This window comes from Balaenoptera ricei, chromosome 19, assembly GCF_028023285.1.
Source record: "Balaenoptera ricei isolate mBalRic1 chromosome 19, mBalRic1.hap2, whole genome shotgun sequence".
Lineage (NCBI taxonomy): Eukaryota > Metazoa > Chordata > Mammalia > Artiodactyla > Balaenopteridae > Balaenoptera > Balaenoptera ricei.
Window position 1 is genome coordinate 5,727,246 of NC_082657.1, and position 53,353 is coordinate 5,780,598.

Genomic DNA, 53,353 nt, shown 5'->3' on the forward strand with positions numbered 1-53,353 from the left:
TTCTGTTCTCTGGCACTTTGAGATGGTTAAGGCCTGCTGTTTTCCATTGCCATTGACATAGGTTCCACTGCCATCAATATAGATTCTGCTACCCTAGCTTCAGGCCATAAATCCTTGTGGTTGCACTTTATCAAGTACGTGTAAACTGTCCTTCAATTTCTGTATGTTTGGGGATGCTTTCTGGTTCCTCTAAATAGTCATTTATGAATATTTTATCCGGTTTTTATAATTCTTTATCTGTGGGAAAATCCATTTATTTGTTTTATACTTTAAAAATATTTTCTCACAGGTACTTTCCACTCTATTTTCCTCCGCATCTTTCTTCTCTCTTTCAAGTGGTTAATTTTTATTGATCTCTTTCCAAGTCCAATGACTCTTCTGTCATATTCAGTGATTTTTAAATTTTGGATGTTTGGAATTTTCATTTGGTTCCTTATATAGTTACTACTTTTCTTTATTCCCTTGATCATAGTTATAAAATCTGCTTTAAAATCATTGTTTGGGGGCTTCCCTGGTGGCGCAGTGGTTGAGAATCTGCCTGCCAATGCAGGGGACACGGGTTCGAGCCCTGGTCTGGGAAGATCCCACACGCCGCGGAGCAACTAGGCCCGTGAGCCACAACTACTGAGCCTGCGCGTCTGGAGCCTGTGCTCCGCAACAAGAGAGGCCGCGATAGTGAGAGGCCCGCGCACCGCAATGAAGAGTGGCCCCCGCTTGCCGCAACTAGAGAAAGCCCTCGCACAGAGACGAAGACCCAACACAGTCAAAAATAAACAAATAAATTAATTAATTAAAAAAAAAAAAAAAAAAGAATATAAAATCATTGTTTGCCAATTCCAACATCTGAGTTATCTTGGGTTTAGTCTCCATTGATTATTTTTTATCTTGAGTTTGGGTTACATTTTCTTGTTTCTTTGTATGTTTAGTAATTTTGGATTGTATACTGATACATTGTAGAGGTTGAATTTTTGTTGTGTTTCCCCAAAGAGTATAGGTTATTTTTTCTTCAACAGATAATTTGCCTAAACTTAAACACCATATTCTGAAGTCTCAGTTATTTTAGGCTGTGGGGGACTGCTTTGTACCTACCCCATGCATGCACATTCAGGGCTCAGCCAGAGTCTTAAGATAGACGTTGTATCTAAAATTTGTGGTACTGCCTTTGTGGCTCTCTTTTTTTTCAGATTTCCTTTTACTTTGCAGCCTCTGTGGTTATCCTGAATTTTGTCCTTTGGTTCTTTAGACCAGCAGGGCTATGGGGGATTTACTTGGGCTTTAGGCATTGTGCATGGTGCTCAACTACAGCCTGCTCTCAGGAACAGAGCCCATTTTAAAAAAATGGAAAGCCCACACTTCTTCCAAGTGTCAGCCCAGCAGGATTTGCCTGCTGTTGTTCACTCTTTAATGAACTAACTCTGTAGGTGGTCATTAAAAAAAATGGCCACTGGACTTCCCTGGTGGTGCAGTAGTTAAGAATCCGCCTGTCAAAGCAGGGGACACAGGTTCAACCCCTTGTCCGGGAAGATCCCACATGCCGCGGAGCAACTAAGCCCGTGCGCCACAACTACTGAGCCTGCACTCTAGAGCCCATGAGCCACAACTACTGAGCCCATGTGCCACAACTACTGAAGCCCGCACACCTAGAGCCCGTGCTCCGCAACAAGAGAAGCCACCGCAATGAGAAGCCTGCGCACCTCAACGAAGAGTAGCCCCTGCTCGCCACAACTAGAGAAAAGCCCACGCGCAGCAACAAAGACCCAACTCAGCCAAAAATAAATAAATTAATTAATTTTTTAAAAAAAGATATATATGGTGAACTTAGTCAATAAAATTCCTTGCATTCCTGGTCTTACATGGCCATGGTATATTGTTTTCTTACTGCCATGTTTCCAGTATGATTTTTTCTTTGGCCCATGTCTTATGAGAGAGAATGCTTTAAATTTCTAAATGTAAGTGACCCATTTAATCCTGTACTTATTACTGATTGCTAACACACACATACCTGTTGTATGAACAGGTGTGGGAGAATGCACCCCTGAAATGTATGGTTATCTCAGGGGAGAGACGAATAAGACTAGAAATGAGAGACAGAGGACACAGATGAACTTTTTCCTCTCTATATCTTTGTATTACTTTATTCCTTAATAAGGTATACACATATTAATTGAATAAGTTGGAAGAACAATTTTACTAAATTAATAAAATAAAAATGTCTGTCTGTTATCACAGAATCCCTAAGTGCTGGAATCCCTGACACATGTTTCCACAATACCATTTATAGCCTTTATTCACGGTACGATTTCTGTTTCATTCTATGGTATTTTATACATGCGTCTGCCACACTAGGCCCTCTGCTGTTAGAAACAATGATCCAGGTCAGTTAATCTTTGTATATATGAGTACTGGCAACCTATCCTGGCATATAGTAGATGTTTAAGAAGAGTTTTTGAAATGAAATATGAGGCTTTATATCTTGGAGCTTGTGTCCTGGACATATACACTGAAGGATTTGGGAAATGGACTAAATAATGAACCATTTTGCATAGCTGTATGAGCATAAACAGACATATGCCAAGACGGCTACTCTGAGTGGCAATTTTGAGCTCCTTGGTGTAGAGTCCCCTCCCCAGAATTGAAATTTCTATCCTCAGAAAGGGGAGTTCCTGAGGACCCAAGAGTTCCTATCAGAACTGGGAATATTGGAGCAAATCTGTGACTGGTGCTCTCACTCTGAATTCTAACTTCATGACCTTCAGGTTCTTTTCTGAACGGCTTGTTCCCGTGATCCTGTGAGAATGATTTTTGGTGACTCGATCCTGAGGCTACTTTTCCTGCTCCAGACTGGGATTGGGGTCCTGGGGAATACCTTTCTTCTCTCAACCTATGCTTCCACATCCTGCACTGGTCATGCCCTGAAGTCCATACACTTGATTCTTACCAACATGGCTGTGGCCAACTTCTTGGTTCTTCTCTTCAAGGGGATTCCCCCAGATGATATTTACCTGGGGAGTGACACACATCCTGGGCAACACTCGGTGTAAACTTGTTTATTACATCCATAGACTAGCCCGAGGCCTTTCTCTCTGCACCACTTGCCTCTTGAGCAATTTTCAGGCAATCACCATCAGCCCCAGAACTGGTGGGTGGATGGGGCTCAAGGGCAGAGCTTGGAAGAACAGCCATTCTTCCTGCTTCCTATGTTGGATCTCCAACCTGCTGATAAACATCTTTGTCCCCATAAATTTAGAGGCTCATCGGCCTATTCGCAATTCAATGAAGCTACGGGATTATGGGCTATGTTCTTCTAAAAATCCTGAAATGTCTAGTGCTGCCAAATTCACAATTATCATGACTTTGCCAGATGTTGTGTTCATGGGACTCATGATTGGGGCCAGTGTTTACATGGGCCTTCTCCTACGTAGACACCACCAGCGAGTGAAGCATATTCACACCCTCAGAAACTCTCACAGATTCTCTCCTGAGGCAAAAGCCACTCAAACTGTCCTGCTTCTAGCAATCACCTTCATTCTGTTTTACTTCACCCGTTCTATCCTTACAATCTGTAATGTTGTTTCCAAATCTCACCTCTGGGTGCAGCACACTGCTGCCTTTCTGGCAGCATGTTATCCCACCCTCAGCCCCCTGATATTGTTCCTTCAGGATCTCCAAGCGCCAAGATTCTGCTCTTACATGGTGAAAAAAAAATCCCACATGACTAATGGCCCATTCACAACACTTTCTCTTTTCTTCACATCATCTGGTTAATCACTTATTCAAGCAAGGATATATGGATGTCCAGCACATGACAGACATACACCCAAGATACTGATGATGGAAAGATTTGGACGACACTGACTAAGCCGTGTGGAGGCTTCCAGCTTCACTCAGAAGGCAGACAGACAATCAGATAAATACAATAGTGCATAAGTGTTAGTGTTATCTTGATGCTTTGTGATTGTTTTTCCTTTGAAGTCATTGATGGAAGGATGGAAGTGAAGTTGGACAGAAATAATTTGGGGATATATCATAAATTTAATGGTTTATTAGGGCAATTATTAAATCGGATGCAATATTGTATATTGATAAGCAGTGCTGGCTTTGTGTGCCAACAATAATTATAGCTCATGGGAAGTAGCTTATTATAAGACAGGGTATTTACCTATAAAATTAATAAATTGTATCCTATTAAATTATTGTGCAAAACTAAATGAGGTGAGGAGGCAGGACTTCCAAAATAGCAGAGGACCTGTGTAAACCCAGTGTTTTATGAAAGCAACATAAATACTGGAAAAATGCAGCTCTATTTACAGTAGCCAGGACATGGAAGCAACCTAAGTGTCCATCGACAGATGAATGGATAAAGAAGATGTAGCACATATATACAATGGAATATTACTCAGCCATAAAAAGAAACGAAATTGAGTTATTTGTAGTGAGGTGGATGGACCTAGAGTCTGTCATACAGAGTGAAGTAAGTCAGAAAGAGAAAAACAAATACTGTATGCTAACACATGTATATGAAATCTAAAAAAAAAAAACGGTACTGATGAACCTAGTGGCAGGGCAGGAATAAAGACACAGACATAGAGAACGGACTTGAGGACACAGAGGGGGAAGGGGAAGCTGGGACGAAGTGAGAGAGTATCATGGACGTATATACACTACCAAATGTAAAATGGATGGCTAGTGGGAAGCAGCCGCATAGCACAGGGAGATCAGCTCGGTGCTTTGTGTCCACCTAGAGGGGTGGGATAGGGAGGGTGGGAGGGAGGGAGACGCAAGAGGGAGGAGATATGGGGATGTATGTATATGTATAGCTGATTCACTTTGTTGCACAGTAGAAACTAACACAACACTGTAAAGCAATTATACTCCAATAAAGATATTTTAAAAAATTAAAAAATACTGGAAAAATGATTAAAGTCAACTTTTTACGACTCTAGAAATTAACCAAAGGCGTACAAACAACCTGAAGAGCATTTTTAGTCAAGAAAAAATTTTGAACCTCAGTAAAAACAGTGGGGTTCTAACTTTGTTTACTCCCATCCCCCCTCCCCAGTTCTGCACTAGCTTTAGAAAAACAGCTACCTCACAGCTACAGTAGCCATGAAAACCATTTGTCAAAAAACAGTCTCAGTTGTTTAACACTGTGGTAGCTTAAGGCCGCAAAACCAGTTGGGGAAAACATTAGCTCAGCCAAAATTTTTAAAAGGAATGTCTGAAGAATAAGATGTTCACAAGGAGCTGTTAAACACTCTGACACATTCCTGAGGATCTAAAAGGCCACACACCTACACAGGGATATGTACATGCCCAGAGAAGACCTGAAGGTCACTGATAATTCACCTCTGGCTGACCTTGAAATCCTGCAGCAGGAAGAGAAGGCTAGGGCAGACTTGTAAACCTAAACCGCCTAAGCATCGAAGTAGTAGTAGAGGGAGGGGGTGGGGAATACATTAGGAGTATGGGATTAACAGATACACATGACCATATAGAAAGTAGATAAACACAAGGATTTACTGTAGAGCACAGGGAACTATATTCCATATCTTGTAATAACATAATGGAAAAGAATCTGAAGCTGTACACCTGACACTAACACAATATTGTAAATCAACTATAGTTAATTTTTTAAAAATAATAAAAAATTAAAGAAAAAATAAAGTAGTGGAGCATTAAGGCATAAACTACCCTTGGCAAACGGTGGAGGACTCACTGACTCAGGACAACTAAGGAAGCTGACCAGGCAGAGACTTTAGTAACTGCCCCCTGCAAGGGAAACAGACCAGGAACGTCACTGAACAAACTGCAACAACAGTAACAGCAGTAGCAACGAATTCTGAGGAGAGGGGGCATCTGACACCCAAAGTAACAACATTGTATTTTCTAAAGCGTCTAGCTTCGACAAAAAAAGTGATACACAAAGAACAGGAAAGTATGGCCTTTACACAGGAAAAAAAGCAATCCATAGACACTATCTGAGGGGTCTCGTATGTCAGACTTACTACACGAAGACATTAAATCAGCTATTATAAATATGTTTGAGGAACTAAAAGAAAGCATCTCAGAAGAACGGAAGGAAAGTATGACAATGATGTGTCAGAATCCCCCCTGTGCCAAAGGCATCCTTGGAGTCCTCCCTGCCAGATGCTCTTTTCATTGCCCAGGGAATATGTTCTTTGCTGTACAGACCTCAGAACTCCAGAACAGTCAGAACTTCCTTGTGCCCTCAAAAGCGCAATGAGGCTAAGTGAAGACATCATCAGCAGCTTAGGTCTGGCTAAGGGTGACGTGCAGACAAATGCCGGAGCTTCTGTCGCTGTGGAGATGGAGGGCCCCACCCTCCTGGCACTTGGATGCGTTCATCTACCCAGAAGCTCTCTGTGGTTTATGGATTTTTTAAATGGAGGCTTAATCACATAGGCATGATTAAATTTGATAAAGGGAATTTACAAAAATCTTTGGTGAACGTCATACTTAAAGGAGAAACTTTGAAATCAGGAAGAAGGCTAGAGTGCTGCATCATCACTTCTCTCAACATTGGACTGACGTTCTCACCAGTGCAATTGGTAGAAAAATAAAGATTTAAAAATGTGAAATGATGGGGAAAACTCACTATTTAAGGATGATATGGCTGTTTACATAAAAATCTAGAATAATTGTTTTGTGTTCTTTTAGGTGATGGTCAGTCAGGTGAGACCACAAGAAGGGACTCAATAGGTACAGGGGAAAAAAGTTTGTTATACTCCCAGGTCATGAGAGACAAGAGTCACTGCATGTTGAGAGGTCACGTCGGAGAGAGCACCAAGGGACCAGGCTCTACCAAGTAGGGGGGGTGGAAGCATCCATGGGGAAGTGCCCTTATTGGCGGATCAGGGTGGAGTACACAAGAAAAGACTGGAGGAGATTTCGTTGGTGCATTTGAATGACGCTAGGTCACAGGCACGGGAAGGTAGGAAGAGGAACTCGAGGCAGGGAACCGACCTCATTACACTGGTGTACATGGTTGCCTGGTCAGTGTACTCAGAGCTGGTTTGTGGGGATGTTCAGGCAGAGGGAAAATATGAAGTTTTAAAAATTTAAATACAACGATCTACACAAAAGCTATTAGAATTAATAAGACAGTTTATCAAGTTTGTTTGGTATAATATCAATATGCATGTTAATTGTATTTCCGTATATGACCAACAAAGGTTAATGAAATTATAAAATACCATTTACAAGAGCATTAAAAATGTCAAGTATCATGAAATGAATTTAAAAAATGACTTCTGTAAGAAACATCAACTTTATTCAGAGACATTAAAGAATAAATGGAATGATACATGGTGTTCATGAATTTTAAGCCTTCATACTATAAATGTCATTACCCAAAAGATTTATAGATTCAATGCAGCCCCAGTACAAATCCCAGACTGTTTTGTGTGTGTGTGTGTGGAAGTTGACAAGTTGAGGTAAATTTTTATGTGAAAATATACAGGGCCAAAAGAACAAAGACACTCTTGTAGAAAAAGAATACAGTAGGCGGCCTTGCTTTATCAGACCTAAGACTTAGAAATGATCCCGTAACTAAAACAGAGTAGTATTGGCCCGGGAATAAATGAGAGAGCAATGGAACAGAACGACATCCTAAATCAGAGCCATACAGACATGGACGCTTGATTTATGATAGAGATGGCACTGCCCAACAGTGCAGAAGAGACTCACTTTAAATAAAGCTGCTGGGACAATTATCTATACAGAGGAAAAAAGAAACTTGATCCCTGTATCACAGTATTCACAAAAACAAATGACTGGGCAGGTTGTGACTATTCAAGATACACAGAATCCTTCTTGAATGTATTTGTTACTGAGCGGAAGTCCACGTGCCCGACGCACAGTGAGGCCAAACAATACCAAAACGTCGGAGGTTGGAGCAGAGAAAGGTTTATTGCAGGGCCAGGCAAAGAGACCAATGGTTCATGCCATAAAAACCCTGAACTCCCTGAAAGCTTTCAGCAAAGCCTTTTTACAGGAAAGGTGAGGGAGGGGTGTGGTTAATTGTTGCACACTTCTTGCTATCAGATCCCTTGTTCTTGAGGTCAGGTCACGACGTTCCTGGAAACCTCCACCAAAACAAATGTTATTCTCTGTCCTGACAAGAAAGGGCAAGGTCCCAAGGCTCAGCTTTCAGAGGTCCAGGCCCGGGCTAAGAGGAGGGGGTCCCTGCGCAGGCCGCTTACCCTGCCCAGGAGCGCTGGTCCAGCACCCAGACTAGATGCTCCCGCAGTGCCCAGGCCTGGCTGAAGAGGTGGATCTCAGTTGGCGGCGCCCTCAGGGCCAGGCCTCCAGACGCTGCCCAGCTGTCATCACTGAGGGAGCCGGGTGCCCCGGCCCCAGTCAGACGTCAGGCTCCTCTGGCAGCGCAAACAGGGGCAGGGTCCTGTGGGCTTCGACCCATGGAGACCACAGCCGCCATTAGGTCCCAGAGGCAGGGATGGGGGAGAGGTTCCCGTCCGCTTCAAGGCCCGGGCCCGGCCAGCGGGCGGCAGTGGCGAGGGCTCTCGAGCTCTGCAGGACACAGTCCTCAGACTGTCCCCAGGCCCCCCACCTCACCCGCCAGGCCCAAGGCCAGGGGTCCTCGAGGGCCCCTCGGAGGAGGTCCCCATCTGCCTCTCACCGCACTCTCTTCCGGGGGGTCCGCTGCGAGAGCTGTCGGCTGAGCGGGACCTCTAACCCCTGGAGCTAAGCGCAGCGCGCCCGCTCCGCCTCTATTAGAGTTACCTTGTACCGTGAGACAGAAGTGATACTCCTGGCGGGGACTGTGGTTGCCAGTGTCTGCTCCATAAAACACATCTGCCCCGGTCCTCACCCCCTCACGGTCTCGCGTCACGAAGTACATCCAGAGTGCTCTCCTCGTAACACCTCTGCTCCTTCAGCTACAGCTCTAGCCTCCTAATCCCCACTCTCTCCAACGCTGAACCGGCATCCTGTCTGCAAACGCTCCCCATTTCTCTGTCCCGAAGCCCCAACCTTCCCAACACGGCCACGTCTTTCCCGCGGCATAAAAAGGGATCCGAAAGAGAGTGGGCGGGGCCATTCTGCTTAGGCCTGGCCTGTGATTGGTTTAGCTCCCGGGTCAGGTCGGAAGACTGTAGGCGAGAGTGCTGAAACGCTACTGAACACGTAGCTGAGCAGCTGCAGAGATGGAACAGCCCAGGATGAAAAATCTTGGAGAGAACCGGTTGAATTCGCACCTCTCCGTATTGGTCGGCAGGACGGTCCAAAATGGCGGCGCACGATCCAATATGGCCGCCCCCAACATAATGTAACGACATGGGCGCGGCCATACTGCACGGAACTAACTCCTCCGGGCATCAGAACCCATCGCTCACTTCCAAAGTGGCCTTGAATGCGAGTGATAACAGGGGCCCGCCACTCACGTCAGCGGAAACGGAAGTGGCGTCCAAAGCTTGGCTTCCCCGAGCGTACTGTCACAGAATTGGCGTTTGAGGCTACGTGAGATTGCTGCGAGTGGATTTAAGAATCCCGCGTGGTGGGAATTCTGTGACTTGAGGTGTGGTTTGTGGTGGGTACTCGTGGAGGATTGTTGTTGAAGGCGGCCTCGGAGTTTTGGGGGCGTTGTGGGTGGCTTGGGCCAGCATCAGTGTTGAGTGGGTTGAGGAAGTAACGAGACACCATTGCTGTTGACAATGACAGGTCGGCGCCGGATCGCCGCCCCCGCACCCCGCCCTCGCCCCCGCCCCCGCCCCAGGCGGTGGAAAGAGGCGGTGGAAGAGCCGATGATCAAAGGGGTCCATCTGGATAGGTTGGTGAGGATAGGGCTTGGGGGTTAGTCACCTGGGATTCCTGTGGTTGGAATTTGAGCTTCGGAGGGGCCAGTGGGTGAAAAATAGATGTCTGGGGAGCTGTGAATGGGTGCGACAGCGAAGTGCAGGTTGGGGAGCTGTGTGGGTATCCTTAGGAGAGGTTGAGGGGGGTTGGGACATAAAGAGGCCTCAGGTGGACAGACATTTGGGTGTGTGCTGAGCATTGGGGTATTATATTTCCCAACGTTTTATACTGGAGAATTTCAAGCATACAGAAAAGCCGAAAGAATAGCCAAATGTTCTGCTGTATACCTGCCATCTAGATCCATGAATTGTTAAAATCGTGCCCATGAATACTTAAGAGTTTACGTGTGTTTGTACGCGCTTGAAATCAAGTTAATCCTAGCTTTTTATGTCAATTCTGCCACTTGTTTCTGTGACTTTGGATAAAGTACCAAGTTCTGTAAGTCTCAGTTTTCCCATTCAAACAAATTGATTTTCTGCCTCACCAGTTCTCATGAAAGCCCTGTCTTCATGACCTCATCTAACGCTTATTACCTCCCAAAGACCCCATTTACAAATACCATCACATTGAAGCTTCAGCGTATGAATTTGAGGGACACAAATATTAAGTCCATATAACAAGTAGGTATTTGACAGAGGGTAGCTATTATTATTCAAATGTTACCTTTCTAATGGGATTTTTTTCTACTCAAAACAATACTTTCAACTTATTTTTATTAAGTTAGAATAATAAATAATAAAACCCCCTTCCTACGTGAATTTATATATGATATTAAATGGAGATCTCTAAGTTTTTAAAATCAGAATATCATTGTATGTTTATTGTCAGTAAAAAGCAGGAAATAAAAATCACCCTCGGAGAATTCCCTGGCCCCGGGTTTGATCCCTAGTCAGGGAACTAAGATCCCACAAGCCCCAGGGAGTGGTAAAAAAAAAAAAAAAAAAATTAACCCCCAATTTACTATCTGTAAACTACCTGTAATGTTTTGAAATGTATTTTTAAACTGAATTATATATTATGGATATTTTTCTGTTTTTAATTTATAAAAGTAGGTCAAATTAAATGCATATTTCAGAGGCTTCTGATTTAGTTTTACCAAACTTCCCCAATAACTTTCTATTCTATAATGCTTCTACACACAGTGTGCCAGATTTTTCTACATCTTTAGCAACAATGGGCATATCATCCTTCTATTCTTTTCTAATATGATAGCCCAATTTAGAAATTTGACTACCTTGGCTTTTCTTTATAATTTTGTTTAATGAATGTCATGTTTGATCATTGGAAAATGGGAAAGTCCTCCATCCTTGTTCCATCTTCTGAGTCCCACCGAACCATCCCAAGCTTTGGAACCACTATTCACAAATTAGAATGTATTATTCCCTTGACTTTTATAGTTTTATCACATGTATATGGATACCTTAAAAGTGCACTCTAGTTTTTCTTGGTTGTAAGTTTTATAATAAGGATATTATTATGTGGTCTTCTGAAGGTTGCTTTTCTTTTTTTTTTAATTAATTTATTTATTTTTGGCTGTGTTGGGTCTTCGTTGCTGCATGCAGGCTTGCTTTAGTTGCGGGGAGCGGGAGCTACTCTTCGTTGTGGTGCACGGGCTTCTCATTGCGGTGGCTTCTCTTGTTGCTCTATGCGCACGGGATTCAGTAATTGTGGCACGCGGGCTCAGTAGTTGTGGCTCCTGGGCTCTAGAGTGCAGGCTCCGTAGTTGTGGCGCATGGGCTTAGTTGCTTCACGGCATGTGGGATCTTCCTGGACCAGGGCTCGAACCCGTGTCCCCTGCATTGGCAGGCGGATTCCTAACCACTGCGCCACCAGGGAAGTCCTGAAGCTTGCTTTTCTTGACTTATTACGTATGTGTGATTTATCCACGTTGGAGGTAGGTTTGTTTCATTAATATGAATTCAATTGCATAAATACAACATACCATTCTCCTGTTGTTGGACATTTATATTGTTTCTGGGTTTCAGCTACTGCAAGTAGTGAAGTTCCGAACATTCTTATGTCTCCCAGTTGATGTGAGAATTTGTTAGTCTAGGGTGTAAACCTAGAAATGAAATTTCTAATATAAAGTAGATGAATTTTTACCTAGAAGGGAAAGTCAAATTGCTTTTGTACCACCTTAACTCTCTCATCAGCAATGTATAAAAGTGCCTTTTGATCCATAGGCTTTCCAATACTTAGTATTTTCATTCTTGCTTTTTGACCATCTTTTGAGTATAGAAGACATCTATCTCATTGTGGTCTCCATATGCACTGTTCTTGTCACTAACATGGTTGATCATCTTTTTTGTATGTTCATTGGCCAATTTTAAACCTGAGAAGTTTGTCTCTTCCTAACTCATATTTAGAAAGTAGTCCCATATATGGAATGCTAGTCTTTTGCTGGTTATTTTGTAATAAACCATTGGCAGTCCTTTGTCTCCTGTTCCTGGGAGGTAACCTCTAGATTGTTGGAATATCCTGAATGATAGAGATGACTGCATTATTCATGGTGGGCCCTGATAGTTTGTGCTAATGAGGCAACTCATGGTGAGTCTGTAGTTTATGCTAGTGAGATGATTCAGGTTGGAGCTGTTTATGCCAGAAAGACCAACCAGGTGATATCAGCCCAACCTCCAGGAGGGTAGAGGTGCTGGAGGTTGAGTTCCATGGCCAATGATTAGATCCATCATGTGTATTTAATGAAACTCTAATACAAACTGTAAACACTGAAGCTCAGGTGAGTTTCTGTGGTTGGCAATACCCTGCATGTTGTCACACATAGATATGCTGGATGAGCAACGGGTCCTGACTCCAAGAGGAAAGGACAGTGGAAGCTTCTGGTTTGGGACCCTCCCAGACCTCACCCTATTGTGTCTCTCCATTTGACTGGTTATAATTTGTATTCTTTTGGTGTAATAAAACTTTATTCTTGTACATTTCCCCCTCAGGTACCTTATACGTTTTGTTGGTATTGTGAATAGTGTTTTTTCCTTATAAATCTTACTGTTGTTTGAATATGAAATTGCAGTTAATGTTTATGTTGATCTTAAAGCAGTTGCATAGTGACAGTCTTGCTTCTCCTTTTCCATTCCTTCCATTTATTTTCCCCATTTTACATTTAGCCAAAATGTGATACATTTTTGGCTAAATGTTCTGAGAATGGCTATCCTTGTCATGTCCCTAAGTTTAAAGAAATGCCGTGGATTTTTTTTTTTTTTTGTAGATACTCTTTATCAAGTTAACAGAGTTCTTGTCTAATTCTAGTTTAATAACATTTTTAAAAATTGTGAGTGGCTATGGTATCTTATTACATGTCTTTTCTTTATCTATTGAGATAACAAAATAGTTCTTACTACACTATTCTTGCATTCCTGGAATAAAGTTATCTGTGCATTGTATAATTCTTCGTATGTTGTTTTCTTAGTATTCTTCCTCTCTATCAGTGAACATGGTTTCCACATCTTTTAAATATTTAGGATTTTTATACTAAGTTTATAAATGAGATTGGCCTCATTTCTTTGGCCACACATTTCTTTCACATATTGTCCTTGAAATCCAGATCTGTTTTCTTCAGTTCTCTGTCCGCCTAAGACACAGTGTTGCATTGTCCTTCGGAGTTCTCAGCAATGTGATACTGAGAGTAAGTTGCATTAATATATTTCTCGGGTGTCCTGGCATCTCTAAGTTATTCTCAGTGTTAGAATTAATTTTTCATCACCAGAGTTAATTATTTAACAGTCAGCACTGATTAGAGTTGCCAAGAGATCCAGCCGGGGTTTTGAGTGAAGATGAAGTCTCAAAAAGAGACATGAATTTGAGATTTCAGTTGAGACTCCATTGCAGAGTTTAAGGTCATGGATTTTGTCTTCAGAGGTAGACAGCCTGTATTTGTTTTGCTTTTTGTAGGCAAGAGGTTAGTTTAACTGAGGTATAATTTATGTACAATATAGAGATTATCATGCTAAATGAAGGAAGCCAGACAAAAAAGACAAATATCATATGATATCACTTATATGTGGAATCTAAAAAAAAAAAAAAAAAGATACAAATGAACTTATATACAAAACAGAAATAGACCCATAGACGTAGAAAACAAACTTATGGTTACCAAAGGGGAGCAGGGGATAAATTAGGAGTTTGGGATTAACATATACACACTACTATATATAAAATAGTTAACCAACAAAGACCTACTGTATAGCACAGGAAACTATACTCAATATTTTGTAATAACCTATAAGGGAAAATAACCTGTAAGTTATATATATAACTGAATCACTTTGCTGTACACCTGAAACTTACACAACATTGTAAATAACTATACTTCAATTAAAAAAATTTACATACAGTAACATTCATCAGTTCTTCAGGTATAATTTGATGAGTTTCACAAAGGTATACCATTCTTTAACCATCACTCGAATCAATGTATAGAACTTTCCCATCAACCCCAAAAGTCCCCTTGTGCCTCTTTTCATTGGGACCATACCCCCATCCCCTGTTCCCTCACAATCACATGCTTTCCATAATTATATATGTTCTAAAACTTCATACAAATTGAATGATACAGTAAGAGGTCATTGATGTCTGACTTCTTTCACTTAAAATAATGCTTTTGAGAGTCATCCATGATGTTGCATGTATCATTAGTTCATTCCTCTCTGTCACTGAGTAATATTCAGTGGTACAAATAAGCCACGATATTATCTATTCCCCAGTTGATGGATGTTTTGGATTTGGGGGAGTAGGTTTTGGATATTTTGAATGAAGCTGTAATGTACATTGATGTACAAGTCAAAGTGGTTGTACCATTTTGTCATTTTATATTTTCACCAGCAATGCATGACAGGTTTTTTTTTTTTCTTTACATCCTTGTCAGTACTTGGTATATTCAGTCTTTTAAATTATAGCAATTCTAGCAGGTTTATAGGAATATTTTATCTAGGTTTTAATTTGCTTTTATTTTACAACTTAAAGCAACTTTTCATATGCTTATTTGCCATCTCTTTTTTTTTGATGAAGTGTCTGTTTGAAACTTCTTTTCCTTTTTATTGGATAGTCTCTTCTTTTATTAAGTTGGAAAAGTTCTTCATATTTTTTAAATAGAAGTCTTTTAGTCAGGTACATGCTTTCTTAATATTTTCCTCTAGCCTGTGGCTTGATCCTTCTTCATTTTTTAGCAGTGTCTTTTGAATATCACAAGTTTTTAGTATTGAGGAAGTCCAATTTATCAACTTTTTCTTTTATCATGCATTTTGTGCCCTGTTTAAGAAATCTTTGCCTCACTTAAAATTTTTCTATGCTTTCTTCCAGAAGTTTTATAGTTTTAACCCTTACATTTATAATCCATTTTGAGTTAATTTTGGTTTGAGGCAAACATGAATATCCTATTTGTTTCAATGGCACTTGTTAAATATTTTATTATTATTTTTCTCATCATGCTCATGCTTTTCTCTTGTGGAATATATGGAATATATACACATTCCATATTATATATATATATGTGTGTGTGTGTGTGTGTGTGTATAATTTTAAAGAAATATACTAGTCTGCCCATTCTATCCCTTTTGTCATTTTGGTCTGTCTCTCTAGCTTGAACTTTCCTTGGCTTTGGGTCATGTTTTTTTGCTTCTTTGCATATCTGGTAATTTTCGATTGGATATCAGATATTGTCAGTTTGATATTGTTGTTTACAGGATTTTCTTTTATTCCTTTAACTACTTTTGAGGTTTGCTCTGGCATGTAGTCAAGTTACTTTGAAAAGGTTTGATTCTTCCGAGGCTTTCTTTTCAACTTTCTTAGGTGGGGCCGAAACAGTCTTTTGTCTGTGATTACTCTGTACCTATTACTGAGGCAGTGCTCTTCTGAGGCCTCTGTTTGAAGTCCTGGTGGAAGGTCTTTCTACCCTGGCTAGTGGGAATGCTCAGTATTCCTGATCTTGTGTGAGCTCCAGGAATTGTTCCACCTCCTCCTTTCCAGGGGCCTTAGTAATTTCCTCAGTTCACCAATTTTTAGCCAGAGACTCAGAGGAGCCCTCTGCATATCTACAGAGTGACTTTTCTCTCTTTTTTCTGAGGTACTGCCTGGCAGACTCTAGCCACCTTTGCTTCTCAGACTTGAAATTCTGTATCATTAACTCAGCAAGACTGCTGGATGGTTTTGGGGTTCCTTCTCCCTGTGCTCTGAGCTGGAAAGTCTCTCCAGGCAGTGAGCTGCAGCACAGACTTCTCACCTTGTTTGTTTCCCTTTTTCTCTGACTTCTGGGTCTTAAAATAGTTGTTCTAGATATTTTTCCTACTTTTTGTGTTGGTTGGTTAAGATGAAAGGATAATTCTGGTAGTTCTCCTTAGACTCAGGGGATTTATTGATTCTGGGGGTTTGAGTTTTAGTCCTTTCTCTGCCAGTTACTAGCTGTTGGGTTTTAGCTAGGTGCTTAACCTTTCCTCTGTTAGTTTTCTCTAAAATGGAATAATGATCATCTGTACATTATAGGCTTGTTGTGAGGGTTAAGTGAGAAAAGAACATACTTGAAACAGTTCCTTGCACGTATTGGAACTTGCTTTTATCATTACTTCCATACTAAACAAATCTTTTCTTGAATCCATAGATGCCGGCTTCCTAGAATAAGGCCACTCCTATAAAGGAAAAAAGTAGGTCTCAAGTCCGGAAATTCATCCTTGCTAAGGATACCCTTGATGAGACACCATTACCAGGATTTCAGGACAGATCCTAAATGTGGTGGCCACTTCCTAAAAGCTGTTAAAAATGACCAAGTCCCAGGTGAGCTGTTTGGTTTTTTCCCCAGTTTGTTTTGCATTTTTGATTTTTGGAGCTTTATTAAAATGTATCCAATCAAAGATAACAATATATATAGATACATTGTGGCTAGGAGGGACATGCTTAGATTGGGAGATAGAATGAATGATCCAGAATAGCTGATCAGGAAGGGAAACTCATCTGCATGTCATAGGGTCCTGCAAGGTGCTGATAATTAGAACATTGCCACATAAGCAGCGGGATCCAGAAGTGGGTTGCCTACATTTCTCTGTTAATACTGGAAACCATCACAAAAGATAAAAATGTGTTGCAAGATTTACTTTGTATTTAAGAAGGAAGCACATGAATTCAGTAAAGATTTCCTGGACATTTAAGTGTGAAGATGGGTCTTTCTGTTACTTTTTTCTCATCCAGACAGTGGACCCAGTGAAAAGTCATCTTCCTGAGGAAATGTGGGAGGTATAACAGGCACAGATAGAAAACTTTAAAAATCCCTTACCTATAAAAAAAAAGATAATAGTAGTGCTTACATAAAGGTTACTGTGCAGATCATTGTGTTACTGTATGTAAGATGCTTAGAACGATACATAGCACACAGTGAAAGCTTTGTGTTTGCTTTTTTTGAGTATTGTGATTTAATACGTAGTCCGATTTCTAACAGGCAGTTCTGAGCGTAGCATACTTTTGTATATGAAAAACACTGCAGTGGCTACCAAGTGTCTGCAGGACATGTGCATTCTTGATCCAAGACGTGTTCCTGCCTGTCACCTGGGCATCTGTCCCTTTCAGCCTCTTCTCCTGTCCCTTTGAACTATATGCAGTTCTTTGAACTCAAATAGATCAGAAGGCATTTGACGGCAGGACCATGCTCTATTTCCTTTTTTAATGCAAAATGTATAGTAAGTAACATTAAATGCTTGTAAGGTGGGTTACAGATTGTCTTTAGGTAGTTTAAAGTTTCAATGACATTTTACATTGGGTAAGTGAGTGAGTGAAGAAGTGAATGAAGAATGCACAAAGAAAGGAGAGCTTTAATGAATTTAGCCCACAGAGTGTCAATCAAAACTAGGTACAGAATGATATATGTTTATAAATTTTCATAGTAAAAATAGAATAATATCCTATAGATCGTTACTATTTTATTCCATTATATTCACTCCAGATTAAAAAGGATTATGTTACAACAGGGCTTATTGTCATTCAATGATGTGGCTGTGGATTTCACCTGGGAAGAGTGGCAGCTGCTAGACACTGTTCAGAAGAACCTCTACCGGGATGTGATGTTGGAAAATTATAGCAACCTAATGTCATTGGGTAAAGACAACTTTCCTAAATATCTCAGCGTAAGCCCATTTATTGCCTGTCTTTATTCCATTGCTACAATTTATGCATACTCTGATATCGTCAATGATTTTGGACTTGGACTAGTATAGGTAGGTAACAGAGCTTATTTTATTTAGTATCATACAGTGACTGTACTTAATTTCATTTTCCCAGTGAAAAGTTTCAATTTTGCTGAGATTTAAACTATACATTCCCTGAAACAGAACTTTTCCTCACAGGACCCAATACTGCTCAGATTCTCTGTGATTACCCCCCTTGACAGGTTATCAAGTTACCAAGCCAGAACCAGTGATGCACTTGGAGAAAGGAAAAGAAAAAGAAAAAGCAGTAGTAGAGAGGGAATTCCCAAGTCAGTGTGGTCCAGGTGAGTGAAACCAATGCAGTGGGAGTTCGTGGAAGCAAAGTAACAGTTGGTCATTGTTGGGTTGGGAACTTTGTTATTTTAATATATTATTTTAATTGAAGTATATTTAATTTACAATGTTATATTAGTTTCAGATATACAGCAGAGTGATTCAGTTATATGTGTATATATATATATATATATATATATATATATATATATATATATATATATTCTTTTTCAGATTCTTTTCCATTATAGGTTATTACAAGATATTGAATATAGATCCCTGTGCTATACAGCAGGTCCTTGTTGTTAGTGTATTTTATATATAGTAGTATGTATCTGTTAATCCCAAACTCCTAATTTATCCCTCCCCCCATTTTAATATTTTTTTCTCATAGTCTCTGAACCTTTAGAAGTGACTTTGAATGAAAAGAAGTCTTCAGTATGAATGTTGCCTGCTTCTCTTACTACCCTTCCATATATGACTCTCTTTTGCTAGCCACCTAGGAGGAGACTTACCTCCTTGTATCTACCCTGGGTCAGATCTTTGCCTAGTTCATTTGGTCTTTCCTTTTTTGCTTAGTTGTTCTTTTAGCGTAGCTCATTAGACACAACCAACCTCTTTTACCTTTTATCCATATTCATATACCTCTTCTATTTTGCTTTCAAATATTCATAGATTTGTTCCAATGTTTGATGACACCCATGTCCTTCAGTTCATTACTTATTACTGTTTCTTTTATTGGGTGCCTCAGACTTACGTTGTGCACCTGCTGTATCACTTTCTCCATCTCTTTGGATATTGACTTGAGATTTCATCCCTCTCCATTTCATGATAATGGTAGTATTCATTGATTTTTTTCTAGAAGTAATGTGGCAAGTTTATGATTGGCATCGGGAAGATAACGGGAAGGGTGGACCTGTGGAGAGAGACCATGAAAACAATGCATTGGGAAAAATATTTCCTTTGAGCAAAAACTTTGTTTCATTTACACAAAGACCCCATAAATGTGTCTCAAGAGGAATAAGTTTGAAACAAAATTCAGACCCAAGTTATCAGAGTAAAAGCTATGCAGAAATGAACTCTGATGAGTTAAATGGTTATGGGAAGTCATTTTTCCATACTCTACATGAAACCTCCCACCCTCGAGCCCAGTACTATGAACATAATTTATGTGTGAGGTCTTTCAGCACAGTAACAAATCTTAAAAGACATCACAGAATTCACACAGAAGGGAAACCTTACGAATGCAGTGAATGTCCCAGATCCTTCAGGTATAAGTCAAAGCTCATAATACACCAGAGAACCCATACAGGAGAGAAGCCATACAGATGCAGTGAATGTCAGAAAGGTTTCAGTACAAAATGTCATCTCACTCTGCACCAGAGAACTCATACAGGAGAGAAACCGTATGAATGTATCGAGTGTCAGAAATCCTTTAGAACAAAATATCATCTCATTCTACACCATAGGACTCATACAGGAGAGAAACCCTATGAATGCAAAGAATGTGGAAAAGCTTACAGGGAAAAGACGAAGCTCAGATTACATTACAGAACACATACAGGAGAGAAACCTTTTGAGTGTAGTGATTGTGGGAAAGGTTTTATGCAAAAGTCAAACCTGATTATCCATCAAAGAATCCATACAGGAGAGAAACCTTATGGATGTAAAGAATGTGGAAAGGCCTTCTGTAGTAAGTCTCAGCTTGTTGTTCACCAGCGAAATCATACAGGAGAAAAATCCTATGAATGCAGGGAATGTGGAAAAGCCTTCAATAAAAACTTACACCTCATAACACATCAGAAAATTCATATCAGAGAGAAACCTTATGAATGCAGTGAATGTGGAAAAGCTTTTGTACACACATCACAGCTCATTCTACATCAGAGAAATCATACAGCAAGAACACCTTATGAATGTGAGGGATGCGGGAAAGCCTTTAATAAAAAGTCACACTTCATAACCCATCAGAGAATTCATACGGGAGAGAAGCCTTATGAATGCAGTGAATGTGGGAAGGCTTTTGTAGACAAGTCACAGCTTATTGTTCATAGAAGAACTCATACGGGAGAGAAACCTTATGAATGCAAGGAATGTGGGAAAGCCTTTAATAAAAAGTCATCCCTCATAACACATCAGAGAATTCATACGGGAGAGAAACCTTATGAATGCAGTGAATGTGGAAAAGCTTTTATAGACAAGTCCCACCTCATTGTCCATCAGAGAACTCATACAGGAGAGAGACCGTATGAATGCAGTGAATGTGGAAAAGCTTTCATACGAAAGGCAATGCTCATTGTCCATCAGAGGACACATACAGGAGAGAAACCCTTCGTATGCCTTGAATGCCAAAAAGCCTTTAGCAGTATGGCAATGCTCAGTAGACATCAGTTGATTCATACAGGAGAGAAACCCCATGGATGCAGTGAATGTGGGAAGGCTTTCCGCCAAAAAAGCCATCTTATTATCCATCAACGATGCCATACTGGAGAGAAACCCTATGGATGCATTCCATGCGGTCAAATCTTCAACCAGAAGTCACAGCTCATTAGACATCAGAGACATCACACAGGAGAGAAACCATATCAGTGCACTCAATGTGGGAAAGCCTTTTTTGAGAAGTCATACCTCAGTGTCCATCAGAGAAGTCATGCAGGGCAGAAACCTTATCAATGTGGTGAGTGTGGGAAAACTTTCTCTGTCAAGTTCTTTCTCACTTCACATGAGGAAATTCATACATGAAAACAATCCCAGGAACACAGCACTGGGAAGACTTTAGTGAGATGCCAGATCTCCCTGAATATAAGAAAATTCACACGAGAGTCACCCTATGAATGCAGGGAAAGTTAGGGTACTTTTCCATTAATTTTGGCCTTTGTAAGTTTCAAAACTTACCCAGAAGAGAAATTTTTTAAATTCAGTGAATATAGGAAATATACTACCAATATAGGAAATATACTACCAATGTAGCCTCATATTTCATGAGAAAAAAGGCAGTATGAATGAAAAGTTGAAATCTCTTCTTGAGAAGAGATCCCATTATACATCGCACAAAATGAAACCTTTGGGTACAACAAATGTTTTTGATAGGCTATCGTAAAGTAGTCAGTTTTCACTGTGGAAAAAAATCTCACAAATATTGTGAATTCTTGAGTAGCTTCCAAACAAATGAGTTTTCATACCAAGGAATACAGATGGCTGAAGACTTGTGATAAGGGATGCCTCTGGCATGAAGTCCAAACTTATCATGCATCAGATAATATTTTTTTAAGGAGAATTAGTAGAGTGTAATGATGGTGGGAAAGTTTATTTACATATAAACAACTTTATAATAAAAATTTTGATCATCGTATTACCATGTATTTATAGAAAATGTAACACAAAGTAGTCAGTTAGGAAGAGCAGATAACTTTAGCATGCCAAAGGACACTTTGTTTCATGTTTGAATATATTGCATAGTCAAAGAAGTAAATTAAGAAAGGTCCCAGATGTATGTATTTGCTTTGTGTCTGAGTATTTTTGTAGAACATGTATATGATGATTTTCAAATTTCACAAGGTATTGAAAGTTGTGTACCACGAAATTCTTGTTCCAGTTTGTATGTCTAATATCTACCAAAAATGTCAACATAGTGAAATATATAAATCACAAGGAAAGTAATTCAGCTTAACATTAAACAAGACTATAGCACCATTTACACCTTTTTGGTTTTTGTTTTACTGTTACTGGTATTGTAAATGAATCTGGTACTTTTCAGCCCTTAGGAATGATAAATTTTTTTAAAACAAATTGTCTTCTGGTTGTCACTCAGAAAACAAAAAACAAAACCCCAAAAAAACCCCATTACAAATATTGAGGTTTAAGAGTGATAAGTAATCACAACTCTTCTGTCCCCAAATGAGTTCTGAAAAACTGGAAGCAGCTGCTATTTTCTAAGAAATGAAGATTAAAATGTCTCTTGTCTTGGTGGTTGTGCTGAAATGGGGAATGAATATGGCTTAGACTTATAGCCAGACGTGCTTGCCACGGCTTTCCTCCATGAAAACCTAGTTTATTTGTTTCCTAGAGCTGCTGTAACAAAGTATACTATTAACTGAACGGGTTTAAACAACAGAAATTTACTACTGTCTCAGTTCTGGAGGCCAGAAGTCCAAAGTCAAGGTGTCATCAGGGCCATGCTCCCTCTGAAAACTGTTGAAGATTCCTTCCTTGCCTCTTCCTAGCTCCTGGTGATTTATGGGCAACTATTGGCTTTCCTTAGTCTGCAGCTGTATAACTCCAACCTCGGTCTTTGTCATCACATGGCATGCTCCCTGTGTGCCTCTGTGTCTCCACATGGCCAACTTCTAAGAACACCAGTTATTGGATTTGGAGCCACCCTACTCCAGGATGAGCTCATCTCAACTAAACTCCATCTATAACAACTCAATTTTCTGAGGTATTGGAGGTTAGGACTTCAACATACTTCTTTTCGGATGGGGGGAGTGGATACACGATTCATCCAAAACTCCTAGTACAATTGACCCTTGAACATTGCAGGGGTTAGGGGCGCTGACCCCCTATGCAGTCGGGAATCCTTATATAACTTTTGACTCCCCCAAAACTTAAGTACTAATAGCTTTCTTTGATTGGAAGACTTACCAGTAACAAACAGTCGATTAACACATATTTTATATGTTATCTGTATTATATACTGTATTCTTACAATGAAGCTAGAGAAAAGAAAATGTTATTAAGAAAGTCATATAAGGGGGAATTCCCTGGTGGTCCAGTGGTTAGGACTCGGTGCTTTCACTGCCGTGGGCCCAGGTTCAGTCCCTGGTCAGGGAACTAAGATCCTGCAAGCCACACGGCGCGGCCAGAAAGAAAAGTCATAGGGAAGAGAACATACGTTTAAAGTACTGCACTGTATTTATCAATACCATAAGTTTACATCATCCGTTTACAAGCTGAATCATCTGTCAGTATCTACATCAATGTTATATGATACAAAACACTGTAGATGTTATACATATTACTAACACTAAGCATCAAAAATGAAAAAGTAATGTGAAAAAATTCATTTATTTACAGGTATAACAACTCATACATTGATAATGAAGAAGTAACAATAATATTTTATCATCTTGGGCACACTGTTGTTCAACTGTGTTTTTCCCTCACCTGTTATTTATCCTAGTGTTCATAGGCACACATTTTTTTTTTTTTTTTTTTTTTTGGTGGGGCATATATCTAGGAGTGGATTTGTTGGGCCATAGAGTGATTTTTAAGACTTTAAAGTGGAAAATGTAAAAATATGCAAGAGTAGAAAGATTCAAAAATTTTAAACATTTTTTGATTTCACTGATTGCCTTTCCTCCCCCCACCCCAGGAATATTTTTAATCAAATGTCATATAGTATAATTTCCTCCTTAAATACTTTAATATGTATCTGTAACAGATAAGGATTTTAAAAAGACTATAGTCACCATTATACTCAACAAAATAGACAGTATTTCTTGAATATATTCAGGTTCTCCTATAGTGTGTGTGTGTGATTTATTATAAGGTATTGGCTCACATGATTATGGAAGCTGAGAATTTGGAGGTGGAAAGGGTGGGGAAGACTTCTTTCTGAGAGATTAATAATTCTGTTAACTGTTCCTGAGAAACTCACCTCATCGAAAGAACAAACTATTGACAGCTTAACTTGCCCACATCTGCCAATTCAAGACCTGAGTAGCCCCAGAGGGCCTTGAACAAGATATTGGGGACAACAGCCTTTCTGTCAAAGTTTATTTTGCTTGAAGAAGACCATTTGTTCTTGGGTGTGGGCTATACAGATGTTTCTGTGTTTGCGAGATCTACCATTAATTCTTATTCTGTTGTAAAGAGAACATTTATTCAACTGCTAATAATCGGAGGAATCTTGTTGCATATTACAATTACCAGGAAGTTTTGTGAATAAATACAGGTTCCTGGGACTTCCTTGGTGGCGCAGTGGTTAAGAATCCGCCTGCCAATGCAGGGGACACGGGTTCGAGCCCTGGTCTGGGAAGATCCCACATGCCGCGGAGCAACTAAGCCCGTGAGCCACAACTACTGAGCCCGCGTGCCACGACTACTGAAGCCCGCGCGCCTAGAGCTCGTACTCCGCAACAAGAGAAGCCACCGCAATGAGAAGCCCGCGCACCGCAGCGAAGAGTAGCCCCTGCTCGCCTCAACTAGAGAAAAAGCCCTCGCACAGCAACGAAGACCCAACGCAGCCAAAAATAAATAAGTTTATTAAAAAAAAAAAAAAAAACAGGTTCCTGCATTAAGCACCAGACTTTATGAATCAGATGCCTTGATGCTGCAGTGACCTAACCCATATTTTATTTTATTTTTAATTGTTTAATTTTTATTTTTTATTGGAGGATAGTTGATTTACAATATTGTGGTCTAACCCATATTTTAAAAAAATACCTCCCCAAGCGATTCTGTTGGAACAGTATCAGTTGTAGATCCAACATTTGGGAAACAGTTATCTAGATGGTATTTGGAGCTGGGAGGGGCCTGAGATGGGAATGTGAGGGGAAAAACACAGTTGAACAATCCACAGCGTTCCAAGATTATGAAGCATTTACACAGATTTTCTTTTATCTTGTAGCAGTGGTAACTCTTAGGGTGGGATGAAATACAGGAGAGATCTCCAGTCTCTGGAATGTACGTTCTGGAATGAAGGGGACTTCCTGGATTAAAAACAAAACAGAAAACAAAAAAGTTCCTTGGATAAAAACAGCAAGGTCCTACTGGGACACACAGGGAACTGTATTCAATATCCTGTGATTAAACCATAAAGGAAAAGAAAAAAAAGTTCCTCGTTCAGATGGTCTCAGAAATTCGCTCTAGAAGCTCCCAGGGAAAATAATCTAAGTCTCACAAAAGTCCTCTCCCAGTGAGGGTCAGAGAGCTGGGGATGAGGCGACTCCCATTTCCTTGCTTTCTGTTTTAGGCAGCCACGAGGTGGAGCTCGATTTCATTAGTTTTTCATTATCAGTTGGGACAAACTGAACGATACCAAAGCCAGTCATGCCAGGATTGTTTACTGCTGCTGCTTTTTGACCCCTCAGCTCTGTCCTAATTATGTACTGATGCGATACAACCAGTTGCCTCTCATTGCTTAGAATTTACTCACATCTAGCTGGAAGGATGGCTGCCAAAAGCATTGTTTCAGGCGGATGAATTTCCACTCACTTCTGGCCATGAAGGAGAGGGGTGAATATCGAGTAGGAAGCTGGCAGTCTCTACCACATCCTACTCATTTGTCTACCCCATACCCCTGTATACTCTTCTCCCCAAACAGAAGTAGTCCCATCCTTCCCAAGGGAGACAACTCCAAAGTTTTATTTTGGAGTTTTAGACTCAATCAGGTCTAGAAATATTTGTGGCGAGCAGTCCATAAACTTTAAAAGAATCCTCAGAGACCCAATATACAATGGTGCAATGAGAATAGGCATCCACAATGAAAACTTCCAATGAAGAACAGAAAACTGGGGAGGATACAGCAGGCGCTATTCTATTGCAACCAAGGCCAATGGGCAGGAATAGTGAGAGTTCCCTGTCCTGGCACTCAATTTGGAAGCACTCGTTCTCCTATCTAGAGGATGTACACCATCCTTCATGACTCCTGGCTTTGCCCTCTTGTCTTTATTAGTTGTTCCTTATTTTCTATGGTCACATCTTAGTTGGGCATTGAAGAGTATACATTTCTTGGGAATTAAAAAGCATTTCTAAGAGTCAAGAATGCAAATGAGATGGGTAAACGTCTTTGCCTTAAAAATGCAAAAACTTTAGGGGTGACATGAGGGGAAGGGAAAAAAAAGGATGACTGAGTAAAAACAGTGGAGTGGGTGAAGGACTTTTGATAACAAGACTAGCTAATATTCATTTTGAGTTCTTTCTTTTGCCAACTCATCAGGAGTGTGTTATATGATGAAGGGCAATTTGTGAGTGATTATTTGCAGAAAGCAAGGGAAAGGCTGAGTGCTGTTGTAAACTGATTTATTTCAAAACAAAGTCATCAGGCAACAAGGGTACTTTACGTGAAGCTGAGATTTAAAACCAGAGGTATTCATAAAAAGGTAAAGCACGTGGAAATTTGTATTTTGCTTTTTAAAAACTTTCTATTTTATTATATTTTTATTTTTGGCCGCACCACGCAGCATGTGAGATCTTAGTTCCCCAACCAGGGATCAGACCGACAGCCCCTGCAGTGGAAGTGCAGAGTCTTAACCACTGGACTGCCAGGGAGGTCCCTGGGAATTTGTAAAAATTGGTTGCCAAGGGGAGGGGTTTGGGGCGGGGGAGGGAAGGATTGGGAGTTTGAGATTAGCACGTGCAAACTAGTATATATAGAATGGATAAACCACAAGGTCCTACTGTATAGCACAGGGAACTATATTCAATATCCTGTGATAAACCAGAATGGAAAAGAATATGAAAAAGAATATATATGTGTATAACTGAGTCACTTTTGTGTACAGCAGAAATTAACACAACATTGTAAATCAACTATACTTTAATAAAAAAAATAAAATAAAATAAATGTGGTTTTGATGATATTATTCAGACATTATTTAGACTAACCTAGTACTAACCTAACCCATCTCCAAAATGCTTGTAAAGTAAACCATCAACGCTGTCTTGGTTTAAGCCATTGTTAGGTGTAATTGTAAATTGCAGATTACTTATAATTGGAAGCACCATAATTGATACAAGACCTTGGGAATAATGTTCTTAGGGTGACTGTCCTTACCTCTGTGTCTATTTTCCCATATTCCCCCATATTACCGTGATACCCTTGGATGATACTTTCTTAAAATTTCAGAAAGACTGCCATCTCTTTGGTCTAGAAGCCTACTAATGAGCTTCCGCAGGAGCAGAGGATGATGGCATTAATCTTGGTAGTGGTGAGCGGATGGGGACTCTTCTATCTTGTCCCACTGTCGGCTCCTCCGCCTCCCACCTTTCGGAGCACTCTCTGTGTTTCTGGTTCTCGTCTCTCTCATCTTCATCTCTGCCTTTCATTATTATCTCTGATTCTTCTCACCTCAGTCCTTGCCTCTCTCTTTATCCTGATTCCTTGAGAGAGAAGGGACCTGGCTACCCAGATTCTTTGACTCTTGATGTTGAGAGGGTTGAACTTCTGCATCCCACAGAGGATGGAGCTTGAGAAAAACAGTCAGGTGCTTGAGTCTCTAAAAGTGCCCAGTCTACTCCCCAAAGGCTCTTAAAACAAGTACCGTATTGGTGTATTCTCGGGCCCATTGAGAAGCAGAAAGAGCCCTAGTTTTCTGTTACCCAATTGGTTTCAGTTCCCTTCCCCTTTCCCTGTTCCTTTGGTGTGTCATTTTTTTTGGAGGGTGGGGGGTTCACCACGCATGGCTTGTGGGATCTTTCCCAACCAGGGATCGATCGAACCCGGGCCCCCCGCAGTGAAAGCGCTGAGTCCTAACCATTGGACCGACAGGGAATTCCCTGGTGTATGTTCTATGAAGACCTTTAGAACCAGAGTCACTCTCCTCGGGAGACCAAGGCTTAGAACTGTCCAGAGCAAGGACCGCAGTTGCTGGAGAGTCCAGGTGAAAAAACATATCCCTTGGGGGCTGGGGAGCTAGGCAAGGGCATGCTCAGTAGAATGGTGGGGACAAAAGACTCTTTGGAGAGAATCATAGACAACTATGAGGTGAAGAAATGAATACTGCAAACATACACAACTCTTTGGGGATGTTTGGCTGTGGAGAAGGAGAGCCCAGGAACTGGTTGGAAACTAAGGAAGAATGTGGAGTGGAAGGGTAAACTTAAAAAGAAAAAAAAAAAGAGGTTCTAGACCTTATTGGGTGCTGTTGGGAATGATGGAAGGGAAGGGAAAAATTTGATGCTGCAGGAGAGAGAGCAGATAAGTCAAGGAGGGAAGTTCTTGAGAAAATGAGATGAGTGGCATTCAGAGGACAAGTAGGACATGTCTTGGGCAGGGATACTTGTTTTCTGATCGCAGAGGTGAAGACAGAGAAGAGTGGTGCAGTGGTGCAGGTGCATCTTGTTTCTCCATTCATCCACTGATGGACCTTTGGTTGTTTCCACCTTCTGGCTATTGTGAGGAGTGATACTATGAACACCTGTGCACACGTTTTCGTTGGAGTGCCTGTTTTCTCTACGCACCGTTTGCCCAGTATGTCCTCTTGGAGGGCAAGAAATTTATCTTCTTCAGCTAAGTAATCTGTCTGGGAGGTGTCTTGCATTTTAGCAATTGTGGGAGCATCTGTGATACTGTAATGACAGTAAGAAATATATATTTGGTCTTCATCCCTGTTCCTGGCACAGAGCTCCCCAAGCCCTTGTAATTCCCTGTGAGGAGAGCAATAAAGGTGCCTTTTTGTTACGTTAATGAGGAGGCTTCTGGAGAGCACCTAAGGATGGGGGATGGTCACCAGAGGAACCAACCCTATGAGTAGAGGGTTGGAACTTTCAACCCCACCCCTGGACCTATGAGCGGCTGGAGATTGAGTTCCATCAATCCCCATCAATGGCCAATGATTTAATCAATCTTGCCTATGTAATGAAGCCTCCCTAAAAACTCAGAAGGATGGGGTTTGGAGAGCTTCCAGGTTGGGGAAAACCCAGAAGGCTTCCACGTGCCACCATGGCGCCTGTGCCCTGAAAAACTGTGGGACCCAACCTGGAGGGATTTGGGGAGGAGTTTTATAGCAGTGGTTCAAGGGCAGGGTTGCTGATAAAGGTCAGGCCTACAATCCTTTAATCTGGCCTCAGGTGGTCTCCTGATGAGCTTCTCTGGTTCCTTTAATCTGGCCTCAGGAACTCAGGGAAGGTCACAGAGGCTGGAGTCTATTCTCTACAAACAAGAAACGGGGTACACAGAAAGGCTTCCATGTCCAGGAGCCCCACAGGGTCCTGCTTGGTTTCACTAGGACACCCAGCTGGTGCTGGAGAACTGCTTGCTTTGGGAAGAAATCCATATATTGGAATTAGGGTCAGAATCAGACCATCGTACCTCCCAAAAGCCCCTTCCCACTTTCTTCCTCGTTGACCAAACTCTTTTTCATGCATCCCTCCCAGAGTCTAAATCTCCAGTGGAGGAACTAGATTATACGTTTAATTTAATTTTAATCCATTTACATCTAATAGCTGCATGTAGCTAGTGGCCACGGGCTTGGCCAATGTGACTGAGGGCTGCCCGCTCTCCTCTCCCATCACATCTGAGCTGATTAAGGCTGTTCTGGGTCCAGTTTGCCTGTGTGTTCTGGCCAGAGAGCTGGCTCACAGGCCCCAGGGAACATGAAGAAACAAGCATCCTCATACTGTCCTGTCTGTCTTCGTATTCCCAGTTTTCTCTCTGCTTTCAACAACTGTGTTTGTGATATAGCCATTAACATTTCCTGATCACCTTTAAAACCTCCAAGAGGGACATCCCTGGTGGTCCAGTGGTTAGGACTCCTAGCTTCCACTGCAGGGGGCGCAGGTTTGATCCCTGGTCAGGGAACTAAGGTCCCGCATTCTGTGTGGTGTGGCCAAAAAAAAAAAAAAAAAAATCAGGGTTCAGCAATTTAAAAAAACAAAAACAAAAACCTCCAAGAGACCTGTATGTCCTCAGCCCAGATGTGCAGAGGGTCACAGGACATCAGGAGCATGGAGGTAAGTGAATTGGATATTTAGATTCCAAGGAGGTTCCAGCGCACCCCCAAAAGTCACTAACACAGGCATTGTGGCAGCATATCCTTGGCTGTTTGGAAACCAGGAGTGATCCCTCCCAGTTCCTGTTACTCAGGCAGCCCCAGATCTACCTCCCCTTCCGGCCCCTCAGCTCTGCTCCTTCGGAAGTCGCTAAAGCTTAGGAAACTTTGCCCAGGTCAGAAAATAATCCATGAGGGGTAAAGAACTGAGAACTTCAGCTCTCAGGTGACTAAGAGGGAGTCCTGGGGACCCAGACTCCCAGCACTGAGGGCTTCCTCTCTTTGAGCCTCTGTCTTCTCACCTGTAAATTGGGTCTATTAACAATCCTTCCTGTGCAAGATTGTCCGCACAACGAAAAGAGACATTGTGTATTCGCACCACAAAATGCTCCTCTATGGGAATGAGAAGGAGCAAATCATAACATGCACACCTGTGGCTGAATCTCACAGACATAACATAGAGAGAGAGAAGCCAGGCACAAAAGAGGATGCACTGTCCGATTCCATTTACGTGATGTTTCAAAACAGGGGAACTAACCTATGCTGATTAGAGTGAGGACGTTGTTTATCCCCACGTGTGTGTGTAGGATGTCTGGAAGGGGACAGTGGGGGCATTCTGCTTCTTGTTCTGGGTGCTTGTTATTCAGGTGTCTTAACATTGGGAATATTGATTGATGGGACATTTATGATATGTGCAATGGTTTGGGTGTATATTACATTTCACTGAAAATTTTACTGAGAGAGAAAAAGGAGGGAGGGATAGAGAGGTGAGCGATGGAGAGAGAAGAGAAGGAGGGAGGGAGAGGGGATGGAGGGCAGGAGAAAGGAAGAGAGGAAAAAAAAAGGGAGGGAGAGATCAGAGGGATGGAGAAACAAGGAAGGGAGGGAGGAACACTTTCCTGGAACAGCGAAGGTAAAGAAAGGGTGAGTCTTGGAATCTTCTGCAGCGGGACGGATGACGTGGGGTGAGTTGATAACAGGGTTCAGTAGAGTCAGTGGAAATCATTTCTTATCCTCCCCCCCCCCACACCCCCATCCACACAACTGGAGGCTGGGAGAAACACCAGCACCACAGACAGAAATAGCCGGCTTCCAAGCACAGTCGTCAGTGACCTGAAGCAGCTGGACAGTGCCTGAGCCAGAGAGGCCGCCACTGACAAGCGCCCTCTGTTGTCAATACTATTTCCATGGGCTGGAGCTGGCCTCGGTCTCCCAAGCCTCAGAGTAGCCAGGGCCCACGATTCCTGGGACTCTGACATGATGGAGGCCCCACGTCTGTCCCACCCACCCCCAACCCATATATCAGAGCGTGTTGAGATGGCTCGTGCCAGCTCACAGACACTTGTTAACATTTCAGGATTTTTTTTTTTAAGAAGTTTTTTTTTTTTTTTTGTGGCTGTGTTGGGTCTTCGTTTCTGTGCGAGGGCTTTCTCCAGTTGCGGCGAGCGGGGGCCACTCTTCATCGCGGTGCGCGGGCCTCTCACTATCGCGGCCTCTCTTGTTGCGGAGCACAGGCTCCAGACGCGCAGGCTCAGTAGTTGTGGCGCACGGGCTTAGTTGCTCCGCGGCATGTGGGATCTTCCCAGACCAGGGCTCGAACCCGTTTCCCTGCATTGGCAGGCAGATTCTCAACCACTGCGCCACCAGGGAAGCCCCAGGATTTTTTTTTTTTATTGAAGGATAGTTGATTTACTATCCTTCAATAAAAAATGTGTTAATATCTGCTGTACAGCAAAGTGAGTCAGTTATACATATATATACATAACTGTTTATTTTTTATTTTTTTTAGTTGCAGCTTGCGGGTTTCTTAGTTGCGGCATGCCTGCGGGATCTAGTTCCCTGACCAGAGATTGAACCTGGGCCCCCTGCATTGGGAGCACAGATTCTTACCCACTAGACCACCAGGGAAGTTCCTATACATACTTTTTAAAAATATTCTTTTCCACTATGGTTTATCACAGGATACTGCACATAGTTCTCTGTGCTACACAGTAGGACCCTGTTGTTTATCCATCCTATATATAAAAGCTTACATCTGCTAACCCCAATCTCCCACTCCATCCCTCCCCTAATCCCCTCCCCCTTGGCAACCACCAGTCTGTTCTCTATGTCTGTAGGTCTGTTTCTGTTTCGTTGATAAGTTCATTTGTGTCATATTTCATATTCCACATATAAGTGATATCATATGGTATTTGCCTTTCTTTCTGACTTACTTCACTTAGTATGATAATCTCTAAGTTCATCCATGTTGCTGCAAATGACATTATTTCATTCATTTTTATGGCTGAGTAGTATTCCATTATATATATATATGTGTGTGTATATATATATATATACACATATATATATATATATATATATACATACATAGCACATCTTCTTTGTACATTCATCTGTCGATAGACATTTAGGTTTTTTCCATGTATTGGCTATTGTGAATAGTGCTGCTATGAACATAGGGGTGCATATATCTTTTTGAATTATAGTTTTTTCTGGCTATGTGCCTAGGAGTGGGATTGGTGGATCATATGGTAATTCTATTTTTAATTTTCTGAGGAACCTCCATACTGTTTTCCACAGTGGGTGCATCAACTTACATTCCCACCAACAGTGTAGGAGGGTTCCCTTTTCTCCACACCCTCTCCAGCATTTGTTATTTGTAGACTTTTTAATGATGGCCATTCTGACCGGTGTGAGGTGGTACCTCATTATAGTTTTGATCTGCATTTCTCTAATAATTAGTGATGTTGAGCATCTTTTCATGTGCCTATTGGCCATCTGTATTTCTTCTTTGGAGAAATGTCTATTTAGGTCTTATGCCCATTTTTCAATTAGGTTATGTTTTTTTTGTTTGTTTGTTAACATTTCAGGAATTTTATGAGCCATTATTAGAAATCAGTCATATAAAATTACAATGAAATAAGTGATATTCAAAACAAAGGTAACAAATTCTCAAATTCAGCCCTTCCTAATTACTTTGCTACATTTTGATGAACCAGTGAAATTCCAACATCCATCTTCCCTCTTTTATGTTTGTCTCTCATTAACATAAACAAAAATATCAGCCGACACTCATGTAGGAACTACATTTGTGGCATCCATAACAGGAGCTTCTTCTTTGCTGGACTGGAGAGTAACCAGACATTTATTGGTAGTCTGATTTTGTGACATTCCTGTTCGAGACAGAATGATGAAAACTGGTACTGGATTTTGTAAGAAATAGCAAGTCGCCCTGAAACTATAGTGGTGTGAAATTTACAATTAAGAATATCGTGTATTGTATTATGATTTGTAAACTGCTACATATCATTTATAATCAGTAAAATTTATCATAAACATATGTATTTATATACAGACGTACTTTTTTTTCCCCTCTAGAGCTGGCGGTTAAATGTTTACCAGCATACCACAGTGCTGAAAATACCTGTGCTTGGGATTCTGTAAGAACCGTGTTCAAATCTCGGCCCTGTCACTACTTGTGTGACCTTAGAGACGTCATCCCCCTTTTTTGGACTTCAGTTTTCTCTTCTTTAATACAGAAGCTATAATCACTGAGGGTGATCTTTTGGCTGGAGCTAATAAGTATGAAGTGGGTAGCCCAGGGCTTGGTATATATCACAGCCACCGTCAACATTATGGCTCTTTCCACTTGCTGGAGACAAGCCTGCTCTCCCTCTGCTTTCTCTGTCCTCTGAGATCCAGACCACAGTGACATGGCCCTTCCCTCTCATCCTCACAATCCTCCTTCCTCATGGGACCTCCCTTTCCCAATCAACACGTTGGGAAATCCTTCAGCAGACTTTCCTGTGAATCCCTGGACCTGGGGAGAGATGGGAGGGGACACATTCTGGTCCCATGTACCTTAGAAGAAGAAGGTCCCTGTGAGCTTCTCCAGGGCAAAAACCAGTTCCTGGTTTATTGTATGCCAGGCACTGTGCTGTTGCATTGATTTGTTAGGGCTGCTATAACTCATTACCACAAACTAGGTGGCTTAAAAACACAGAAATGTATTCTCTCACAGTTCTGGAGCCTAGAAGTCTGAAATCAAGGTGTCAGGAGGGTTGGTTCCTTCTGAAGGTTCTTAGGGAGATCGGTTTTATGCTTCCTCCTGCTTTCTGGTGGTTGCCAGCAATCCTTGGTGTGATGGATTCAGTTGTAACCTCCCCCATATTCCTAAATTGAAGTCCTAACCCTGCAGTACCTGTGAATGTGACCTTATTTGGATAATAGGTTGTTGCATATGTCGTTATTTAAGTTAAGATGAGGTCATACTGAAGTAGGGTGGGCCCCAATCTAATAGGGCTGGGTGTCCTTATGAAGAGGGGAAATTGGGACACAGACACGCATGCAGGGAGAACGTCATGTGAAGATGAGATGGGGGTGATGCTTCTACAAGAGAAGGGATGCCGAAGATTGCCAGCAAACCACTAGAAGCTAGAGAAGAAGGCTGAGACAGATTCAGAGCCTTCAGATTCACAACCCTGTCAAAACCTTGACCTCAGACTTCCAGCCTCAAGATCTGTGGGGCAATACATTTCTGCTGTTTAAGCCACAAAGCTTGTGATACTTTGTACAGAAGTCCTGTAAAACGAATACACTTGGCTTACAGATGCATCCCTCCAATTTCTGCTCTGTCTTCATATCACCTTCTCCTCCGTGACTACTGTTGACTAATCTCCCTCTGACTCACTCTTATAAGGGCTCTGTCATTGGATTTAGGTAGGGGTGATCTCATCTCAAAATCCTTAACTTGATCACATCCGCAAAGACCCTTTTCCCAAATAAGGTCACATTCACAGGTACAAGGGGTCAGGACTTGGGCCTGTCTTTGGGGGGCCACCAGTCAACCCACTATATCTGGGGATTCATATAACGTACATCCTCTCATGTAATCTTCGCTCCAAAAGAGAGTCAGAGGAGGGAAACCGAGGCTATGAGCGCACAAGTCACTTTTCCAAAGTCACACTGTTAGGTCAGAGGTGGGATTATAATACAGGGCCCTCCAACCTGCTGCTATTTCACGCTCTGTCCCAGAGGAGGCCTCAGTAACAGTGTTTGATGAATGAATGCATGAATGAGTGAATGAATGAAGCAACTTAGTAACGGGAACGGAAAGCAATCTTGTGCAAATATTTCCTAGAAATAGCAAATTATCAGCAAGTTTGGGAGTTCACTTATTTTACTTACTTTCTTTCTTTCTTTCTTTCTTGGCCACGCCACACGGCTTGTGGGATCTTAATTCCCTGACCAGGGATCGAACCCAGGCCCTTCACAGTGAGAGTGTGGAGTCCTAACCACTGGACAGCCAGGGAATTCCCTGGGAGTTCATTTAAACCAGGTTCCATGCCTGGTATTTCCAGCTCCCTGCATGACATTGAATATATCAAGACCTTAATTTCCTTATCTGTAAAATGGGGATTATAATACTTGCCTCAAATGGTTTTCAAGGGAGTTAAATAAGAGTAGGCATGAAATAGGAGCCTGGGGGGGGAGGGGGGAAAATGTCACTTCAGAACCATTGGGGGCTTTTTTTTTTTGGCCGTGCCATATGGGGCTTGTGGGATCTCAGTTCCCTGACCAGGGATTGAACCCAGGCCAAGGCAGTGAAAGCTGGAATCCTAACCATTAGGCCCCCAGGGAACTCCGTGGGGGCATATGTTTAAGTCATTTGCGGGGTCCTGAGCTCACTGAGTCAGAATATATGGGAGTGGGACCCAGAAATCTGTATTTTTAGCAAATGCACACAGCTGATTCGGATGCTCTGGTGCCCCCAGACCCGTTTGCAGGAGGCTTGGATAGGTGATAAGAGCAGATGGTGGAGGAGGTTTCTGTCTGTGTGCCCTTGGGCACCTTCCCTCAACTGGTCTGGTCCCCAGGTCAGAGCTGAGGTCGCCGGGGAAGGTCAAGGATCCCCCTGTTGCCGCCTGAGTCAGTCATGCAGACCCTCAGCTGCTGCTGGTTCAGGAACAGCTAAAACTCACCTCAAATTCCAGTGTGCTGGGCAGACGCTCTCGCTTAACCTGAAGGGCTACCCTGCGAGGGACAACTTGAGATGTTCCCATTTTACAGATGAGGAAACAGAGGCTCAGGGGAATCAATAACACGCAAGTAACCGGCTCATACCTGGGGGCCCCAGCCCATCCCCCCGGCCCCCCATCATCCTCTCCTCCATCTTCTGACTCAGACTGTTGCGTTTCTCCCATGAGAGGCTATTCAGGCCCTGGTCTGTGGTGGAGGCGGACCCAGGACTCACCGTGGACAACGGGAACTTTGGGAAGGGAGCCGGGGAGGTACAGAGCCAAAGCCATATATGCAAGAGTAACCTGGGCCTTGAAATTTTTTCTGTCAGAGCTCTGAAGACGATGGACCCGAGGGTCCAGGGCCCAGGCATCTTCTACAACACACAGGGCTACAGGTGCCCAGCCCCTCCCCCCTCAGACCCAGGGGTCCAGCCCCCAGCCTCCTCTTCCCCCAGTGACCTACTTACCTGGCTCTGCTGACTCCATGCTGTATCACTCTGGCCAGGAAACAACTCTTCCCAGGCCTCAGTTTCCCTCTTTGGAAAATGAGACTCCCCTCTTGCTTCCCTGGGAGAGGATAGAGCTGCTGAAAAGGAAGTCCTTCTCTGGCTCTTTCTGTCTCTGTTCCCCTCTGGGGAGAAGGGTAGGAGCAGAGAGGAAGCGGGGTGGCGGTGTCTCCGGCTGGAGGGATGGGGTTACAGCCAGACGGGGCTGTCCCTCTCCTCGCGGCCTCGAAGGTCCCCCCAGCTTCTTCCCAGAGGCAGGTGGGTGTACAGTCATCAACTCCCTCCCTCCCACCCAGGATTTCGGCAGAATTTGGAGACCTAGGTGTTTCCCAGAACATGGGTGTTTGGCAGGAATGGCCCTGTGTAACCAGCTGCAGCCTGGCCAGGGCTCTGCCAAGAGGGCTGGGACACAAGCCCTGGAATTCCTGGAAGTCAGAGGCAATCCGCTTCCAGATTTGGGATCTTTGCTGTCCCTGGGAAGCCTTACTTAGGGTCCCACGTCCCTGGGAACTCCTCATCCTACCCCTCCCAGCTGCTGGGTAGTCGGTGGTGGAGGGCGGGTAGAATCCCACCTCTGGTCTTTTTCCCTCCCCCCTCTTCCCCATCCTCCCCTCTCTCTCCCTCCCCCCTCCTCCCTGCCCCTCCCTCCCCCTTCCTCCTTCTCTCCCTCCTCCCCTCCCTCCCCCTCCCTCCCCCTCCCTCCTTCCCTCCCATCCCCACCTTTTCCTCCTCTTCTTCCTCTTCCCTGTCTCCATCGACCATTCTGACTCTCCATCCCAATCTCACTCATTCATTCACCACGTATTTATCTATTGAGCACCTACTGTGTACCAGGCACGGGTCCAGACCCCAAGGAAACAGAGTCACCAACAGCACAGGCAAAAGCTGCTGCCTGTGTGGAGCTTGCATTCTGACAAGGGAGACACATATTATACAACGAGAATCAACGGGCAAGTTATACTTTATGTAGGAAGGGGACAAATGCTGTGGGGAAAAAAAAATTAGAGGGTAGAGAGGGTCAGGAGTCCCAGGGTGGGGCAGGTTTCCACATTAAGCAGGGTGGTCAGGTGAGCCAGCCTCCCCCTTCCCTCATCCTCCTCCCTCTTTCCTCCCACCCTCCCTCCCATCTTCCCTCCTCCCCTTCCCCCTCCCCCTTCTTCCTCCTCCCTCCCCTCCCCTCTCCCTTCTCCCCACCTCCTCCCCCTCTTCCTTTCTCCTCTGACTCTCAGTGTCTAGATTCTCCCAAAGCACTTCCCTCCCCCTCAGGACACCTTGCCGAGAAATCACACCCCTGGACTCAAGCACTGAACAGAACACAGACTTCTTCAAGTTGCTTCCCTAGGATCCTCACCCTCCCTAGTTCCGAAAGGAGGCAAAGGTAGTCAGACGCAGCTCAGACGAGAGGCTCAGTGGGTCTGCCCCCCACATCTGCTGCCCACCTCCCTGTCTCCTCCATCCTCAGGGTTTCCTCTCTGGCCTTTGTTCTCCTCACTCTGCAGGTGCCCTAGCGCTCCTCCCGCCGATGCTGCCTGCATCCGAGCTCACACTCTGCTCTCTTCCTCCCAGAGAAGACCCTGGTATGAACCCGCCACCCACACACCCGGGCCAAAAGCTCCTAGTCTGTCCACTCTGTGTGTCCCTCACAGGCACCCAGAGCTGATCCTGTCTCTCCCCTGCTCCCAGCCCTCCCGTGGTTCCCCAGCACCCAGGACAAAGTCCCAGCCTCTGAATCTGGCATTCAGAACCCTGCGTGGGGTGGACCCTGCTATGCACCCACCCCTGTGCGTCACCCTTTCAGCCTCCACAACATCAACTCCCAGGTACTTTCCGGACTGTCTAGGACATTTCTTGTCTCGGATGCCCGTCAGGTTCCACCTTTCAACCCCCAGCCCCACCCCCGCCGTCCTTACTCTGACTAACTTCTCAACATTCAGGACTCACCTCCTCCAGGATATCACCTTCTCCAGGAAGCCCTCCCTGACTCTCCTGCTGGGTTCATGCGTCCTTGTCCTCGAACTGTTCTGTGATCCTCTGTTTACACAACTGTCTCCTCCACCAGACTGGCATCTCCTCAAGGGCAGGGCCCGGGTCTGAGTCATTTCTGTGTGCCCAGCATCGCCCAGCTGAGAGCTTGGCCCACGAGGGGCACAGGAGATGTCCCTACAGGGAACAAATGTTCCTTCCCCTGCCTTTTCTCCATTGTGGCCTTATTATCTCCCCACTTTCGCTCTTTGGTCCTGTGTTCTGTAAACCACACCCTGAGGCTTTGCAATGATGATAGAAGTCTTGGGACGGCCACTGTGGACCCAGGGTGGGGACCTGAGATCAGCCACCAATGGAGTGGAGGATTCTGGGAGAGATGGCTGTTAGCGAGGGGAGCAGGAGGTGGTCCCGCCACTACCAGACCCTGCCTCCTGTGGGAGTGCTGACTTGGTCTGTCCTTGTCTTTCAGCTCTTGTCTTGGCTATTCCCAGCCTTGGTCATCTCTCCCTGCAAGGAATTCTGGGAGACTGGACTTCTGGGTCTGAGGGAGGAGAGGTTAGGGTTTTGAACGCCTAGGTCTGAGGGAGGAGGGGCTGGGGACCTGGACCCCTGGATCTGAGGCGGGAGGGGCCGGGGGCCTGGACTCCTGGGTCTGAGGGGGGAGGAACTGGGGGCCTGGACCCCTGGGTCTGAGGGGGGAGGGGCTGGGGGCTTGGACTCCTGGATCCTGGTGGAAGAAACCATTGGGGTTTAAAGTCCTGGTTCCTCCTCCCTTATCCACACTCCAGTTTTGGAAACATTTGGTTTTATACAGCTGCTCCACCCTGGCAGGGCGGGGTGGGGGGCTGGGCAGCCAACTGCCCGGCTTCTGAGTGGAGCTTGGGCTGCCCCCCACCCCCCATCCTGGGGTAGAGGAATCACCCTCCCCTCCTCCTCTGGGCTGGGCTCCCACTGGAGGACCCATCATCCTGACACATCCAGACACCAGGCGGTGGCCTAGGCTCCCGGCAACGGCGTCAGAGACTCAGAGACGGCGGCCCTGCCCTGGTGAGGTGGGCGGGGTGCCCCTGACTGGGGCCCTGAACTAGCCTTCTTCTCCCCGACAGCCAGGTTCATGCAGAGACCCAACCTGGTGAGGGCGCAGCACACCCTGCCTGTCCGGGGAAACCCAGGGAGTGAGGACTTGGCATCTTGCAGGGGAAAGCTCCAGAACAGGCTGGAAGAGATGGGGCAGCAGGGAGACATGAGGACTTAGAGACAGAAAAACAGAGAGAAACAGTATGAGAGGCAGAGAGAGAGAGTCAGAAAGAGAGAAACACACACCGAGATAGAGCATCAGAGATACACCAAGATGCAGAGAGACAGAGGGAGGAGAGAGATTGAGAGAGACAGACAGACAGACAGACAGAAGCAGAGAAAGGAGAAACAGGCAGCCACTGAGAGATCAGGGAGAAACAGAGAAACAGAAACTGGGAGACAGGGAAAAATAAAAAGCTAAGGATACAGATAGAAACAGAAAGAAGGAGATAGAAGTATACAAAGAGAGACACAGGCAGAGAAACACAAAGAGAGGAAGGAAGAGAGAAAAGAGAGAAAAAGGACAAAAAAGTCAGGGAGAGAAAGAAAGAGAGACACAGAACAAGAAAGTCAGGAGATGGAGAGTCAGAAATTTAGAGACAGACACAAACCCAGAAGGAAGCAGGTAGAAATGGAAGCCAAGGAGAGACTGGAACACAGAGAGAAAGAACCAGACAGGCAGACGGACAGAGAAACAAAGCCAGGGAGACAGAGACAAAATGATAGACTCAGAGAAAGACAGAGACAAAGAGAGAGGAGATGGTCAGGTACAGAAATACATAATCAGAGTCACAGACACAGGGAGAGAGACAGACGTCATCAGTTCATACTAAGAGGAGCAGAGAGAAAGAACTAGATACAGAGATTTTTTTTTCTTTAAATCATGAAAAGAAGGGCATGGAAACAATGACATTTATCACTGAGTCTAGTCCTGAGGAGCTGGGGACTCAGACACCCCAGCACCCCCCCTCCAGTCTCTTTGGTCTCTGAGCGAGGCCACTTCCACTTTTGCTCTGACTCAGTTTCCCAGGCTCCCTGGGGGCAGCTGACCAACAACTCTGAGTTTACCCTGGAGGCTCTGAGGAGACAAATCCCAATGTCCCAGCCCCCTCCCCAGACCCTGGCACATATGCACGCGCTCGTGCCACACACGCGCGCGCGCACACACACACACACACACACACACAAGCACACGCACATGGACCCGAATCAATTAGGCACTGAACGTTCAGACGTTCACTCACAGCTCCAGTTCCAGACAGAAGGCCCCCCAGGCCAGCGCACACACAGTCACACCCACAAGCACTCACGCACTCACGTGTGTGCATTTGATTGCATCTGCCAGTGGCCGAGACCAGTCCCCGGGGAACCCAATCCCAGACAGATTCTGAGGATCCGAGGAGAGGGGCAGTGTGTGGGGAGACTAAGGTGGAGGAGAAGGGGGGAGGCGAGGAGATCTGGGAGAGGGGGAAAGAGAGAGCCACGCGGGAGAGAGCAGAAAGAGGGAGGTGGGGAGAAAGAAAGTGATGGAGAGAAATCCAGAAGTGGAGGGAGAGACGAGAGCAGAGAGAGGAGAAGAAATCGAGGGGAGGGACGGGGAAAGGAGGGGGTGCGATGGGGGGGAGCTCAGCGGGAGACGGAAGGGCGGCGAGGATGGGGGCGCTGGGAAGGGAGGCCTGGCGCGGGGCGGGCGGTGGCGGGAAGCGGGTGGGGCTCCCTGGCTCTCCGCCGTGACCTCAGGGCCCCTGGCCCAGCTCAGCCCTGACGTCAGCCCCTCCTCCCGCCCCCGCCCGCGCTTCTCTTCAAATCGCCCCCCAGCTCTCGGGCAGCAGAGAGACTCGGGGAGCAGCCAGCAGGCGAGGAGAGAGGCCCGCCGGACCCACAGCGATGAGACAGGTGTGTGCGTGAGTGCGTGTGTGTGTGACTGCGGCTGTGCCGGGGGAATACCAGTACGTGTGTGACCACGTGTGTGCGGGGAGCCGCCAGTGCTGGGGACCTCGCGTGTGCTCCTGAGCCGGACAGCGACCCTGTGAGTCTGTGTGCCATCCCGCCTGTAGGCACGTCAGGTGTGGCCTGCCGGTGCTGACCTGGCTGTAAATCCGTGTACGTCTGTGTGCCCAGGAACGGGAGAGGAGAGCTGTCTTGGCTTGACACGGGGCTCTGGATTTTACTTTCAGGTGTTCAGTAAATATTAAGTTGAGCCAAATGAAATCGCCAATCTCCGGTCTCTCTTGACTGGTGAAAATGGCAATTTCATATGGTTCAGTCTCAACTGTTACTATTTTTTTCTGCAACTTGCATCTGCCCCTTTGCTCCAGACCCACGGGTGGGTGTCTGTGTGTTGGTTGCCGCCTGGGCATCTCTTCCTGGTGTTTTTCCTTCCTGCTGAAGGGCATGTGTCCTGGAGTTCACCTGTGTGGCTGTCAGTGGTGGGGGGGGGACTGATGTCAGTTTCAGGATCACTAAATTCTAAGGGCAGGTGTCTGGAGTCATCTTTCAGAACATGAGTGTTTTCCTATGGGGGCACGCTCTGTGTGTCTCTCATCATGTGTGAGTATACGTGTGGAGTTGTGTGTCCATAGCCGACACGTGTTATCATGACTGTTGTTGGGTTTAGAACCCTCCAGATACCCAGCCATCTCACTGATCCCCAGCATGAATTGGGCCACCCCCAGAAACTCAGGCAGAGACAGAGAAGGAGGATTCCAGAAGAAATAATACTTGCTAATACTGACCGATTACTAGAACCAGGCTAAAAGCTGTGCCTTAGCTCTGCCCTAGAGAAACATAATATAAGCCACACACATAATTTAAAATTTTCTAGTAGCCACACTAAAAAGAGAAAAAGAAACAGGTGCAATTAATTTTAATAACATTTTCTTTAACCCAAGGTATCAGGAGTCGGCAAACTTTTTCAGTACCAGGCCAGACAGTCAGTATTTGGGGTTTTGAGGGCCATACAGTTGAGTAATGTAACTACTCAACTTTGGCATAGTGAGAAATCAAGCTGTGTACAATATGTAATCAGATGAGCGTGGTGTGCCAATAATACGATGTAAGGACGCTGACATTTGAATTTCATATAATTCTCTTTATTTCTTTATTTTTATTGAAGTATAGTTGATTGACAATGTCCTCTTAGTTTCAGGTGTACAGCAATGTAATTCAGTTATAGATATATATTTTTTTACAGATTCTTTTCCCATATAGGTTATTACAAAATATTGAATATACTCCCCTGTGCTATACAGTAGGTCCTTGTTTATTTTATACATAATAGTGTGTATATTCATAAAATCTTCATGTGCCACAAAGTATTTTTCTTCTTTTCACTTTTTTTCAACCTTCTAAAAACATAAAAACTAATCTAAGCTTGCGGGGCCGTAGTGAAAAAGGAGGCCATAGTATGCTGACCCCTGCTATATATCAAAAATATTATCATTTCAGTATGTAATCAACGCAAAAATATGCATGAGATATTTTACTTTTTTTTTTCTGCATTCAGGCTTCACAATCCAGATGTGTGGCACATTTCATGCAGATGCTATATTTTCACTGGAGACACTTGATCTGTATTTTTAGATTTTGTAAAATTTAGTTGCAAAAGAAGCTTCACAGACCCTACTTGTTCCAAACAGGCATAAAAGCTTTCCAATAACTGAATTAAGGATCATTATCTAAATTTAAACACTTAAATTGAATAAAATTAAAAATTCAGTTCCTCAGTGGTACTGGTTACATTTCAAGTGTCCTGTAGCCACATGTGGCTGGTGGGTCCCCTATTGGACAGTGCAGCTCTACAGCTTAGTGATTCATTTAACTCATCATAAGCCCAAGAGATGGGAACTGGTGACAGAGGAGGCGGTTTAGCCTAGAGGATGGTGGAGCCTAGTGACCTTGGACGAGAGAATACACCTCCTGGTGCCTCAGTTTCCTTATTTGTAACAGGAGGGGGTAACAGTACCTACCTCCCATGGAGCAGTGCTTGGCACATGGAAGGGGCTAAACCCCCATTTTACAGATGAGAAAACAGAGGCACCTCCTCCCCTGTGATTCTGAGCTGTTCCAGCCACATGTACTGGACACCTGGCCCTGCCAGCCACTCCTCCTGGCTAGTCAATCCTCAGTTTTGCCATCTGTTTGGTGGCGGCAGGAAACACTCTCTGTGCCCCGGGGCGCTCCTGAGGAGTAAAGCCAGTATATAAGGTTGTGGTTTAGTGACTGGATTCTTAGGGTTCAAATCTTGGCTTCTCTGACAGACTCATGGTTGCCAAGGGGGAGGAGGGAAGGATTGGGAGTTTGGGATTAGCAGATGCAAACTATTCTATATAGAATGGATAAACAACAAGGTCCTCCTGTATAGCACAGGGAACTATATTCAATATCCTGTGATAAATTATAATGGAAAAGCATATGGAAAAGAATATATACGTTTAACTGAATCACTGCTGTACAGCAGAAATTAACACAACACTGTAAATCAACTATACTTCAATAAAAATTTTTTAAAATGCAACAAACAAACAAAAAACTTGGCTTCTCTGCTTTACAGGCAGACCTTGGGCAGGTTGCTGCACCTCTGTGTGACTCAGTTGCCTCATCTGTAAAATGGGGATGGTAATAATTGTACCTAGCTTATAGGGCTGTTGCGAGGATTCAAATAAGTTAGTTCCTATAAAAGGTTTAGAGCACTGCCTGGCGCATATCACATTGCATTCTTCTTTTAGATGTATATTAGTATTACTAGTATTATCTTAACACTAAGAAACATTTATGAGATGAATCATTATTTTCTGTGCCACTAAGGAGGAGGGAAACCTTTGTTTATTAAACTGTGACACTCCACTGAGTGTAATCCTCGTGGATTTAAAAGCTGTTAAAAATGTGAAAAAAAATGTATTAGAATCAATATAAGCAGGCATTCAGCCTTGATAACTGCCACATTTATTTTCGTTAATGAAAATAACTTTGCAGTACCCAGGGGATTTTCTTTACGGAAAGGGTATGTTATCACTGGCCTGGAAACAAAACCCAGGAGGGCTTCCCTTCCCCCGGGGAGGCATTTCAGGACCCTCTTCCCCTTCCTATCCCCTCTCTCCGCTCCCTGGCAGGACGTGCCCAAGCCCAGCCCCGCGGCCCGCCACTGCTCCGGCCTGGCCCGGAGGGTGCTGACCATCGCCTTCGCGCTGCTCATCCTGGGCCTCATGACCTGGGCTTACGCCGCCGGCGTGCCGCTGGCCTCGGATCGCTACGGCCTCCTGGCCTTCGGCCTCTACGGGGCCTTCCTCTCGGTGCACCTGGTGGCGCAGAGCCTCTTCGCGTACCTGGAGCACCGGCGGGTGGCGGCGGCGGCGGCGCGGCGGGCGGCGGCGCGGGGCCCTCCGGACGCGGCCACGGCGCGCAGCGTGGCGCTGACCATCTCCGCATACCAGGAGGACCCCGCGTACCTGCGCCAGTGCCTGGTGTCCGCGCGCGCCCTCGTGTACCCGCGTGCGCGGCTGCGCATCCTCATGGTGGTGGACGGCAACCGCGCCGAGGACCTCTACATGGTCGACATGTTCCGCGAGGTCTTCGCCGACGAGGACCCCGCCACCTACGTGTGGGAGAGCAACTACCACCAGCCGTGGGAACCTGCGGCGGCGGGCGCGGCGGGCGAGGGCGCCTACCGGGAGGTGGAGGCCGAGGATCCCGGGCGGCTGGCGGTGGAGGCGCTGGTGAGGACGCGCAGGTGCGTGTGCGTGGCGCAGCGCTGGGGCGGCAAGCGCGAGGTCATGTACACCGCCTTCAAGGCGCTCGGCGACTCGGTGGATTACGTGCAGGTGAGTGGAAGGCACCCGCGCCGCATCCGTGGCCCTGACACCCCGAATCCCACTTCCCTCGGATCCTTCATTCAATCTAGAGATCGGAATGAACCTCTTCTTTCCTTCCTTTACTCATTCATCCATTCAGTGGAGAGATTCTTTCCTTCGCTCAATCATTCACACGTCCATGTATCCACCTATCCAATAGGGAAATCACTCCTTCATTTTATTCATTCATTTATCCATCCAACGAAGAGATTGCTTCCTTCTTTCCCTCGTTTCTTCATTCATTCATCCATTTGATGCAGAGACTTTCCTTAACTCACTCATTCACTCATCCATCCCTTTATCCATCCATTCAACATAAAGATTCATTCATCCATTCAATATAGACTGTCTCCCTCCCTCTTTCCCTTCCTTCTTTCATTGTAGTCCTTTCTTTTCTTCACTCATTCATTCATCTAATCAGCCAATATAGGGATCATTCATTCCTTTATTTATTCATTCATTCAATGGAGAGATTCCATCTTTTCTTCATCTAATGTAGACATTCTTTCTTTCACTCATTCATTCGTGCATCCATCTGTCCATCCAATATGGAGATCGTTCATTCATTTATTCATTCACTTATCCATTAAATGTAGAGATTGGTTCATTCTGTTTCTTCCCTTCTTCATTCATTCAGTGTTGAGATTCTCTTGTTCATTTACCCATCCATTTACCTATCTATTCAATAGAGAGATTTATTTGTTCATTTTGTCATTCATTCATCCATTCAATGTAGTGATTCATTCATTAATGCACTGCATTATTTTTTTTTAATTGCTGCGTAACAAATGTCCACACATTTGGCAGCTTGAAACAAAACACATTTATTATCTCAAGAGTTTCCATGGGTTAGGGGTCTGGGCAAAGCTTAACTGGATCCTCTGTTTATGGTATCATCAGGCTGCAGTCATGATGTCAGCTGGAGCTGGGTTTTATCTAGTGCTCAGGGGCCTCTTCCAAGCTCACGTGTTTGTTGGCAGAATTTGTTTCTTTGCCATCATAGAACTCATGGCAGCTTGCCTCATCAAGACCAGGAAGAGAGGGACTTCCCTGGTGGCACAGTGGTTAAGAATCCGCCTGACAATGGAGGGGACACGGGTTTGAGCCCTGGTCGGGGAAGATCCCACATGCCGCGGAGCAACTAAGCCCGAGCGCCACAACTACTGAGGCTGCGTGCCTAGAGCCCGTGCTCCGCAACAAGAGAAGACACCACAAAGAGAAGCCCGCGCACCGCAACAAAGAGTAGCCCCTGCTTGCCGCAACTAGAGAAAGCCAGCGTGCAGCAACAAAGACCCAACACAGCCAAAAACTAACTAATTAATTAATTTTTAAAAAAGACCACCAAGGGAAAGTCTCTGACTTCTAGACCCTCTTTTAAAGGGCTCACCTAATTAGGTCAGGCCCACCCAGGATACTCTCCCTTTGATTAACTTAAAGCCAACAGATTAGGGACCTTAATTACATTGCAAAACTCCTTCACCATTTCCATACAAGGTAATACAATCATGAGAGTTATATGTCATCACTTTGGCCACATTCTATTGGTTAGAAGCAAGTTACAGATCTTGCCCACACACCAGAAGATGGTATTATACAAGAGCATGGGTGTCGGGGAAGAGGTCATGTTAAAATGTGATTAGATATTGAAAGTGACTAAAAAATTCAAAGTTGTGTTCAGATTGGCTGCAGAGTGTCCCAGCTCCTCCCTATCCCTTGGTGCCCTCCCCTCAATTACCAACCCCATGCAGGGATCTCAGCTGACCCTGGTCCCTTCCACCTGACAGGTCTGTGACTCAGACACGAGGCTGGACCCTGTGGCGCTGCTGGAGCTGGTGCAGGTGCTGGACGAGGACCCCCGGGTAGGGGCTGTTGGGGGCGATGTGCGGATCCTTAACCCTCTGGACTCCTGGGTCAGCTTCCTAAGCAGCCTGCGGTACTGGGTGGCCTTCAATGTGGAGCGGGCTTGTCAGAGCTACTTCCACTGCGTGTCCTGCATCAGTGGTCCCCTAGGTGAGCAGGGGTAGGGCTTGGGAGGGCCATGGATGGGGCAGAGAGGGAAGGGAGAAGGGAAGCCAGAATGGATTGAAGATGTGATTGAGACTGGGGACAAAGATGAGGCTGGGGCAGGAACTGGGGATAGGGATAAGATTGGAAGTTGGAGGTGGGGATGGTTTTTGGTGTTGGGAATGGGTTGGAGAAAGGGTGTGGATGGGGATTGGGATTGGGGCTGGGGGAGGGTTTGGGGAAGGCGAAGAGATGGGTTTGGAGTCAAGGACAGTGTTGGTGCTAGGTTTAGGGTTGGAGATGGGTTTTTGGATGAGGATGGGTAGGGGACGGGGCTGAGAATGGATGCGAGATTGGGGGTGGGTTTGCAGTCAAAGTGGGTGTGGGTCAGGAACAGGACTGGGGCAAGTTTGGGATGGGTGTGGGGGTGAGGAAGGATTTGAGGTTGAGAACAGGACTGGGGCTGGAGTTGTCATTGGAGATAGGTTGAGAATGGGATGAAGATGGTTAAGGATGGGGTTGGGATTGGAGACGAGTTGGTTTGGAGATAGGACTGGGGATGGTGTTGGCAACAGCAGAGGCTGATGCTTCTGTACTCCCTTCCCCACCTAGGCCTATACAGGAACAACCTCCTGCAGCAGTTCCTTGAGGCCTGGTACAACCAGAAGTTCCTGGGCACCCACTGCACCTTTGGGGATGACCGTCACCTCACCAACCGCATGCTCAGCATGGGCTATGCCACCAAGTAAGCTGAGGGTTAGGGTGGTTGAGTCCCAGCAAATGTGTGTGTGTGTGTGTGTGTGCGTGTGCTGGAAACTCTCCAAACCTAAAGTAAATTTCAAGTGAGCTCTATCAAGTGAGATTTTAGGGGAGAGGGAAAGAAACCCTATGGAGCAGAAGTGGCATTTGTGTTGAATCAGGGAGCAACACCCAGTGAGACATTAGGGGAGAGTGGAAGATACCACAGGGGCATTTGCATTGAACCATGTGACCCCGTGGACTCTACTTAGTTGGGTAAGGTGAGGGTGGGAATTCCGCCTAGAAGATACAACCTCAGATGGGGCCAGATGGCCCTACCATGGAGAGCACAGATTACCCCAATCTGTGGGGAGAGAAAGAGATCAATAGAGTGGGATCTAACTAGTGAGAGAGTGAGTGAGAAGATTCAAGTGGGAGAGGAGGGGAGTGCCTACACTCTAGTAAGTGCTTCAGGAAGAAGAGATGTGATTCAATGAGGCTCAGGGGGTGTATGGGCTAGACCAGTGAAGTTCAGAGGAAAGGGATTTCTATGAAGTTAGACTCGGTGACAGCACCAGAGACAACTCGGGGTATACCAAGGGAACCCATGCATTCATTCACTTGACAAATATTCTTTAAGTGCTGCCAATGTTTTCAGCTCTGGGGATGCAGCAGCAAACAAAAGAGATGCAAGTTCATGCTTACATTGATTGGGGAGACAGACAACAAATAAAATATGTAAATAGAACATATAGTGTATTAGATAACGATACACGCGAAGGTGACACATAAAGCCAGGAAGGGGAATAGGAAGTTTCCAGGTAGGGAGTGAAATGTTAAATTAGGGTAAGATAAGGATGGGCAGGAAATAGCGCAGCAAGGGAGAGAGTGTCAGGAGAGGACAGAGAGTTCACGGGGCTTGGGTTGGAGATGTCCACGCATGAAAGGCTTGTGCGCCACAGTAAGAACTGTGAACTTACAGATGAGGGAGCCACGAGGAGGGGGTTTGAGCAGAGGGGTGGCCTGTTGTTCTAACAGGATCCCTCCAGCTGTTTTGAGTACAGACTGAAGGAAGGAAGAGGATTAGCAGGGAGGACCCTGAGGATGTCAGGTGACACAGGGGAAGGAGACTGGATACTGTCAAACAGTGCCCGCGGGGATAGACTAGTTTGACCCCTCCTAACAAACTGACTGCTGGAGGCCACCTAAGGTGATGCTCCGTACAAGCGATTCTAGCTTTGCGTGGGCTGGGCTGGAAACCGGGGAGGGATTGATTAGTCATGTCTGCCAGAGCCACAGAAAGGGAGCTTAATGGTTGCATTGAGAAGCTCTAACGCATGGGCACCCTAGGTAGGAACCATGCCTGGCTTGTTCCTCACCATGGTGCCTGCCAAGAATAGTATTCGTGATAGATTAGTGATAGCATTAGTAATACCGCAGTGATATTAGTAATGCCAGTAGTTACATTCGTCGTAATAAAAATAGTAGCGGTCGTTATCATCTATTGAGCAAGTACTATATACTGGCCCTAAGCACTTAGCGTTTAATCCTCATCTATTAGGTAGGAACCATTATCGACCCCATTTTACATAGGAGAATGAGACAGGCTGGGACCTGGGACCCTTTACTGCAGTGCTTGCGCCTAAACAAACATCTCCTCCAGCAACAAAATACAAAGAAACTATAAGAGACTAAAAATAACTGCACACATATGCAGCTGGGCCAAATTATGAACAACAAGATACAAAAAGGTCAAACCTCAAGCGCCACTTCTGAGGTGTGGGGAGAAAAAGCAGGGTCCTGTGCAAGATCCCTGCCCACGGCACCACCAAGGGGGTGGGCAGGCCACCTAAGCTACCCCCTCCAGCCCACCCACTGATCCGCCCCGACCCTCACCCCATGTAAGGGACCAGCTCGTCCCCGTGTCCCCTCCCCCTTCCCCCAGCGAGCAAGGGAACCTGTTACTTGCAGCAGGAGTCGCAATAAAGCCTTACTGGAATTCCTCCTCTGGCCTTTTATCGATTTCTATTGATGAAAGAGTCCAAGGACCCAGGCGGGCATCAAGAACCCCGAGGCCCACAGAGGCTGAGAAAACTTGCCCCAGGGGCCATTTCCGGCTCCCGCTCTCTGTCCGGGGGGCCCCAGGGGGAGCCGCGCTGACGGCCCTGTCTCCCCCCACCCGTCCAGGTACACCTCGCGGTCCCGCTGCTACTCGGAGACGCCCTCCTCCTTCCTGCGCTGGCTGAGCCAGCAGACGCGCTGGTCCAAGTCGTACTTCCGCGAGTGGCTGTACAACGCGCTCTGGTGGCACCGGCACCACGCGTGGATGACCTACGAGGCGGTGGTCTCGGGCCTCTTCCCCTTCTTCGTGGCGGCCACGGTGCTGCGGCTCTTCTACGCGGGCCGCCCGTGGGCGCTGCTCTGGGTGCTGCTGTGCGCGCAGGGCGTGGCGCTGGCCAAGGCGGCCTTCGCGGCCTGGCTGCGGGGCTGCCCGCGGCTGCTGCTGCTCTCGCTCTACGCGCCGCTCTACATGGGCGGCCTCCTGCCCGCCAAGTTCCTGGCGCTGGCGACCATGAGCCAGAGCGGCTGGGGCACGTCCGGCCGCCGCCGGCTGGCCGCCAACTACGTGCCGGTGCTGCCGCTGGCCCTGTGGGCGCTGCTGCTGCTCGGCGGGCTGGTCCGCAGCGTGGTCCACGAGGCCCGGGCCGACTGGAGCGGCGCCTCCCGCGCGGCCGAGGCCCGCCACCTGGCCGCGGGGGCCGGCGCCTACGTGGGCTACTGGGTCATCATGCTGACCCTCTACTGGGTGTGGGTGCGGAGGCTCTGCCGGAGGCGGGCGGGGGGCTACCGCGTCCAGGTGTGAGTTCAATGCGCGGGGCGCCCGCTCAGGGGGCTCCGGGGGCGGCCAGAGGAGACCTACCAGGGTCCCCGGAACCACGAACTTGCCGCGTGACCCTCTGGGCCTCAGTTGCCCTCCTCTGTGAAGTGAGGGGCTCGACCCAAGACTCTTCAGCCTGGACTCTTTAGGGGGCTGGGACTTCTGGGTCTCTTGGGAGGGGTATTTATTGAACAGGGTGTGGGTTTTTAGGGGCAGGGGGGGAAAGGGGTCCCCACATGCTGTCCTGGGGCCCCCGATTTCTCCCTGTTCTTATTTAACCTCCATTTGTACCGTGTGATTAGGATATAATAATTTTATTTATTTTCTTCCGAGCCTACCTCCTCCGTTCGTTTTCTTTTTCTTTATTTTTTTTTTTTTGAGAATTAAGGGGGCTGAATGGTTGAGAACTGGGAACTCGTGGCTCCGTCTGGGGTGCCAGCTGTTTGAAACTAGACAGGATACCCTCCTTCCTCGGAGCCTGGACTCCCTCTTTGGAACACAGGGATAGGAGTCCCGTGGATTAGGGTTGTTTTGAGGGTGGAATTTCTCAACTCCTCATTCAGATACTTACAGAGCACCTACTATGTACCCGACACTATCATTTCATTTCATTTATTCTTTGATTCAATCGGCCACAAAAACATTTATCAGTTTCCTATTGAATTCCACACACTTTGCCAGGTTTGCAAATACAGAAGCAATTAAGAGGCAGAATTTGCCTTCCAGGAGCTCCTAGTCAATTAAGCAAAGAGACTCTGATCCCTAGTTAAGGATACCCAGACACATGCCTCTGTGACTTCTGTTGTCACAGAGGTGGGACGATTTAAATGATTAAAACTATTAAAGATCAGAAATTCAGTTCCTCAGTTGCACTGGCCACAATTCTGGTGCTTCATGGCCACACGTGGCTGGTCACTGCCACACTGGACAGGGCAGGTCTAGAACGTTTCCATCAAGGCAGAGAGTTCTACTGGACATTGCTGCTGTCCTGACCATTGATCCTGACCCTTGTCTCTTCTTTCATATCCAACATTCTGATCCATCAGCAAATCCCACTGGTTCTACCTACATGACAGACATAGGACCACTCTCCTCACCTTCACTGTCACTGCTTTGTCCCCGAGCTGCATCTCTTCCCTGGATTAAAGTTGCTATCTCATGCCTGGATTACCACCTAACAGTGACCTCTGCTTCCACCCTTGCCCCCTACAGTCTGTTATCCATGCAGGAACTATGTAAATCAAATCAAGTCATGACATTCCTTGGCTCAAAAACCACCATGATCTCACACGGAGGAAAATCAAGACCTTAGGGTGGCCAAGGTCCTGCATGAACTGGCCCCCCCCCCCTCGTGTTCTCTCTGACCTCACTGCATACTCATTTCCTAAAGCCCTGCTCCCAGTGGACTGAACTCCTGGCTATTCTTCCACACACCAGGCACACCCCTGCCTCAGGGCTTTTGCTCCTGCTGTTTCTTTTGCCTGCAGCACTCTTAACACATATATCCACATGGCTCATACCTCATCCCCTTCAAGTCTTTATTCTAGGGGCACCTTCTTGGGTGAGGCCTTCTCCAAAGATCCTATTGCTACCCTCCTCCCCGTAACATCCCCTATTTGTTTCCCTGATTTATTTTTTCCATCACATATATTATCATATGCCTTGGTGAACATTTTTGCATAATTTTCTTGTTTATTTTTTGACCATCGATGAGAATCTAAACTCCATGAGGGTGCAGAATTTTTTTTTAATTAAAGTACAGTTAATGTACAATATTATACAAGTTTTAGGCATACGACAGAGTGATTCAATAATTTATAGATTATACTCCCATTTAAAGTTATTATAAAATATTGGCTATATTCCCTGTGCCATACATTATATTCTTGTAGCGTATTTATTTTATACATAATAGTTTGTATCTCTTAATCCCCTCCGCCTATCTTGAGGGTGCAGATTTTTGTCTGTTCTGATTTCTTCATTGCTGTGTCTACAGTGCCTTGAAAATGCCTGGCACATAGTAAACGCTCAGTAAATATGTGCTGATTGAATGAATCAGTGAAGGGGAACACATCGGTGAATAAGAACATGAAGGAGCTTACCTTTCAAGCGGGGAAGACACAAAACCAAATTAAAAAATAAGGCTACATTAGGTCTGAACACATATAATGCACAAGCTAAAATAGGGGGATGTTGGGAACTCCCTGGTGGTCCAGTGGTTAGGACTCAGTGCTTTCATTGTTGAGGGCTCGGGTTTGATCCCTGGTCAGGAACCAAGA

At 45.0% G+C, this 53,353-nt stretch overlaps 1 protein-coding gene and 1 long non-coding RNA gene across 8 annotated transcripts; one reads left to right on the forward strand and one right to left on the reverse strand.

Annotated features, from left to right (window-relative positions):
• Positions 1 to 7,910: 7,910 nt before the first annotated feature.
• LOC132353300 (uncharacterized) lies at positions 7,911 to 9,252 on the reverse strand. Its single transcript, XR_009498995.1, has 2 exons — positions 8,764 to 9,252; positions 7,911 to 8,429 (listed from the first exon to the last, which is right to left on the reverse strand). It is a non-coding gene; the product is annotated as an uncharacterized LOC132353300 (long non-coding RNA).
• A 212-nt stretch (positions 9,253 to 9,464) lies between these two features.
• Positions 9,465 to 51,406, forward strand: HAS1 (hyaluronan synthase 1). Of its 7 annotated transcripts, none has more exons than XM_059905900.1 (11): positions 9,465 to 9,568; positions 16,442 to 16,614; positions 17,799 to 17,925; positions 18,218 to 18,319; positions 38,045 to 38,122; positions 38,229 to 38,365; positions 41,424 to 41,501; positions 44,717 to 45,424; positions 47,239 to 47,464; positions 48,071 to 48,203; positions 50,384 to 51,406. In XM_059905900.1, exons 2-11 carry the CDS (start codon positions 16,600 to 16,602, stop codon positions 51,057 to 51,059), a joined length of 2,280 nt encoding a protein of 759 aa, XP_059761883.1. In that variant the 5' UTR covers positions 9,465 to 9,568; positions 16,442 to 16,599; the 3' UTR covers positions 51,060 to 51,406. The 7 variants fall into 7 exon arrangements, with proteins under 7 accessions (XP_059761883.1, XP_059761880.1, XP_059761881.1 ...); XM_059905897.1 differs by having other exon boundaries at positions 47,239 to 47,460; positions 48,067 to 48,203; XM_059905898.1 differs by having other exon boundaries at positions 9,465 to 9,556; positions 47,239 to 47,460; positions 48,067 to 48,203.
• The last annotated feature ends 1,947 nt before the right edge of the window (positions 51,407 to 53,353 follow it).

Excerpts from the sequence above, each read along its gene's own strand:
- HAS1 (XM_059905900.1), top strand. Across the intron at positions 38,123-38,228 it reads TCCTCCCAGAGAAGACCCTG|CCCTCCCGTGGTTCCCCAGC; the intron begins GTATGAACCCGC and ends CCCTGCTCCCAG. Across the intron at positions 41,502-44,716 it reads GACCCACAGCGATGAGACAG|GACGTGCCCAAGCCCAGCCC; the intron begins GTGTGTGCGTGA and ends GCTCCCTGGCAG.